Source organism: Tympanuchus pallidicinctus, unplaced genomic scaffold, assembly GCF_026119805.1.
Source record: "Tympanuchus pallidicinctus isolate F22 unplaced genomic scaffold, pur_lepc_1.0 scaffold11, whole genome shotgun sequence".
Taxonomy (NCBI): domain Eukaryota; kingdom Metazoa; phylum Chordata; class Aves; order Galliformes; family Phasianidae; genus Tympanuchus; species Tympanuchus pallidicinctus.
Genome location: NW_026294627.1, coordinates 728,701 through 800,789, shown reverse-complemented (window position 1 = coordinate 800,789; position 72,089 = coordinate 728,701). Strand labels below are relative to the sequence as shown.

The 72,089-nt window shown below is 41.8% G+C and overlaps 1 protein-coding gene across 1 annotated transcript; it reads left to right on the top strand.

Annotated features, from left to right (window-relative positions):
* The first annotated feature begins 21,989 nt into the window (after positions 1-21,989).
* Positions 21,990-62,424, top strand: GUCY2F (guanylate cyclase 2F, retinal). Its single transcript, XM_052671391.1, has 18 exons — positions 21,990-22,629; positions 24,563-24,864; positions 26,105-26,459; positions 29,158-29,242; positions 32,455-32,551; positions 33,282-33,416; positions 34,007-34,087; positions 35,258-35,434; positions 36,360-36,516; positions 38,184-38,333; positions 40,248-40,396; positions 42,185-42,348; positions 42,676-42,868; positions 42,990-43,164; positions 48,501-48,599; positions 51,360-51,454; positions 53,562-53,647; positions 62,340-62,424. The coding sequence occupies exons 1-18, from the start codon at positions 21,990-21,992 to the stop codon at positions 62,422-62,424; spliced, it is 3,225 nt and encodes a 1,074-aa protein (XP_052527351.1).
* The last annotated feature ends 9,665 nt before the right edge of the window (positions 62,425-72,089 follow it).

Genomic DNA, 72,089 nt, shown 5'->3' with positions numbered 1-72,089 from the left:
TTGTGTGGGCAGGCAAAGCCAGTGCTGGGGATTTGCTGAGCTTGATCAAGGAGAGTTCATGCTGATGTCACAGCTGGAAGCACTAGAATGGGCCACTTGAGATGTCTTATAACCATTTGTGGCCCTGCTTGGAGGGGTTTGACAAAGAGCTCTTGGACAAAGCTGTGTAGACACAAGGAAGGGACTATCGGAGGAGCTGAACTAGGTTGTAGGGTCACAGAGCATGGGAAAGCTATGACAGAAGGATTTCTTATGCAGGATGTGCTCACACGAGGCTTAAAGGATTGCTGTTAGAAATAATGCTCCCTTCTGCCTCATGTCCCCCATTTCTTCAAACTGATGCAAGGAGTAAGGAGAGCAGCAAGGTGATAGAAAGGGATGCAACAGCAGTATACATTTTTTGAGGGTCACATGGGCCCCACAAATGCTCACTGAGATTGAAACTCAGCACCATCCCCAAAGGTTGGATTCAGTCTCTGTGTCACATACTGGAACCAGCAGACAGGAAGTTGTTGCTGTCTTGGAGGTAGAAGGGAGGCACCATCTTTCTCTATAAAAGTCAAACCAAAAACTCGAAGAACGGTACTTGACAGAAGTTTTGATCTACTTATTTATTACCATCTGGGTCAGCTCCAAGGTACTATCTTTCTTCCCTGTATATTCACCTCTTGCCTTTTGCCTTAAGCCCTGTTTTAAATTTCTTTCAGGATGGCAAGGATTTGAAGTACTACCACAGCACTGTCAGTGAGTAATGAGTAAAAGCCCTTCCACACACCTCTGACTTCAACTTTGTGTCCTTTGTAATGCCTTACCCATCAGCAAAAAAAATGGCCCTTAGTCAAAATGGGGAACCATGTCTGCAAACCGTGCTGAATTTTGTCTAAAGTTAACCTGAATTAATAACACCCTTTTCCCAATGGACACACATCCCACCAGCATGGACCTGGCTTAAAGACTGTGAGGTTGTTTTACTTTTAACTTGCAAGTTACATTAGAAGAACACTACAGACAATGCAAACTCAAATGAGGTTCTTTGTCCTCTATGTAAAAAAAAAAAAGCAAAAAAAAAAAAAGCCAAGAGGTAGACTAGAGATTTGTAAGGTGATATTTAACATTCAAAAGCAAATGAGCACTTTAGGAGATGTGTTACCGTAGCCAATTTTAGTAGTACTTCCTGGTATCTCTGTATTTCCACCCCTCACCCGTGTTCACTAGAGTAATGTGGTGCTATGAAGGGTTGCTCTGAGTTACTGAAATCTGCCTTCCCATGGGTCTCTGTGCTTAATCCTCTAATGTCTAATAAAACTTCTTGTAACCTTTCCCTCTGAAATTTCAGTAAAGATTTTCTCCGCTATTAACAGAAAATCTTTAACTGGAGAATGCCATCAAGGCTTCTACTTCTCTGTCAGAAGTGATTGAAATTGGGCAGCACGTCCAAAAATTACTGGGTAAAAAAGAACATTAAATGGCTAGGTAGGCAAAAACACTCAACGGAGAGGAAATCACAAAGGTAGAACGGCTGCATTGTACTCATTTCCCTAGGAAAGTAGGGCAAACAATATTTTTGCTGCTTTTGATTGTGCCCTGCTGTGCATTGCCATCTTCAGTCTGCAAACATCAAAAAGCTGCTGCTGTAGTAACCACACATGACATCAGATGTTGAACAGGAGGAGATGAAATGACAAGTAACAGGGGACCTATTTATATCTAAACTTCCCAGGCAATAACATTAGAAAAAATGTTTTATAAAATTCATAAGGTAACTGGCAGCCCTCTAACAATTGCCCATCATATTGTGAAATTTTATTCTCATTTCAGTGAGAAGCAAAAGAAGCTTTAAACAAAGTCCTGGATATGGCTTGAATGAATATGAAGGTGTTCAAGTTCAGACCTCTCCCTGCGTTGTTTGGAGCAACAGAGTTATAGCCTAAAAAATGAGACCAGGTGAGTGATGTCACCAACAGAAGGTGACATTTCACAGTGCTGTCCCCAGACGGCCCCACATCCATTCCAGGAATCACTACAAAACCTGGCAGGCAGCAAGATGCTGAGCAGCAATGTGGAGGGCAGTGGTTGAAAGGGATTTCAAGGTGGCAGAATTGATGCGATGAGGAATCTTTCCCTGGAAGGAAGGAATGATAGAGAGGGATATAACTAGTCTGATTACATGTGAATTGGCTTGTCATAAAAATTTATGCTCCCAGGTACTTTTATAACTTCCTTAACCACGAAATAAATCATTCCTTATGACAGAAATGCAGAAACAGTGCCACATTAATGGGAAGAATCAGCAAGGAGTCTCTGAAAAAACCTGGTTTGGTGGTTGGTGACCCTGCACATAGCAGGGGAGTTGAAACTAAATGATCATTGTGGTCCTTTTCAACCCAGCCCATTCTATGATTCTATGATTGTAGAGAGAGACATTCAAGTCCTCTCTTCTTCCCAAATTCTTTCACCTTTAATTTGTTAGTAGCAGGACTCCCCATTCCTGTCCTAGCTCAGATTTCTTCTTAGCCCAGGAGATGCTCAGCAAAATGTTGAAGAGTTAGCCATCTCTTTAGATGAGAGATTACTTGCCTGGGCACAAGGTTTCCATCAGATAGAATGGCACAGGTGACTGTGCAGCAGTAAACACATCAGTGAAAACCCCAGAGCTGGAACAGAGAGAAACTTTGTGGCAGTCCCATGAATCATGACTGGTTATGGGATCAGGGATGTGTGAGACCAATAGCAGGGGATGAGTAACTTCCAGACAGTAGGTTGAATACACGAATGTGCACAGCTTCTAGATCCACTCTACAGTGATGCTACACTGAGCCAGGCAGGGCATGGATTTAGCAGGTCTTTGGTAATTTGAGGGTGTCTCCATACTGTGATGTTATCATGGTCTAATAGCCAGAGGATTAAACACAAGGTTTAATATCCTTTCCCACATCTGCTGGCATTAATTATGATAACTGCAAATGTCCCTGACAGCCATGTGAATATCAAATTATTTTGGAAGGCTGTTTATTTCCTGTCTCATGAAAAGCACATTCTCCTCCCTTATGAAGAAATTAAACTAAAGTCTTCTCCCTTTGGAAACCCAAGAGGCTACTTGAGGACAGAGACACTTGGCTCTTTCATTTCTGAGATGCTGAAAAACACTGTGTTGCTCCCAGAGGATTACATATCTCATACTGGTCACTTTCCTACAACAGTGTCTCTCATGGGGTCAAGATCTCTTCACATTTAGAGCAGCCAGATGTATTTCTAACAAAGACCATGAATTTTCCCAGCCGATTTGGCTGCAATGTCTTCAGCATTATTTGAATGCTCTGGTGGCCAAGGCAGCACTCTTTGGTGAATCGGGTGAGATATCGAAAGCTCAGCCCACCCCAAAGTTAGGAGTTTGTGTATTCTGAAAATTTTACGCGTTGTTTGGCCTTGAGAAATCAGCTCGTAATGTACCTGTCATGTACCATGCTGGCTGTCATTGGTTTTAGTCCAGTCAGCTCTGACCTTTCTAAGTTCAGATACTTGGACTACTCTCCTGCGAGAACAACATGTGTGAAAATCCTTCCTCCAAATCTGAGGCCATTGCAGGTGAGGTAAGAGCATCTGAAATAGCTATAACCTTTGTTGATACATTGGAAACTATACCTGGAATCTTCAGGAAGCACATAGGTTCTGTCACAGCAAGAAGTCATAATAGATTCACCTAGCTAGGGCTGAAAGAGTTCAGTTTAGAAACAAGCTGGGACAAGTAACCCACACCCATGTCATACAAACAAAGACATTGGAGACAGTAGTGAAGCTATAAAGCAGTTAAAGCAATATCTAAAATTGACAACTAAGGGATCAGGCCCAGCCAGCAAGGAATCATGAAAGGCAGGTCCTGCCTGACCAACCTCATCTTCTTCTATAACTAAGTGATCCACCTGATGGATAAGAGAAAGGCTGTTGATGGAGTACATCTTCAGCAAAAGGTCCTGACTTCAACAATGCTTTTGACACTGTCTCCCATAGAATTCTCCTGAAAAAGTTGGCAACCCATGGTTTGACTGTGCTGGGTAAAAAATGACTCCCCACCAGGGAGGTGGTGGAATCACTGTCCCTGGAGATGTTCATGAAACATGTAAATGTGGTACTAAGGAACATGGTTTAGTGGGCAATATTGGTGGGGAATGGACAGTTGGACTAGATGGTCTTAGAAGTCTATTCCAACCTTAATGATTATATGATTCTGTGATAAATATCACCTAGAAGTATGCTGAAGTTGTACCTTGACAACTGGTTGACTGCCCGCTGCTGCACATAGGATCATTTGGGGACAGAAATGTGAAAGATATTAACAGCCACCATTGTCCTGTAGGTGCTGCGGGTTACAGGGAATGCCTCACACTAGTCCCATACACAGCTGATAGGCCCAAGAGGCTCAGAAAACTCTGGGGCTGTTTTATTTCCTGCTTTCCTGCTGTAAACATATGGCCATCATTCATAATAATCACTGATTACAACATTCTCTAATTGAACAGGAAACACTTCGGTGCACAAAATTGGATAAGAATACAAAAAGACAAAAGTGAGGATTATCTCTGTTCATCCAGGGATATGATGATCTGGAAGAGTGGTGATTTTCTATATTGGACACAGAATGACAGAATGTTTGAGGTTTCTTTGGTTTGTTTGGCTGAGAGGAGGCTGGGGGGAGACCTCACAGGAGCACCCCCAGAGGGTGGTGGGCATGGAACAGTTTGCCCAGGGCAGTGAGCACAGACCTGAGCTGCCACAGCTCAGGGAGTGTTGGGACACATCTCTCAGATGTCAGGTTTGGATTTTGGGTGGTCCTGCATGGATCTAGGGGTTGGGCTCAGTGATCTTTGTGAGTCCCTTCCAACTCGGGATATTCTGTGATTCTATGATTTCCTGCACATCTACTATGGGCATATTTTTTATGGATGCCATCTGGAAGCAAATTTCCAAGTGAATAAGAAACATGCTGTTCCTTGAAACCTTGAAACTTCTTCAGAATTTCCTTCAGTATGAAACAGCAAATAATCCTCCATTCCTCCACAGTGCTTGTGGCTGTACAGGTCATTTGAACGGACGCGGAGGTGGCTAATTTCACCTGCAGATTACCTAACCAGGACGATGGTAATCCTTTTTCCCTCCAAACGGCTGTTGTTATTTACATTTTGATTTTGGTTTCAAATCAGCTTCTTCATCTGAGTTGGCAACAGCTTCTGTTGTGCTTTGTTTCTAAGGAAATATTTGGGTCAAACATAGCAACCAGAAGCTGCTGTTATTATTGTTTAGCAAATAACCCAAACCTTTGCTCTCCATCCAAGCATCCCTCTGACTTTGAAGAGTTTGGAAATCTAATCCCACACTGGGGCTTTACAAACAATCCCTCTTTTTATAATGGGCCAAGACACAAAGCCAAATCCAATCATGCTGAACCCTCATTGCTCAATGCTTGATGGGAGCTCCAATTGCTGCAGTGTGTTTCCAACTCTGTTATGTGTTACTGCTGTTTCATCATGACTCCTTGTCTCTTTATCTATAGGAAAATGCAACAGACCAAGACTAATGGCACACCAAAAGTGTCAACAAAGACCTCAGTGATTTCACCCTTTTCCTATCAGACAAGACTCTCAAGTTTCTTTTGTGTAAAGAGACCTAAAAACACTTGTGTTTCATTTGTAGTCAGACTATCTCATACGAGATAAACATACTCCATTTATATTCAGTCTTTCACTGCTTGCTGTCTTGTTTCGTTGTGAATTTTTGTGTTGTATTTCTTTTCCTCCAGAATAGCACAATAAAAATTTAATGACTCTCTGCATATGTAATAGACACATATGGAAATCTATGCTGCTTAAAAGTTAAGTATTAAGTGTTCTCCTCGTAACTAATTGCTGCAGAGGTTTGCACTACCCATAAAAGAAGACTCAGCATGGGGTGGCAGTAGCTAGGACTAGCACTTATCCTTTGCTGTCTGGGGATGTGACCCACTTTAACAAACCTTAAATACAAATCCAACCACTGATATAGGCAAGGGAGTGGAATCAAAAACATAATCAGTACCTAATTCCTACATAAGTGCTTGTTCTGGATTCTTCCAGCCATCTTGTTATGTGACTCCCAAGTCCTTGTGGCTTTCAGGCTTTTCTGCTGAAGGCTTTTGGTTTCTTGCAGACTTCTGGGAAGCCATGATATTTCTTTAATGCATTTTTACAAATCTATCTGGACTCTATAGCCTCATCCCGTTCTACTAACAAATATTCTCTAGCCTTGGAGCCAAATAATGCTATTCAGGCTGTGTCCATATAGCTTGGTTCTCTTGCACTAGAACAGAGTTGTCTCCTTCATGCTGCCTTCAGGCATTGTCATCAGCCTGAGCTCTTCTCTAGACAGCTTGAGCATTGTTTCATCTGTTTGCTTGGCATGAGATAACTGGACTGGACAAGTTAGGTCCATGCTAGAGTCCAAGCCCTGGGTCATGTTATTCTCCTGGGTCAGATTCAGACCACACCTGCTATAGCCACATGAGCTGAATGAACACAGTGGTCCTTCTAGTCAAGTGCTTCTCTGATTTTCCCTAAAGAAATTCAGAGACTAATGAACAGATGATCCTGAAAAAGTCAATGCCAGATTCTGATATCTATTACATTGCAGGAAATGTTGAAATAAGCTCCCCTGGACAATTAGCTGAGAGCAGAGCTTGCCATCAGCAAAGATCAAACAACTAAAGCTGAGGTACACTATATGATTTATTGCTCTACCTCTGAATTCAGATCTGGCATTTCCTCCCACAAGATGCTGACAGCAAACACAGAGCTGCTCTGGGAAGAAGAGAACATTGTGCTATGTAAGCGAATGCTGGAGTGAATCTTGCTGCTCTTGGTGTCACTCCCTATATCCACAGCAGATTTTGGCACTTCACTCTATAGTGTGACTAGCAGCAATACAAAGCATGAAGGAGATTTATGAAGATATCACAGCTTGGAAGAGTGATGGTCAACAGAAAATGGCTTGTCCTCTTGCACCCAGCACATTGTGCTGTATGTCATTGGCTCAGAATAATTCAGGATGGTAAGTAAACTGCAGTTATCAAGACCAATTGTTGAAGTCAAGTTCTCCAAGCATACAGCCAGTTGTCTATGGCAGCAGATTGTCAAGGAGCAGCAACGGCAGGAGAGCCCTTTCTCCAGCTCTTCCTGTCTTTCCTCATTCCCAACATCAGTCTAAGCTGTGTTCTAGCTCTTAATCAATCCTCAGTTTTGCTGGGAAGCTTGAGCCACATCCTGTCTTTGATTCCTCCAGCACTGATGAGAGAGGACCCCAAGACCTTGGTCTGACCTGTCCCACTTCATGCATAGAAGTCTGTGCAACATTACTGAGCTTGGAGCCCTGAACTTTGTGAAGACATTTCCTTGTGCTCATGATACAACAGAATAATCACTCTTCTTTTCTCCTGAACTAAACAAGCAATGCCTCTAAGCTAAGTGTGCTTAAATACACAGCTTTTTGGCACCATGACAGCAAAAACTGGAATTTGGCTAGCAATAAACTTTATTCTCCTTTGCAACAATACCTCATCCCTGCTTAGTCACTGTTTGAACTGGTGTCAGGGGTTCATTCCCTGGAACAATATGTCTTCTGCCCTGGAACAAGGCTTCGTTGTGAAGAGATGAGTGCTGTGAGGGGAGATGTCTGTCTGGAGGGGCGTCCATCTGGGGGTGAGGGCAGAAGAGATGCTTTGATACTGTCCTCTCTCTTACTGCAAAAGCTCATTCTATGTAAAATTTGTCTTTTTCTATAGATACATATATTTTCTCAGACCACCATTAGAATTGGCACACTCAAGGGAATTGCTTGCTTTTCTTCTATTATTTATCTACTTTTTCTGACAGACAATGAAATAATAGGAGTTAACATCCTCATCTGGATGTTTATAACAAGCCATTTCCAGATAAACAAACTCTGGAGGAGGCTTGTGTATTTTACAAGACCTCAGAAATAAAGAGTGCTGATAAAGTTAAATAAAACCCTGGCTGGAAACCATGCCCCATGGACAGGGAGTGGTGACTACGTTTTGTGTTCAGATCGTAGGTGGATGCACAACAGGAACACTGGAGAATAAACACCTATGTATAAGCAACCAGTGAATGAAGACTTACATGTAAGTGTTGAGCAGGAGACACAAATGCAATTCCCCTATCATTTCAACTTGACTCCTTCCACCCCTCTGTGATAATGCAATGAGTCCTGTTTCCATAGCAATGAAGGGCCTCAATGTTTTCATGCAGTTGTCTTCAGAACACCCTTGTGAGGTGAGGAGGTATTGTCTGCAGGCTGTAGCTGGGGAAATGAGGCACAGCACAGTGTGTTTTAATCCCTCTGTTTTAGCGCCTGACTGGAGTGATGGGTTCATTTCAACACCCACAGGTGCAAGCAAGGACAGAGCCCAACACTATCATCCCAAAACCATGCCATGCTTTGATGTCTCTGTTTTGGAGGGGGAAAATTGCAGTTGTAAGGTGTTTTATCCAGTAAACAATCCAAATATGTTCCTTAGAAGCAGTAAGGCTTCGCAAGGGAATGCCAGAAGGCCTCTGGACAATCACAGAGTTGAACAGGGATCCAAGGTGGCCCTTCTTACCACATTTCTTATTGCGTGGATATGATGACACTTGCACTCCTGTTGGCCTGGAGGTACTTTATCAAAGATATTAAAATAGAAGCATTGTACCAGGGAGATTAAGTAGTAATGTCAACCCTCCCATTAGCCCATCCACTCAAGCTGGGGTGCCCTGGGAGCCTCTTTATAAACCTTCCTTTTCTGGACAGTTGTCCTCGTCTCAGCCTCTTGCTGAAGATTAAACCACTGATCACTGTGCATACACACAAACCGCAGCTTTCGAAGGACAAGATATTACTTTGCATGCTCAGGAAGTTGGAAGGAAACTTTAAAGGTCACGTAGTCCAACTCCCTGCAATGAACAGGGACATATACAGCTCAATCAGGTTACTCACAGCCTAGTCTAGCCTGACCTTGAATGTTCAAACATAGCCTGGAAGAGGAGGAGAACATCTGGGTTCAGCCCACACACCCATACTGGAGTACCCTGTGGCATCTGAGATGCCATGGAGCACCTGAGACATCTGCCTGGGGCTAATTGATATGCCATAGCCAGGTTGGATGGGGCCCTGGGCAGCCTTATCTACTGCTTGATCATAGAATGAAAGAATGATTTGGGTTGGAAGGGACCTTTAAGATCATCTAGTACCAATATCCTGCTATTGGCAGGAAAACCTCCCTCTAGATCAAGTTGCTCACAGCCCCATTCAGCCTGGTTTTGAGTACATCCAGGAGGAGGCATCCACGACCTCTCTGGGCAACCTGTGCCAGTATCTCCTCACCCTCACAGTAAAGAATTTCTTCCCAGTACCTAGTCTAAACTTACCCTCTACTAGTTTAAAATTTTTTCCCCTCATCTTCTCACTGCCTGCCCTTATAAAAAGACCCTCTCCAGCTTTCCTACGGGTCTTGTTCAGGTACTGGAAAGCTGCTATAAGATCTCCTTGGAACCTTCTCTTCTCCAGGCTGAAAAGCCCCATCTCTCTCAGCCTGTCCTCATAAGGGAGGTGCTTCAGCCTTCTCATCATCTTTGTGGCCTTCCTTTGGAGCTGTTCCAAGAACTCCAAATCCAGTAGTTAGCTACCTGCAGCAGGAGGGTTGGAATGTGATGATCCTTGAGTTCCCTTCCAACCCAAGCCATTCTGTGATTCTAAGAAACATCACTAAATACATGGGGGTGCCATTAAATAGAGCTATTGAGCTGCCCAGATATTTTGGGGGAGATGAGTTACCTCTACAGGCTCCCTGAGGGATCCAATGACTGCCGCAGGAGATTGGGTGGACAGGGAACACATCCTGGCTACAGCTGAAGGGCTCCAACCAACACCAGAGCAAATGCAGGGGAGGTGCCTGCTGCCCACCACAGCTGGGAGGGGGTTCCCTACAGCTGAAGGAGTGCAGGGAAGGAAAGATAGTTTTGAAAGTTGTCAGGAAAGGAGACCCACCACCTTCCCCCTCCTGGGTCTAAGCATCACTTTAATCACAGCTGAGGGCATTCCTGTTCCCTGGAGGAGCAAGCTGGGTGTTTTGCAAGCATTACACTTCATTAAGTGTTTTTACAGCATTACTTTGCAGCTGCAGGGTGTGGTGAGCCGGGGGCTGCATCTCTGACTTGCTCAGCACAAGGACTCTTAGGCACTCAGCTTGATGAGACCCAGCAATCGTCTGAGCAGGAAAAAACTCAGACTGGCATAAAATGAAGAGTGGTTGCAATAAGTCTGGCATGTGGGGAGTCCTCTGAACTGCCTGTCATCCTCAGACACTCACCACAAGGGAAACTTAATTAAAGTGATGTGTTGTGAGAGACTCACTACTCTTCTCTACAGAGCAGCTCATCACTTAATCAGAGAAACACACCATGCTCAGTTTTTTACTGGAATAAGCAAGGCTTTTGGACAGGAGATCTCCAAGTACAAAAAAAAAAAAAAAAAAAAAAAAAAGGCTGAGAGCAATGAAATATATTTTACCAGCACTGTTTTCAGCTTGTTGTAAGGATGAGAATTCTGCTGGTGATGGTTCAGTCTGGATGATGTAGTGTGAAATCACACTTGCACTTGGTAAAACGTGTGGCTAGGAGAACAGAAAACCCCTCCCTCATCATGCCCTCCTGCTTTGCAGGCGAGTGCCCGAGTCCTGCAGAAATATCTTTCCTAAAACAGCCTTGCAACGTCTCTGACAGAGCTGATGCTAACGCAGAGTGTCTGATTCCCAGGCAGCTGACTTTGTTGGGATTTCGGGGTGAGCAGGGGATTGGAGAGCAGCCCAGGGTCCGAGCCACCCCAGCTGTGTTGTTTTCCAGTTTAACCAGTTGGAAAATTGTACTGACTACCAGCGAGGGAGCGCTCTCTCGTGGGCTGTGTGGGGCATGAGTTCGTGTCTGCTGTTGGCTCAGGGGCGATTAATAAGGAAAAGAAAGGCTGTGGAAGAACGACACGACAAACCAGCATGGCAGTGAAGTGCAACCAGATGTCAGCTTGTTTTGATCTTCTCCTTCAAAAAGCAAAGAATAGAGAAGAGAAATAAGCCCCCCAGCATCAGAACCACTTTTGGCATCACTGCACTGCTTGAGGCCAGCTGAGATAAAAGGGAAGGTCCAAGGCTGGCAGCTGTGAACTGCAGGATCGTGTAGGACATCCTGTTGCAAGGCAAAATTGCACTGGGTTTACTCTATCTTGCTATTCATGTCATGGCTTTGGTGAAGCCACCACCTTGTGAGGGTGGTAGCAGAGCCAGCAAATTTTGGATATGTGTTATTCTGCCTGTGGTGGTGAGAAAGGGGTAAACACAAAGAGAAAGAAGGATGAGAAGAAGTGGTGCGTGTTTCTTGGCTCAAAACATATGTCTCCTTATAGTTTCATGCTTCTTTATCTCCCCTTACAATGTGATGCAGCCATGCTTCTTATTGTTGTATAGATGAAATGATGTGGCCTATCATCTTTAAAACCTTTAAAATCTTTTTAAACCTAACCATCTTTAAAACAAGGAACCTTGAACCCACTTCTCCCACCTCTTGCATCACAGTCACCTCTTTGGACCTACCTTGGTATCCAGTGAAGAAGATTCAAGTTACTGTTCTCCTTTTGTACCCACATACCCACCTCTGCAGTCAGCGAGGCAGAAATCCTTTGGTAGACCCTCATCTATACGCTCTAATGCTCAGGAAGAGCAGCGTAACTTGCTCAACATGGGGCAAAAAGTGGCTTTCACATGCGTTTATAGTCTCAGGAAAGAAGTGACAGCTTTCTGCCACACCTGCTGCATTATCTGCTTAGTATTTCAGTCACTCTCACTAATGCTGATCCAGATGCAGGCTTGGAAGCGTTTCATGCTTTCTGAAACACAGAAAAGTATCCCAGCTCCAGTGTTGTGTATTGTGTAATGCAGCACGTCTGTCTCTACCAACAGCTCCTTTAGAAGAAAAGAGGGAACTGTGTCTCTTTTTCACAGCATTAAGCCTGTAGTGCTAGTAGCAAAACATAGGCTGCCTTCCCTGCATTCTTTCCCTTAATAAGCCCACCTGAGAAAGAGGCAGCCCAAGGACCTGGGGGAAGGATCTGTCACCAGACCTCTCTCTTTTGTCTGACCAATTCCTGATTAGTTTCCCTGAAGCTCTCTAGAGAAACCTGCAGACATCCATATGCCCTGGCAAGCCAGGTAAGGTTGTTCGTAAGACAGCACATCCTTCAGTGAGATGTCACAAAACCCAATGGCCAGAGGGAACAGCCCCTTCCACTTCTCAGCAATGTTCTGCCTACGTAGCCCAGGAATACCAGACCTCAGGTATTAGAATGTGATCCTGAATGCACCACCAGCAAATCTAAACACAGAGAATAGATGGTCACAATCAATGAAAAACCTTCCATCCCGGAGGACCTCGTGTTAGTTGAGGTTTGGCCAACAGAATCCTTGTGCTTTTCACAAGGAGAAGTGCAAATTTCTGCTCTTGGGGCAGAATAAATCCAGAACAATAGTGCAGGTCTGGAGGCCTTTGACTAATAGGACTGATGGAGGCCTGTTTAGATACGAGCCCACACCGTGATTAAAGCAAACGGTTGTATTGGGATACACATGACCAGAAGCTACAGTGAAGTTCTGATGCATTTCTGCTCTGCATTGGAAATGCAGCTTCTGGAATAATTGTTCTGAGCCCCCAGCTGAGTGAGGGATGCAATGAAAGTGGGGATTATGTATGGAAGGCCATCCTCTACAATCCGTGGAGGGTGATATATGGAGAATCAGTCATGTTATGGGAAACACTGCATCAGACAGGTTCATTTAGACCAACAAGGAAGAGACCTCCATTCAATAGCAACAAGCACCTTAAGGATGACTGAAAAAATAACAGGACCCAGTTCTTCAAAGTGCCACATAATATCACAAGGGGAATGAGGCACATCATGATTGGAAGCTGCAGGTTCAGGTTGCTCAGTAGGAGAAAGCTTTCCCTCTAAGATTGTAATCAGCCCTGGTGAGGTCATCAGAGTGGAGCTGGAATCTCTGCTCATGGAGTGTATGGAGGCTCTTTGATAGGAGTGTGAGCTAGGGATGGATGACATAGCTCTAATAATCATATCTGGACTCCACCCAAAATATCCAAGTTCTTCAAATCCCATAAAATCTCCCAGCCCCAGATCAGTGGATCTGTCTCCTCAGGAATGTGCTCCTTCACCAGATCTGTCTGTTTCTCTTCCTTTTTCTCTCTGTAGGCCCAAGCATCTGAGATTTCCATGCTGTCTTGCAGAGCTCTGTGAAATAGCACAAACATCTTGTGTCTGCTGCCCATCCACAGCACTGCTGGAGGCAGTGGAACAACACGAAGCCAGTCTGAGAGGCTTACCATTATCAGCTTAGGAGATGTAGGTCTCCAGGGAATTTTAATCAGCAAAGACACTTTCACATCCAGAGTGACAAAGATATTATCAATTCCCTTAAATGGACACCAGAAGAGGTGAGCTGCAGGACCACCATTCATCCCATCATATCAATTGCTCCAAGGAGCACCACAGTGTCGTGCAAATGCTCTGGCTTTTCAGCCACAGATGTTCTTTGCAAAGTTCACTTCCTCTGCCACTGAAGGATTTCCTTATCTACGTAAAATATTATACTTGTTTCTCTTAAATGAGCCCTATGTGATGGTCACTTTAAAGTTGTGCTGTGCAACAGCAGGCTGTTGCTATTGACCAATGCCTCGCTGTGTATTTTCAGTGCCTGTTTTCACAAGTGGTTCTGATTTGGTTTTTTTTCTCCCCTCTCTGGGGTCACTTGGCCTGCTGTAGTGTACCATGCTGTGCAGCAACAGATAATAGGGACTTAGCGAGGTGTTAGCTTGGATGAGTGTGTTTCAGATGGAGGGATTAATACCTGAGGGCTTGTACAGGGCTGACTCCTGAAGAACTGGGGTTTCAAGTACAGCAACAGGGGAGATTTAGACTGGATATAAGGAAAAAGTACTTTATAATTAGAGTGGTGAGGCACTGGCACAGATTGCCCAGAGACGTGGATGCCATGTCCCTGGGGAAACACAATGTCAGGCTGCATGGGCTCTGAGCACCTGATGGAGCTGTGGGTGTCCCTGCTCATTGCGGAGGAGTTGAACCAGATGGTCTTTAAGGGTCCCTTCCAGCTCAAATGATTTGATGATGCTACAAATATTTGCACTGGCATTAATCTTTTGACTTGCATCTGGCAACAGTCTTCATTAGACTCTCCTTGAAAAACCAAATTACATGGTTGACATCACCATAGATGAAAGCAATTTATCTTTGCTTTCTATTCTTTTTTACTTTTTATTTTTTCCTTCCATGGCTAAGTGAGCTGTAGGTATTGCTGGTTATTTGATGGCTGGGTCCCAGTTAGGACTGTTTGTATCTATACCGTGTAGGAGACAAAGAGGAGACATTGGGGTGTTTTGCTTTGTTATCTCAGATATTCCCTTTACTGAAGAGTTGAAGTAGTGATTAGCAGATGAGCTACTCTAGTTGGATTAACTGAGTTTGAGCAGTGCTGTGAAGTAACCATCTGCAACTGTCCATGTGATTTGAATCATGGAATCATTTTAGTTGGAAGGGACCTTTAAAGGCCATCTAGTTCAGCTTTCCTGCAGTGAACAGGGAGTTCAATCAGGGTTCTCAGAATGGCCTTCAGAAGTAGACCTCTCAAGGGTTATCTTTATGAGTGACAAATAAAAGGCTTTAAAAATAGGCGTGCTCTGAAACAGTGGATATTGGCCCTCATTAGAGTTCTGTGCAGGCTCTGGAAAAGAAGTGAAACCAGAACAAGGCTGCTTTCCTTCAGAGAGAGTCCTCAGAAAGGCTTTAATAAAAATTCCTTCTGATTATCTCTTCTGCCAGTTTAAAAAGGGCTAGTTAATTGCCAGTTATTTAAGCAGGTACTTGCCCAACCCTATGAATAGAGTGGCAGTGGGAAAGTTTGGACAGACCCCTTTTTTTTCATGGGAGAAGGCTTTGCAGGGAGTCAGGAGAGACACAGCTGCAAGACTCTGTCACAGCAGCCCAAAGAACGTGGACCATAGAAAATGAGGATGTAAGAAATCACTGTGTATGCTGCTGGTAAATTAATAATATGCACTGTGACAGGAGAGCTATGATGAAGCAGAGGTTGGGTGGCGGGGAGCCCAGATGATGGTAGAGAAGGGGGTTGGGGCTGAGTCTACACTTAAAATAGGGGATATGTACCCCTTGAGTCTTGTTTTATCCCACAGCAAGAAGAACAGAAAACTATGAAAGAAATGTACACTTTTCTTAAGCAGCCTAAACAAGGTAGCCAAATTGTGTGTATTCTCAGTTTCTAAACCTTTGAGTGATGATGATGGTCCTGTTCTATGACCAAACAGCTTGACAACAGGGTACAAAGGTGAGTATAATTGTGTGTAAGGTTGGAGATGGAGGAAGTAATAGCACCTAGTAATAGTAATAGTAATAGTGTGTGGTCTGTGCTGTAGTTCAATATCCAAGTTAATGCTTCTCCAGGAAACATTTTAAAGTTCAGATGTATAGATAAAGTTGTAAAACAGGCTATTTTCTTCAAGCTGCCAAAATTGCCAGAGGCTAGCAGGGACCTACCGGGACAAAAGATGCTCTGGGATTGTTTTCTCCATGGAATCTGTGAGCCTAAAAGTAAACAAAATGCAAGTTAGTGTTGCGTTCAAACTTTATTTTAGGGAGAAATTCAATTTATCAGATCTGTCAGAATCTTATAAACGCTCCAGTGAGGTTATGCGGTTGCGGGGAAGTTTGCAACATAGCAAAGAGTAAGTCATCATACACAACGTCAGCCAGCCATTCACGAGTCGGTTGACGCATTTGGAAGTCGTGTTACCATTCACCGTGAACAGAGCTGGCCAAAACCCATCATTCTTTGTCTGCCAGAAGATTTAGTTTGGGTTTTATTTATTTATTTACTTATTTTTGCCATACTGCACTGAAACCATTTGTTTCTAAAATATCCTCTAAAAAAGAGCTTCCTGAAACTCCAGAAGTGCCGGGTGGGTTTGCTGTTCTCCTCGGGTTTTCTGTTAAAGCCATCCATGAAACTTTCATTGTCACTGACCTGTTATGGCTGCCTTCCAGGCTCCTTTGTGAGGGCTGGACTTGCAGAGTATATATCAGACGTTGATCTGCTTTCAGCTTCACTACCTTGATGATCCTTGGGATCCCTTCCAACCCAAGCCATTCTACCTATGAGACAGGCCTGCCTGATATCTCTGTTCACAGATAAAACTCCTGGCAGCTTCTAAAGCCTCCAGGCACAGACATTGCAAAAAAAAAAAAAAAATAATAAAATTAAAAAAAACTTACAGACTCGCTGGGCAAGTGTTTTTCATGAGATATGCTTATCTCCTACTGCATGTAATTTTAAATTGCTGAAATGGTCCTGCTTCATTAAGCCTCGTGTAGAGAAAATGGTGAACAGTAGTCACTTCTTAGTTCAAATCAGAGAGCGATTCTAAGAAGTTGGAAATGTTCCCCGAAAGAGGTTTGTCTGTTTATTGCTAAATAATGAGGTTCTGGAGATGAGGTTGTCAACACTTGGATTTTGGTGCCTAAATAAATATATATATTAAGACCTCATCTGGTGTTACAAGGCTGTTCTCTGCCAGCTTTAGTATTGACAGTGCTAACTACCTGCACTGTCACATATTCCACTAACGTCAGTGCCAGAGACTTCAGATCTCACGAGATACGAAAGCAGAGTACAAGAAAGCCAATTAAGTTGAACCATTTTCAGAAAGAAGTTATTTGAGCCTGATTCTCCAGAACTTTTCAGTGCTGGAGCAAAACCAGACAAAATGGAGGGATAAAAAAAGAAGAAAAGGGATTCCACATACTGGATTACAACTTGAATGCGGGGTAATATGGCACAGCAGAACATTTCCTCTCAAAAATACACAGCATTGCCAAAAAAAAAAAGGGATGTCAAACCCTTCTGTACCACCCTGCCAAGAAGCTGATGTCAGATTGAGTCGATGTGAAGCTTACTCAAAGTCAAGGAAAGGACAAAATGGAGAGGAATTGGTAATGAATTACAAGATGAAAGTTAACACCAGTCAGGGAGGTTGGCAAGGTAATAAATCTTATCAGCTTGATTTTACATAACTTTTTATTGAGTCACAAGTCTGAAATGTAACACCAAGTGCTGATGTTGTCTTCTTAAATACTGCAAGGCATCGTCTGAATGAAAGGTGATATTTGAGGGAGGTAATTTGTGCTTCACAGACATTGTGTCCACATCACAAGGAAATAAAAATGATTAATTGATATCTTGAAATAAAACAATGGATGAGGATGCCTCATTTGGTAGGGGAGCCTCAGGGGGATCTCATTTTTTTCCCCAGTGCTGTTCAATAGCTGTTTCACATTATCTCAGACAAAACAGAAAAATCATTATTGATAAAACTTGCAAATCAGTCTGGAGCTCTCATTAAACAGACACATTTAGGAAGTGTCCTTTAAACCGAAATGAGGTTACACGGAATCATAGAATCACAGAGTCATAGAGGATAGAAGAGACCTCTGGGGATCATCAAGTCCAACCCCCTGTTGGGCAGATTCCCTACAGCAAGTTTATATACATTGAAACAAGATTCACGTCGTACTTCCAAGGCAGGCATTTGTATTAAGGAAAGCAGAGCTGAGCTTGCAAACAGTGCTGCTGCATCTGTGCTCATGTGAACTACAGAATTTTAGAGGTCATGGTGAAGATGGGTGGATGGTTGGACAAGATGACCTTAGTGGTCTTTTCCAACCTTAATGATTCTATGGTTCTATAAGTGGAGAAAAACAGGTGGCAAAAGATGCAATCGGCTCTATACTCACCCATGAAAAAATGACACTCATGGATAATATTTCTAATTTATCCAATACAAAGGGATAAGGAAAATTTAAAAAGATGAGTGTCCAAAGTGTTATGAGGATGAAATCCTGGAAGCATGCTCTATGGCAAAAGCCTTAAGGAGACATTTCTTTATTTTGTGCAGAGGATGACTAGGATGTGAGCTAATTATGGTGTGCAAATGCCTATGGGGAGGTGATATTTATTGTGCTTCCTGGCTTTTTGTTTCTCAGGCAAAAGCAGGGTGAGATCCCATTGCAGGAAGCTGAAGCCAGACACACTAGACATGAGGTGGATATTTTTAATGTTGACGGTAATTAACAGTTGGAATAACAGACATGGGAACCTGACAGATCCTCCAAGGCTGGGGCTTTTAATTAAGGCTCGGAGGACATGAAAAAAAAAAAGCTAAAGCATTGCTATGCTGCTCTCCCTCAGTTTTCTCTATAATCAGTGGAGGTGGAGATTTTTCTGCAGGGAGTGTGGTAACAGAAGCCAAGCATTCCCTATTTCTGTTTGCTGGCTGCAGAGGGTTCCAGTGAGATCAGCTTTATTTGTCAGGACCCTCTGGGATAAGTGGTTACAAAATGCATTTTATTTCCAGCATGCTTGGCCAGGCTGCTTCCTGGAGAGCAGAGCAAGAGATTAGAGCACCCTCTTCTGCTCTAAACATTTAAAGCAAAGTGAGACAGCTGCAGCTCAACCTTCCCATGGGAAGTGTTATGGATGCATAAATACATACAGCTCCCACTCACTTCAGTGAACACAGAAGCACTGGGAATCTGATGGTATACAAATAGCAGCACGGCAGAGAAACACTGCATGATGTGTTTGCAGCAATGATGAGTTTAAGATGGGGGAAAAAAGCAAGGTTTGGAGGCATAGGTAGGATCTTTTAATAATTCCAGACAGACAAATTGACTTATTAACATTTTTTAATGATTCTTTTTTTTTTAGCTTCAGCTGTGTCATTATTGGTACAGGTTGCCCAGGGTGGTGGTGGGGTCACCGTACCTGAAGGACTTCAAGAACTGTGGGGATGTGGGATCTTTCACTGGCAAAAAGCAGAAGGGAGAAAGGGATAGAGGTTTCAGGCCACTTGGCTATGGAAAAATATTGTTAGCAGGGTAGGTGTACAAATAAAAAGACCTCCATGTCAACTACTTTTTAATCTTTCATTGTTAGATGCCTCACTCAAAACATTTTCTGTTTCAACATAGGATGTTCTACTACTATAAACATCCCCTAGAAGTGAGCCTGTGATGGTACAGCAGGAGACTTTGAAACTGCTGACACTGAATTGAATTCACTGTTGCAATGCCACTGTCAGTACAAAAGTAGAGACAACACTGAATATGTTATATATCATAGAATCATAGAATGGCTTGGGTTGGAATGGACTTCAAGGATCATCAAGCTCCAACCCCCCTGCCACAGGCAGGGCTGCCAATCTCCATATCTAATATTAGACCAGGCTGCTCAGGGCCCCATCCAACCTGGCCTTGAACACCTCTTTTGAGTTGGAAAGTACCATTAAAGGTCATCTCAAAATAGGTATACTTGTATATACATATACATGTAAATTAAACTTTTATTTTCACACTCCTAGATGCACAAACTTGGTATAATTTCATTCTTTGATCAAAATCTGGTGTGCAAGCTTGATTTGCTGCTTGCATACTAAGCAGCATCCTGAATACAGGCTTGAAGTTTGCATGCCTTTTGAGCACTTTCCAAATATGAAGCTCTTTGGTAATTCCCGATAACTGTATCAATCATCACTGAAGCAACTTTCTTAGAACCTTCCTGAATCACTGGAAGGAAGTGAATGAGCAGAAGGAAACGAATGGAGAAAGATGCTCTGCCCACTGCAGCTGAGTGATTTTGTGGCTTCCTATAATCATTAGTCATAAAGGGAGACCTACTACTGAACACATACCAAGGAGATGTATGTAATTTATACGGCTTACTTGAAGTGCTGCTGAAGGGTTGAGTTAAAAATGGCTCCTTTTAGACAAAGTGCTGGTCTTATAACCTCAGCTAAATTACTGTAAGGGGCTCTGTACTGTAGCTACGGCAGGTGTGGCAATATTCAATGTCTGTTCAGTTTGACAATTTCATTGCCAGGTCCATTGAGGAAGGAATGAGTCTGCAGGGGGTTACTGAAGGGAGCTGCAGGGAGAACCCTATAAGGTCTGGGAATTAATCAATAATCTTTTGCTGCAAATGTAAAAAGCTCTGTGTGTGTCATGAGGGTAAAAGCAAACAAAAACATGAAACTGTAAAACATCAGTAGTATGGTGGAGCCCAAAAGCAAATATTCCACTTAACCCAGACCTGAAATAGCACTTAGCTCTGCTGCTTTCGGAGCACAGGCAGAGCTATCACTGCTGTGGTGCACAGAGGCTCAGCTGTTCTGCAATGAGCAGATCTCAGGAGCTAATCCCACTAATCCAAGGGCAGAGCTTTAAGATGCCATCCCTACAATTGCTGAGTTAGATATGAGTAAGTCTTTGCACAGAGACTGTTTTGAGGGAGACAGCTTGGGAGTTCTCTTCACTGAGGGCCCAAGATCTTGGGATGATGCATCTGAAGTCATGAAACCATGGAGGAGAAGCATGTTCCTGACCAAAGGGGGCACAGGAAACTATTGACACCACATGGAGCATCCAAGCAGAAGTGTCCCATGAAAACCACGAGCTGAAGAAGGTGAGCACCCAACCACATTTACAGGGAAAACTGGCCACACATTGCCTCTGGGGCAGGAATCATGCCCAAGGATAGCCATCACCATCAGTAAGAAGCTGCTCTGCTGCTTGGTGGCTCTTTCTGGAGACCTCTCCCCATAGGGGACCTCTGGATGTATTTATAGCATCTTCTGCACTGCAGAGCTCTGCATAGCATCTCTTGGAAGCTGGGGATCCAGGATAAAAATACTTCTCCAGTAATGAACAGATAGGGTGGTAAGGGACAAGCTACTTTTAGAGTACAAAGCTGTTTGGCTCAGCAAATTTTCTAAGCCCTGGGATGACACTGTCAGTGGTCGATGGAGAAGCTGTTGTGGGTTTCAGATTTCTGTGCCTGGATGTGAAAGGTAAGGTTTTTACTCTCAACAAACATCCAGCTCTGGGTCTTTAACCAAGAGTATTTTATGCCAAGAGTGAGCACAAGGCTTTTGCCCTGGCAATTGTTCGGCATTTTTATCTACATCAAATCATAACCCTGCTTTTCCCTTGTTTTGTGATTACCTGTTGATGCCTCTTTCATTTTGCCAAGACTCTGGCAAGTGAGACAAGTTTGTCCTTGAAAATCTTTTTCAGAAAGTTTTAATATCTTATGCATTTATATATACATCTGTAAGTACATGCATATATGGATCAGTACGTGTGTGTATGTATTTATGTATATGTGGCCCCTAGCATATGTTCGAAACTCACTGAGGATTTGGGATTGGCAAAAGGTGCTGGCTCAGTGCATTTCACCTTCTTGTGTTCTTACCTGTGTGTTCATCTGTGTGATTTGAGACATCCTTCCAAATGGGAAGGATATCTGGGTTGTGTTTTCTGCTGCAAGCAGAGTGTCTCTTCACTGGCTCATTTCAAAATATATACCAAAATATTTTAGAACATTTTTATTAAGTGTGCAGTTCAGGACTATGGGAAGTTAAATTGATAATTTGTATGGTTGTCTGTGTGGTACACTGGCTTTTTGGGTGCTTGTCCATGAGTTTATGCAGGTTCTTGGCACCTCACACTCTTGCACCTTGAGAATTGTTGAGTAATTTGGACTGATTCAGCTGTATCTACATGCACTGAAGAAATTTGTATGCAGGAAAGCAAATGTAATCTGCTTTTCTTCCAGCAGCTGGTATTGCTTTGCTTGGCTTCCTGAAGAACCCAGTTTAAGTCTCCCCATTTGTAAAGCAATGCCCTTTCTCCTACTGCGTTCCAACAGCTTGCTCTGGGGGCTGTCACAGCACACTGAATTGCATCACATCAATAATGAGAATCGAATGAAGCCATTTTTCCATGCTGTCTGGGGGGTACTGGTGGGAATAACCATACTTACCTCCTCAGCACATGGCTTTGTTTTTAAAATTGGACTGCTTGGACCCTGGAACTGTGATCCCTTCTTTTCCAAAGCCTTCCCCCATGCTGCTGCCAGGTTAGCAGTAGAACGAATAAGCAAAGACCCTTCAATAAATCTTGGTCAGAGGTTGGATTATGTGGTCCTGCAAGAAGAGTGTGAGACATCAAGAGCTTTGGTTAGATTCATTGACTTTGGAAAGACTTCCTCAGCTTTCATAGGACCTTTGAACCCTGGCTTCTGTGAAGAGGCTACATATTTAGTGGAAAACTGGAATAAAGCCATCTTCTCATGGATGTGCATCAACTACAAACTGGATTCTACCACCCACCACCCTGCGTTTGCCAGAACCCTGCCTTCTCCAACACGAGTTTTGTTTACAATAATGAAATATTTTCAGTTGGCCCATGTTGGCATCATTGCTTCCAATCAGGCAGTTTGGATGGATACATCCAACAAGTTAGCGAGCGCACTCAGGAACCAGGGGCTGCCTGTAGGCATTGTTACATCCATGGGTAAGGGAGAAAAAGGCATCGAAGACACTTGGAACAGGATCAAAAAAGTTAGTGGCATTAAAAGTAAGTATTTCGAGTCTAACTCCTTTTTTTTATTTATTGTTATACTTCTTTCACCATTGTTATCCAGTGGGCATAGCCTAGAGAATGAAATTTTGAGGCCAAGTAGAATTTTATCTAAACTTCACAGAGGCAGAGTTTCAGGTGAAAGAATGCTGGGCATCTTGTGTTTGATGGGGATAGAGTAAAATGGTCCTCTACACCATCAAATTATGGGTAGTACTTAATATAGATGGATATCTCTACATGACCCTATCAAGTGCAAAGAAGGGTTTGTAGGAAAGTTTTATATTGTTAATGTTTTTGACTATGGATTATCAGAAATCTCATGCTTTGGAAATGTTATGTCCTTGGTACCAGTGTTCACTGAGGTATCAGAGGTGAAATCCAGTGTTATACTCACTAGCAGCAATAAAAGAGTCTTTGGTATAACACCAGTATGGTAGAATCATCTGTTTTCTCTTGAGAAAAGTGAGTAAAAGTTTTCCTGGCTCAAAGCCTCTTTAGGAGGTCTGCAATGCAGCTCCAGTCCTGGTTGTATACCTTTGTAACTAGCTCTGCAAATCCAGATGATGTTGCATTTTAGCTGTTTCAGCTAAGAAGGGCAGCAAGGTGCTGTCTAACTTGAAGTGTTATCAGAGTTCAAATCTGTGCTGGAAACCAAATCCACCTTGGATGAGTTAATTTCATCACCCTCACAACACTCTATGTGAGTTAGGGATGATGGATTGCTTTCATAACCATTGGAAGAAGTAAGTTCCACTTCAAAGATGATTCATCCTACCAGTTTATACTCCCTGAAATAATACGTGATAAATCTCTGCCTAGACATATCTGTTTATTTCCTGTAATTCAGACACCAGGGGGGAACAGAAGTCTCCTCTTCGGTGATCTCCAGAAGTCCCTGGTTGTGGTGCTGGGCACTGCACTCTGGGTGGCCCTGCTGGAAATGTCCCTGGGCACAGGTTAGACCAGAAGGACCCAGAGGTTCTTCCAGCCTCAGCCTCTCTGTGATGCTGTGCTAGAGCCAGTGAGTACTTTGGAAATCCCATTACACAGATAGGTATTTCACCAGACATTGGGCCATTGGCACCATGTCATAGAGTCATAGAATCATAGAATGGCCTGGGTTGAAAAAGACTACAATGATAATCCAGTTCCAACCCCCTGCTATGTGCAGGGTTGCCAACCAGCAGACCAGGCTGCCCAGAGCCACATCCAGCCTGGCCTTGAATGCCTGCAGGGATGGGGCATCCACAGCCTCCTTGGGCAGCCTGTTCCAGTGCCTCACCACCCTCTGTGTGAGTGTGAAAAACTTCCTCCTAATATTTAACCTAAACCTCCCCTGTCTCAGTTTAAGATCATCTCCCCTTGTCCTATCACTATCCACCCTCATAAACAGCCATTCCCCCTTCTGTTTATATGCTCCCTGTCATTTTGTGCAGATAAAAATGTAGACTCTGGTATGGTCTGCTATGAACCAGTTGTAAAACAAGACAGTATCCAATCGAAAAGCCATATAGATATGGCAGGATCAATGGATAGAGCCTGGGCACTGCTGATGACTGTGTGGACTGTGTCACCTCAGGGCACATAAAGAGAAAGATCAGGTCTCAGTCAATGACAGCAGAGGGCCATCATTACACTGCATGTTATCCCATGGCTCATGTCTGTCAAAATTTCTCTGCAGTCATCCTTCTGTATGACTCCAGGAATGGGTAATGCTCACAGCCTCGTTTGCTAGATGTTGCAGACGTGCAGAGATCAAACAAGATGAGCATAATCCCCAACTTCTTTGCCTGATTATGTGGGTAGGGGACCATTAGGATACAGAAGTTCAGACAGCTCTTTCACTGGAGGGAGCTATTTAATTTTGAAAAGCCCAAATGGATTAACAACAATGTCTGTGATCCTTATGTTTCAGTTATCCTTCTGTGCATGCATTCTGTGCTCATTGGAGGGGAGGAACAGGCTGCCTTACTCAAAAAAGCACAGGAAATGGGACTAACGGATGGAAGATACATCTTCATTCCATATGACACTTTACTTTACAGCCTTCCTTACCCAAACAACTCATTCTATGTCCTCGACAATGACAGAAAGCTCCAGGAAGCTTATGATGCTGTGCTGACCATCACACTGGAGTCTGGAAACTGGACATTTTATGATGCATTCAGGGAAGCTAAAGAAAATGGTGAAATAGCCAGTGAGATAGAAGATACACAGGTAAACATTCTTTTTCTTGGACTTCAATAGGATGTGGTAATAGAACATGTGGGATAGGCAGTAGTTACATAGAAAGGATAGTTGAGAGACAGCCCAGATTGTACGAGCTTGTATTTTGAGAAAAATATGGTGAAGGTTGGATGTAACCTGCGTTTGCTTTGAAAATATAATTCTGTTCATTGACTGGCAGTCAGTTAGTTCAACTGTAGCACCATGACAGGAATGTAAGAGAAAGGATTGTCTCTGAGGCTTTCAGATTAGTTTTGCTACATGCTGACTGCAGTTAACTCAAGATGAAGCAATCTCTCTTGAAGCAGATAAAGTCTGTGGATATTTTAAGGCACCAGAAAAGAAGCCCACATGCCTGATAATTTGTGTGAATGCAACAACACGATGCATTTAGATGGAAATGATTCATATCAAGGAAATCAATTAATATCATTGCTGCCTCGTTCTTCTTAGCCTTTGTAAGATGAGAGGTAATGGCCTTAAGTTGCACTAGGGAAGTTTCAGGTTGGATATTAGGAAAAATTTCTTCTCAGAAAGAGTGGTAACAGATTGGCACAGGCTGCCCAGGAAGGTGGTGGAGTTACCATCCCTGGAGGTGTTCCAGAACTGTGGAGATGTGGCACTGAGGGGCATAGTCAGTGGGCATGGTGGGGATGGGTTGGGGTTGGTCTAGGTGATATCACAGGTCTTTACCAACTTAAGTGATTCTATGAATCTAAGGTGAAAGTTATGTTTCTTAACATTTTAGGACAATTATTTCAAAGTCTATCTAAGAAAAGACAGTCAGATTCTACCTTGTAGACTTCAGAAGGACAATTGGAGAATCTGTCATGCTGATGAGATGCTGGATTGAGCTGTGCTCATCTTCAAATATATGATCTTTAAAAAACTGTAAGCAATTTTAAGGCACAGTTTATCAGATCTGCATGGATGTCTACTTCAGAAGGAGATGGTTCATGCCTCGAAAGCATCCATTTCTTTTCCTTCTTTGTAATAGGAGCCCAGGTTAACCATATTAAGTGTAGGATTCTTCACTGTAGGTGAAATACCCAAGTCCTCTAATATATCCTCCTAGCTATCAGTCTGCGATTTCATATGTCAAATCTGGAGAACAAAACCAGGTGTCAGTCCTTGAGTTTACAGCTAAGGCAATGTGACATCTTTTGATGCAAATGTCAAACTAGAGAATGACAGCACTGTACTGTGACCTTAATTTCTCCTCTAACTTCAGGTTTCTCCACTCTTTGGGACAATCTATGATGCCGTTTACTTCATGGCACTGGCAATAAACAGTGCTCGAAGGAATGGAGTCTGGATCTCAGGAGCTAATATAACAGAGCACACAAGAAATGTCAGTTTCCATGGATTTAGCCACTTTGTAGAGACAGACAGCTGTGGGAAGTGGCTGTGCAACTATGTGGTACTAGACACAGATGGTCATGGGAGCCAGCTCTCCCCAACTCACTTGCTGGACATGTCTTCAGAGTCTGTCAAACCCCTAGGCAAAGACATTCACTTTCCAAGTGGAACCCCACCAAAGAAAGACTGCAGCTGTTGGTTTGATCCAGATGTTCTCTGCTCTGGAGGTAAGAAAGACAAAGTAGTATGGTCAAATGGCTCATACCTCTTATTTATTTCATCTTCTCTCTTGCTCGAAGCGATTGCCATGTAAATTAGATCTCCTCAAAGAGGAAACTCTAAATCCAAGAAGTTCACATGAATCTGACTGGTTATCATGCTAACTGTAGTGGCAATCCTATGCAGAGATCCTACTATTGATCTACAAGACTCCCTTATTGTTTATAAGTCAATAATGTTGTTGCCATTCTTGTGTGCTTGGGAGTTTTCCAGATTTAACAATCAACATCTATCAATTTGACAGCAAGTAATGTATGTCAGAATAGCAATCAATATATACTAGCAGCTCAACCCAGCACTCTGTCCCTGTCCTTCTGAGGGACAAAGTACTAAAACAATTTGTGTTACGACAGCCTTCTTAGGCTGCACATCTGCAGATGCTCTCATCCTTACCCCTGGCTAACCCCAGCTTCTTTATGCAGTTTGGTAAGTGGTTGGAAGAGCTCACCTTATCAAAAAAAGAAAATAGTCATTACTCAAAATAAATTGATTTAAAGTAGGCAACAGAAATGATCACTGAAGACAAGAGCAGAAAAATCTTTCTAGGTTTGTTGGACTGGGTACTGGCTTTATTTATTGTTTTTAATTTGAGGCATTTTATAATTAACGGGGAAATAACTCTCAGGGGAGGATACTTAGCCTCCACTTAACATATTTATTTATAATAACATGCATTTACTCCTGCTCTTCTGGGATATGACTTAGACAAACTCAACCACTTCTGCAGAATATTTCATTCAGCAGCTGAGAAAAATGTTCCTCTTGGTTCAGCCATAGCTGGTTTAAATCACAGAATCATAGTCATAGGACATCCTGAGTTGGAAGGGACTCATAAGGATCACTGAGTCCAGCTCCTACCAGTGTAACTTCATCGGAACTGGAGATCTACTGATCTTACAGCTGCTGATAACCTACGAAAGAGGCAAATCCAGTGCTACCATATATCTCTCATTGTCTCTTGGAACAGTATAGCAATTCAGATTCTCTTTGCAGTCCACAGAAAAATCCCATTGATTTTTAGAGAGATCAAATTCCACATTCGCACCTTTACAAAAGTATAAACCTCTATGCATTGTCATTGAAGTGGTGATTTATTATTATGCCTAATGTTTCAGAGAGCAAATTTTGTGACTGGAATTGAACCCAGGCCCCAGTCTGTCTTATGTATAGTTTTAGGGCTAGAGGAGGTGTGGATTTGAAGCTGCCAGTGTGATAAGAGAGGGAGAGGAGGTCTGGATCATTCCCAGGTAGCTTCTGAAGATTGGATATTTGGAGAAAAATTATTTTTAGAAAAGTAGTAATGCATTGAAACAGGCTGCCCGGGGAAGTCATGGAATCACTGTCCTTGGAGGTATTCAAGTAATGTGGAGATATGGCACCCAAGGACACGGTTTTGCAGGCATGATGGGGAATGAGCTGGAGTTGGACTTGATCTTGGTCTTTTCCAACCTTAATGATTCTTTGATTCACACATCCCAATCCTTCTGGATCAGAGGCATGTCTATGGCAGCCCCTTTGTCTCCCAGGATAAATGCTTCCTTTCAGGCCTGCCTGGTGGGATCTTCCTCAGTCTCGTACTCAAGGTTGGAGAAAGCTTTCCTGGAGAAAGCTGGCCTGGTTTTTACTGCATACTGGCGAATGAAATTTTGGTCTACACCTGTATACAGTCTGTAAGATCCTGAAATGGTTATGTAGCATTCACTTTTTATAGCACCTGTATTTCTTCTCAGAGGGAGGTGCATTGGTACAGTTCTAGGCTGGAAGATGGAAGCAAAGTGACTTTTTTGCATGATTACAATCAGGGACTGGAGCCATGGGCTGAAGCAGAAAGTGAGTCCAAATCTGGAAGGAAAATTGTACCAATTTTCACACAGCTTTCACTGGGAAGCTCTGTCTCAGTGCTCCCAAAGTGGGCTGTAATTTAGATGCAAGAGAGACTTAGAGTCATGAACTTTTTATCAACCCAAACTTGTGCATGCTTGTTTGTGTTGAAGGATCTCTGAACACAGACAGGATAAAATAAAAACAAATAGAAGGCAGAAGAGGGAAAGACAGCAAACACTTCCCACTGGAATTGAGCTCATCCGTTCATGTCAGCTTCCCTTAGCACTCTAGCAAAGCAACTCACGAGCAAACTGTCTCCAGTACTTTCTGTCAATGAGCCCATTGAGGAAGAATTCAGCCTTCTCTCCATTCTCTCTTCTCTCTGAAAAATCCCAGATGGACTGATGGCTCACACTGGAGGTCAGTTTGGTACCACATGATAAAGCTTTTTCAGTGGTTCAGTTCCTGAAGAGAAAAGGGTCAAATGTTCAAAAGTTATGAACTTTGCAGAAGCTGTCTCTAAAGCATATCTCTTCCTTGTGAGTCTATATTTAATCAATGAAAAACTGGGGCTCTGGATCTGGTATAGAAAAGAAAGTGCATGTAAGTATATAACTAAAATAGTTTCATGCAGATAAAATCAGCATTTGTATATCCATAAATTAACAACAAATAAGGATTATTTTCTAACATTCCTCTAGGTGAATATTTGACTTTGCAGTCTAATGGTCTAATGTTGGCAATTTTAATGCTATTAACTAAATCAAAGAGATTTTCTAATCCACTGATTTATTCTTTTTTTTTTCACATCTCTTTGCACAGGGATTGAGCCTACAATCATGATCTTGGGAGCAATGCTGGTATTTGCCCTGGTGCTGTGTGCTGTGGGCCTGGCTTATCTCATCAGGTGAGAACTGCAGAACATCGTTGATTCAGTGCCAGTTTTACTTTCTGTGGGAGGCTTACACCAGCACTTTGGAGCATGTGTTGGAGGTTTGATTGTGGTCTTTGCTCTCCAGAGAAACATTTCTTCAGTTTATTGATTGTGGCTTGAACAGAGTGAGCATTGGTTCTCCAGTCTCAGGAGGAGCCATTCCACACTTAGTCCAGTCCAGATTGCTGTCAGCTTCTAGAAGGATTAACTGGATGATAGCTTTGATGCATAAGGAAGATTACAAACACTTTGGAAGTGCAAAGTATGCCGTAGGAAAACAATACAATATAATACAATAAGAATCTGCCTTGAGAACATCAGGGTGGTGATGGAGTGTGCTGCCATATTAAATGCCTTTTTTCATACTCCAGATCATCCCTTTTTTTCTGCCCTTAATATGATTAATTGATTATGATTATGTACAAAACACAGGTTGATTGATCCTTTGTCCTTTGTGTTAAAGAGAGGCTCCCTCTAGAGAGGATTTGGACCTATTAATTAGAATACATTTTTATTATCAATCCAATTCATTTCCTATTATGAGATGAAGCCCTGTTTCCTGGTCACTCATGTTTCATACACATTGGTTGGAACATGAGATTTGCTCTGGAGCAAAAAAAAACAGTAATCAGTTCCACCAGTTGCATAAATCACACTTGTGTCCCAGCTTTATGTCCAAGGTGGAAGTGAGCCAGCGTGGAATTGGTGGGTTGCTCCTTGGCAAGGACAGTGTAGCCATAAACCAATGTAGTCCTCCATTCCAAATCCTCCCATGGGGGAATCTGTCTGTCTGTCAGACAGATTGGTGACATTTACGTGGCACAAGACTGAAATTAGAAGGCGTATACTCAGCAGCAATGTGTTTAACAGAGCAAGGCTCCCATATTATCCCATCCAGCCCTGCCTGGCAGATAATCCCCAGAGACATTTTCTCTTCACTCCTGAATCATCCCTCCAAACCTAGACGATTATAAGGCCACCCAACAAGCACCACCCCAACAGCTCCACTGCCTATGACGCACAGCTGCTTCTGGTTTGTTGGCCACCAGCCTCTGCAATTACACAAATAAAAGGCAATTTTTCTGCCTACTCTATGTCTAAGCTGTTCTGCAAGTACCAGACTGTGCCTGGGAAGGCTTAGTCGTGAGTAAAGATGTATGACCATCTGCAGAGGGAAATAAAATGTCTAGCATGACTCAGACAGTGATTTATGTCAGAGAAGGGCATGTCTGGGACTAAATTTAAACCACAGCATGGACTGAGTTCATAAGGGGGAGCACTGGTCTAAGCTCTGCCAGGGATCTGCTGCATGACCCTACATGAGTCACTCCGCTCTCTGTGCTTTGCTGTGGGAAGCAGAGTGCTTTCCTCCATGCTTGGGGGAGAGGATGTGAATGATGGAGCAAGGTTTTCAGGAGGACAGCTGAAGGGTACATGAATGATGAGCCTTTTGTGTGGAGCTGACTTGGGTGGCTTGGAACAAAGCACTTAGAGAAAGGTGATAATAAACAAGCCAAAGTGATGTAGATGTATGGGTGAACTCTGAACTCCAAAAAGCTGTGCTATTCTAAAATGTCCAGAGTGATGCATGCAATGAGAAAGTAAATTGTTGCAATCTGTGGATATTTTACAAAATGAATCCTTCCACGATATGGTTAGTAAGAGGAATCCTGCTGCCAAGAGGATCAAATATGCTCTTTGGGAATAGTTTTAGTTGTCTTAGCAGATGACCAAATATTTGCTGGAGCATTAACAGAGTTCTCTGAACAAAAAAAATGTGATAACAGGAGCAATGGGATGCTTTCCTTTTCTTTCTCTGAAGCTGCTTGATGAATTTTTTATTGTCTCATAGATAGTATGTTTTGTGCTCAGTGTTAGACCAGGCCTTCAATGAAAGACTGGGTTCAAAAAAACAGTGTGTGACTTCAGTCTCTTTCCTGGGTCTTTAAAATGTCCATGTGATGGGTATTTGCATCAAATGAATCCCAGTGAAACTCTGAAATATTTAATATTGCTTTGTGCAAGCCTATCTGAACTAGCCCATGATCATACAGTCCTTGCCAATGTGTCCTTTCTTGCTGTGATCTTTTCTGCCTTGTCAATTCTAGAGAACCAAGAAGCAGATAGTACCTGATAAGTGCATTGAATTTTCTGACTTCTCTGTGGCAATTTTGCAAATCTAGAAGTCTATAAAGGAGTCCAGAGTCATCTCTTGGAAAACAGCAGCATCCTGGGGAGGTGTCAAAAGCACATTTGTCCTGCTGCACAGTAGGCATCCTGTCTGGCTCAGATCCTGCAAGTAGATCTGAATCAGCAGTCTTCTGCTTTATCTAATCACTAATGATGGAGAAGAAAAGCACTGTCTCAGCAATGCTACTTCCAAGACCTTCACGCTGCATTGTCATGCACAGCAAACTGCTCATCCCTTCTAGCCTTTCCTTCTGTATGTTTCTTTACAGGCAGATAGACTGGTCCATTAAAAGCTAATATTCTCTCCTGATGGACAATGAAAATGAAAATTAAGCAAAACAAATTATGCACTGCATATACATCCAGTTTACACTTGAATCACAGAATGGCTTGGGTTGGAAGAGATCTCAAAGCCCACCCAGTTCCAACCCCCACACTCCTGGCACAGACTACTCCTTCCCACAGCTGCTCCTTGACATGGACTCCCCTCTCAGGCAATTCCTTGTTTCAGCTTGGAATGCATCCACCCCAGAGCACCTGGGGTGCATCCTCACAGAAAAGGCCATTAGTGGCATTATTACTTGTAAGTGATAATGGCTACCACCTGTAAGCAGGCTGTACACTTGTGAGCAGATTGACTCAAACTGTCTATTTGTGATGAGATTACAGCTTTGACTGTCTGTGATTTGGGCAGCCCTTGTTGTATTAGCGGAAGGATTTCAGCCAAGTCAGGTCATCATGCACACACCCATGTCCAGCCCTGAGCCACCATGCTGCATATTCCCTGTACTACAATGAGGCCAGATATCCCTGGAGGCAATGAAGACCAGGTTGGATGGGGCCCTGGGAAGCCTAATTTAGCAGTTGGCAACTCTGTTCATGAAGGGGAGTTGGAACTTGATGTTCTCTGAGGTTCTTTCTTTGATTCTATGATTCAGCATTGTACATTACTTACCTAGCTAGAAGTCATAACTGTGGCTCTCCAAATCTCCCAGGCATAGCATCCTGAACAGCCAGTTATTCAGGGGTCCTAACAAGATAATATTGACGCTGGAGGACCTCATCTTCATTAACCCAGAGCTGCATAAAAAGGTAAGTCTGTCCACACATGCAATTGATCTGGAAGGATATTCAAAGATAGGTTTGCTTGTAGTACTTTCATACCCATTTCTCTATGCTTCATTTCCCCCTTCATGCTGAACTTTCCCATATGCTGAGTGGTCTTGAATTTCAGGTTAGGTGCACCCAAAAAACAAAATCAAAATCAAAGCCATCATATTGTAAAATACTGCCCTTGATTATGTTCATTCTAGTAGCTGGGGCTTATTATTTGTTCCTAGGGTTGGAAAGTGTAACACTGCTTATATCCACATAGATAAACCACCTCACTACTTAAAATGTTTGCAACCAAACTACTAACTGGGAATGCCTCCTGGATTGTATTGGCTGGCTCCTTTCAGCTCTGAGTATTGTTTGGGGGAGTGCTATCTGGCACAGGCCAGACCTATGCCAATCATTTGGACTGCTGTGAGGCCATCTCACTCCTTGGGCTGATGGCACAGTTACAGGCCTCTTGTCAATGCCAAAGGAGAAATTATCCAGAAGCCAGCTCAGAATGAAACCTCTCTCCTCACTTCCATCACCTAAAGCATCGCTGTAGTGTTTCCAGATGCTACTTACAAGTATTTCAGAGGTGATATGGAAAGTTTGGGAGTGCAGGAAACCTTACTAGCATGGTGACATGAATGTCTTGGGCAGAGCTGGAGTGGAGGTTTACCTCTAGAGGTGTTAACTGTCTTCCACCTGCCTTCCTTGCATCCAGAGACTAACACTGGACAGTCTGACTGATGCAAACAGTGTAGCAGCTGAAATCAGAAGCCAGAAATCCACAATCCGCTCTGGTTCTTTGAAAAGCACCGCTGCCACCCACGAAACCTCCAATGTGGCTTTGTATGAGGTAGGTATGGACACTTTGGTTTACTGGGCTATTTAAGTGGGGAAAGTCTTCAGCCACAGTACTGTAGATGCCAAGGTATAGGTGCTGCTGATGGCCCAAGAGGGTGAAATGTCTTCATCTCTGGAGACATTCAAGGTCAACCTAACTGGGGCTCTGAGCATCTGCTTGAGCTGTAGATGTCCTTGTCACTGCAGGGAAGTTAGACCAGATGGCTTTAAAGGTCCTTTACAACTCAAATAATTCTATGATTCTACAATAAGCTTCTCCCAAGCATGGAGCTACCAGTGTTTGAGGTGACACACTGACTCTTGTAGTTATGTGTGGTTGAAGTATTCAACAGGCAGCATTTCTGTTAATACATAGCGTTGCCAAGTCTTGTCTTTATTGAGATGTCACCACCTAAAGGCACTGTGAAGAAGCTTTCTTAGAAGACAAGTGGCGACATCTCTAATAAGGACCTTTCTTGCAAGACACAATCCAAATACTTTATCCACTTTTAAAGTCAAGGATCTGGAATTCAAACCTAGGTGTCAATGTTAACTGTTGCTCAGAGACTTGCTCTGTCATTCACCCACCTGTATTGTGGACAGGGAGACTGGGTATGGCTGAAAAAATTTGAGACGGGAGCAATTCACCACCTGCGACAAAGCTCTACCAGCATCCTGAGGAAGGTAGGGACAGGGGCTGCCTGGGCGTGTGGAGAGAAGGTTGTCTGGGGCAGGGGTGTGGGCTTTGTAATGGAAGGGAGATTTTATTCTCTTTGTTTCCCTTTTATATCTGTTGAATCATATTGCATGACTGTCAATAATTCTCGCTTGGTTAAACCTATTGGAATGGAGAGTGTAGGATTGCATCTCACAAACATGACCATGGCCAGTGAGTGGCAAACCCCACCCTGGGCCTGATACTTCAGAGCTGGTGCAACATTAAGGGTATAAAAAGTCCTCTAAAGTTGTCTGCAAAGGCAGAGTGGTCTGGGGGAAATCATCCCTCTCTGTATCAGGGCAGGGTAATTTACTGGTAGCTATTTTATGTGTTGTTTGTTGACTACCTAACAGTGCACAGATACAGTGGGATTTGCTATGTATTTCCAGCTAAGATTCTCTTTAGAAGTTCAGTCTTGCAACTTATTGACTAACAAGCAAACACATTTGTTTTCCATATTCAAGGCCATTAGCTGTTGGCAACTACTGTTAACACAGGAGTAGCATTATAGAAATATAGCAAATTTACCAGGGCATGTAGCTGATGTCACCATTGATGGATGACTTTGGGTATTCCAGGCATTGCTTTCCAGATCAAACCTGAGCTGAAGCAAGTCCCCATATGCTGAACTCAATTTATCACAGCTAAGTCATTCTGTCTTGGTGAAAGGTCCAGGTTGACTAGAGAAAAACAAGTTACTGTTCAGCTTACTTTCACCATCTTGCTTTCTTTGTCTTAGTTTTTAGATTAGAATGGGCAAAGATTTAAACAGACAAAAGCAAGTGGCAAAATGTTTGTGCCAGAGGAGGTTCAGGTTGGACGTTTGGAAAAATTTATCCTATGAAACAGTGGCAGTGCATTGGCACAGTCTGCTCAGGGAGGTGGTGAAGTCACCACCCTGGAGGTGTTCATGAACCATGGAGATGTGGGACTGAGGGATGTGGTCAGTGGCACGGTGGGGATGGGTTGGGGTTGGATTTGGTCATCACAGAGGTCTTTCCAACCTTAATTATTCTATGCTTCTATGATCCTGGTGTGAAAGGCTGTTTGGAAGCATAGGAATGGTAAGAGCTCATGGTAATTCTAAGCAGATGTCTAGCTGGCTTGGTCTCCTGTGATTCACTGTTTTGTTTCAGATGAAAGATCTACGTCATGAAAATGTGAATCTGTTCCTGGGATTTTTCTCTGACTGTGGCATCTTTGCCATAGTGACAGAGTACTGTTCCCGAGGAAGCCTGGAAGACTTGCTGAAAAATGAAGATATGAAACTGGATTGGATGTTCAAGTCCTCCCTCCTGATGGATCTAATTAAAGTAAATCCATTGCTCCTGCTGAACCCTGATCTGCATGTATTTTTTGTATTACCATAGCTATTTAATCCAGGACTGTGGGATTCTCAGACTAATGTAATGCAGGGAAAGCCAATATGAATATAATTATATTGTATACGCTGGCTTTAATGGAAACCTCTTATTCTTATTTTGTTACATCCACTCAACAGGATGAGAGGTTAAAACTACCCATCAAGCTGGAACTGATCGCCTGGAACCATTAATCTGATGACATAATCCTCCTTCCTGAAGTCCCTCTCTTGACATAAATCAGAAATGCTTCCAGCATGGAACCAAACCATAGAAATCTCCTGTCATATGATGGCTACATGCATAGTCACTTTGCAGGAGTGCTCGCTCATTTCCAGATACATCCCATGTGTTTACATCCCATTAAAGTGAGCTGGGGTCATGGGAAGGTGGTTTGCAGAGGGTTTACTTGCAGAACCATGCATGAACAATGTGATCTTCCTCCTTGAGGATCCTGGGTCGTGGCATCCGTCTCTCATTGCCTCTGTTGCTTCTCTTGACCTAATAATCATTGAGTATCACTTGTGTTTACCTTCTTAACTTCATCCAAGAGTACAGCTCCTGGGCACAATTGCTCCTAAGGCTACAAAGAAGGAAGCAGCTAACTCATAAAGGTGCTAGTGCTTTCCAGTATTGCAGCTAACTCAAATTCTTATTTCTAATCAATTTCTAAACCTTTTCCATTGTTTCTTGGGCTGATTAATGCTGCGTGGTTTGGATCATTCCAGAGTGTCGTACCTGAACCAACTTTTGCATTTGCCATAAAGCCAAGGCTGTATTTGATGCCCTCCAAGGTGACTGGTTGACTCAGTGTCTCTGAATCCTAATTGCTGATACAATCTCAAGGAACTGCCTCAGTCTCTTCTGTATTTCATAGGGAATCAGGTATCTGCACCATCGAGATTTTGCCCACGGACGTCTGAAGTCTCGTAACTGTGTTGTGGATGGACGGTTTGTGCTGAAGATCACTGACTATGGTTATAATGAGCTCTTAGAAGCCCAGAAATGCCCTTATGTTCACCCACCCCCAGAAGGTAGGTGGCATCAGGAAAGATTTTGGGGAAATATTTGCCTATTGATTTAGTAGATGTTTGTGCTCGTGCAATTGCAAGCCAGTAGCCATGTGAGATCTTTGTGCTCAATCTCACAGCATCCAGGAACCTGTATGCAGTGTACTGTTGTAGGAAAGAATATGAACAGTTTTTTCAGACTTCCTAAAAGCTAATAGCAGAGATTTTATTGTAAGCAATGATGGAGCATAAGCTTGTTGTATTTGGGGAAGGATTTAAGTGCATCTCAAATCTGAAACAATCCTGAATTGCTGTGACAGGTGGAAGTGGCTCCAATCGTGTCTTTGAAGTTTTAAGTTAAGCGATATGCAAAGAGCTTTTTTTCTTCTTCTAACTGAAACATAGGATGATACTGTACTCTTTGAAATAGACCCTCTATATTCCAGTCACCAAAGGTTACTGAATCATAGAATCATAGAATCACCAAGGTTGGAAAAGACCTAAAAGATCACCCAGTCCAACCATTCACTTATTCCCAATAGCTCCTACTAAACCACGTCCCTCAACACAACATCCAGTCTTTCCTTGAACACCCCCAGGGTCGGTGACTCCACCACCTCCCTGGGCATCCATTGCAGTGCCTGACCACCCTTTCTGAAAAGTAATACTTCCTAATGTCCAGCCTGAATCTCCCCTGCCGTAGCTTGAAATCATTCCCCCTGGTCCTATCACTAATGACACGAGAGAAGAGGCCGACCCCCAGCTCACTACAACCTCCCTTCAGGAAGTTATAGACTATAGACTAGGTTGCTAAATGACATTCCCAACACTTGGGGCTGCATCTCATGGAGTCAGATTTGGAGATTTTGATTAAATTTCCTTCCACGTGAGAAGAAATTGGCAGTTGTTGCCTTGGGATCATATGACAGCCTTGCAAGCTGGTTTCACGTGGCATGCAGTGCTTCAATCCCTCTCTTATTGGATTTGTTTCCCATATTTCCAGTGTCTCAGTTATAGCAGTTGTCAGAAGACCACTCTTCTCCTCCCTTAGAGATGTTAAAAATATCACAGTACTTGAAATGTTCTTTATTCTCATTACCCACAGTTGCCAGGTTAACAATACCCCAGATTGAAGAAGATGAGGCTGATGAGGCTGGCTATGTTTTAACTCTGCTTTTTTCCACTTGAAGTAAAGAATTATGAAGATTTATCGTATTTCATACTTCTGTTACTAAAACTGCTTTCATCTGAGAATAGTTACTTAAAGTATTTAATTAGCTGTTATTTTATTAAAGAGCAACACCTGTAACAAGACATCCACGCTTTAGCACCAACATTTTGTCTGAGTGATGCTTTTCATACAGAAAATGAGTTTAAACTTGACACTGGTGAGATGACTTCTTACGTAGAAGTTCAAGACTGGTGTTATAGAATGTAAGTTGTTGATACAGCAAAATTTAAAGAAAATAAAGACAGTGAAATTTGGAAAATTCACATTGACTGTATGTAAGCATAGTATTTTGGGAGCATTGCAAGAAATAAAAAGACCTGATCTACTAATCAATGATGTATGTTTCATCCCCTCATCAAATAACTGAAATGAAGGACGCAGTTCATCATTGGGAATATCACTGACATTAACAGCAGTATGGGCCCAAATATAAAGAATCTGATGCTCTTGATTTGTTTAGAATTGCTCTGGACAGCCCCTGAATTACTGAGGGACCCAGACATGCGCAGAAAAGGCACATTCAAAGGAGACATTTACAGCTTTGCAATTATCCTACAAGAAGTTGTTGTTCGGGGCCCACCGTACTGCACTTCAGACCTCTCAGCTGAAGGTAAGCAACAATTTCTGTTTGTTTTTTAAGGCTTTACACAGAGAACTCACAAAAGGTCTAGTCAAGCCCCTTGGATCAAGTGTTGACGTGGAAATGATGTCTCATTCTCATGACCATTCTTGGTGGAGGGGGGAAAAAAAAAAGGCTGTTTTTGTCAAAACATCCATAATGAACATCAAAATGCATACTTCTGACCTCAAACTCTTTGAGTGACTAATCACTCCTATCAGGGGTGTTGGGACAGTGGGTCACCTCCCCAGATGCTTCAAAGCTGTCCAGCTCTGCTGTAGCACTTCCAGTGCCCTTTCTCTCTTGACTTTTCGTCATGGTGCAGTGAAATCTGTCAGCAGAATTTTTCACAGCTTGGAAATTCCCTTGCTTCCCATCCATCGTTCCTTCTCTGTCTGTCATAAGAAGGGTGAGGTTTTTGAGCTTTCTGGCTTTTTCGTATTTTGTTCATCTACCCGTCTGTTTTTCCTTAATTGTTTCCCCATTTAAAGAGTTTCTCTCCCCTCATCAGAGATCAAAGTGATGCATCATGACTCTGATGACTTATGCTGAAGTCTGCTTGTATCAGAGCTAGCATATAGGTAAATTTGTTAGAAATTGCTCGTGGTGTAACTCTCACTGGTCCAAATCTTGTTGAGAATGCATGGGAAGAGCAAATACACTCAATCAAGTTGACATAAGTACTTGGCTATAGAGGGGGTGCAAGCAATCAAAAAAGAGCTGATTTCAATGAATGCCCATTTTAAAACAAATTTTAGGTTGGACAGTCACCAGGTGGGGCACAGCCATCAATATCTGCCAGTTCAGTGCATGGAAAATTGGCAGTGGCCCAGGCTGCTGCAGCAACACTATGACAATGGTAACTATGGTGCAACCTGCTCTGTAATTCATACCTGGACCATGATGTGATGGATGATGTAAATTGCAGGTGTTCTCCCAGCTAGCCTCACTGGGCAACCTCCAGCAGATGCTGAAATGCATTCTAGTTTCCTGACTTGATAAAATGATGAATTTCTACTCATTTCTTCCTAATCCTCAAGGAGCTTTCACTCATGGTGTGAACTTTAAAACTGTCTGAGGAAGGCATTTCCCCTTGGCTGCCCCTGGAAATGTTAGGGCCAAGTGCTTTGTTTAGTTCATTTGGTGGAGACTGGTGGGATGGCCTAAAGGGCTTTAAAGTAAACTGTCAACATTGGAAAGCTTTGGGTGCTCACGGTAACAGCTGTGGAAATGCAGGGTCCCTGCCAGAAAGAGAGAGGTTTTCACTTCAGATGACTGCTCAGAATTTCACAAAATGAAACCTTCGGAAACAATCACAGTTGTTGTATTTTAAGCAAGAAGATAGAGTTCTACCTTTCACTTTTTTCAAGGCACAGTTAGCTCCCTGAAGGTAACTCTCGTCTAAATAGCAGAGAGTCAGGCTAAAAAGCAATAACAAAACCCCACTGCCTCTCAGAAATCCTCCTACATACTATTTCCCAGTTAAAGATGAAGTGTCAACGGCTGGTATCCTTCCTGTCTGGACTTGGCTGTAACCCTCTGCTGTCTTAGAGGACCACAAATCCTGATGGAGAGAGTCAGAGGCAATTTCATTAAATATAAGCCTGTAGGCTCACACATACCCATCTGTCACACAAGCTTCCCTCATCCAGCCACTTTATTGCTTGTAACCTGGCTCTCCAGGGACAGGAAGGCAATTGAATTGCTTGTCTTGTAAATCCTCCAAGAGACTCCTGACAGAGGAAAGCAGAAATCCCCAGGCTCATTTGACACAGCCATAGAAGTGTGAAGAATAATAGCATCGATGAAGGAATGAGCAAGAAACAGATGAAAAATCTCATGTCTTTCACCCTCACCAAGTGCCTCCATCTCTAATTGTGCTTTGGATCCTTCTCTTTGCCACAGAAATTATAAAGAAGGTGAAGAAACCACCTCCCCTGTGCCGCCCAAACATAGCTCCTGAGATGGCCCCCCTGGTGTGCATCCAGGTAATGAAGCAATGCTGGGTTGAGGCTCCTGAACGACGTCCCACCTTTGAGGAGGTATTTCATAAGGTCAGTGTACAGAGAACAAGGTGCAATTCTTTATTAATATTTAGCAGGAAAGTGTTTTTTGTAAGCAAGCCCTCAGGAAATGATTGAGAGAACACAAGAGCCTTGTCTTTGCTGTTGGGTTATTTTATAGATTGTGGCATCTAGATGCTTGTTTTCATCAACTGTGCCATATCTACACCATATTCTGAACTTGGACTCAAGTAGGACTACAATATGGAGTGTAACACAGGAAAGATATGGACCTAGAGTATTCACATTTGTTATATGCCTATCCTGATGGTCTCACAGAGATTAAAAAAAAAAAGCTATGAATTATCATGTAGCTTTCAGATCAGTATGTTGTTTCATCTTCTGAAGTCTTGAAGAAAACTTCTGTATTTTTTCTTGGTTACAAGAGTTCCAAAACTGAGTGATCTTCAGTGCTAAAGCTCTTTGGCCTGGAGAAGAAGCAACTGAAAGCAGATATGAAAACCTTGCATGATGTTATGACTGCTATATAAAAGGTGATTAGGGGATAATTGTTTTCCATTTCTATTGCATAGTGCAAGAACTGGAGGCATCAAATAAAATGAGCAAATGATTCAGACTCCAAGTAAACAAAAAGAAGTGCTTCTTCACACGTTAATATCATCTAGGGCTGTTAAACACAAAAATACAATATTTGACATCAGAAATCTCTGCGTTGCAAAATGGTGGATTTTGGGAACATATTCTGGAGAAGTATGATTGTGCACAAGTCCTGTTTTAACATCTTTTCTGGACATCTGTTACTGGCCACTGGCAAAATAAGCCTTTTGTCTGATCCAGTAATACTGTTCCTATGTTGTTTTAAGATCAAACTAGATAATCCAATATCCATAATTTGCACCTTCCAATTCTATGATGCTATGATTGATTTCACACTCACGTTATTCCATTCTTGATCCTAATGAAATGTTTGAAACCACAGATGCTCCAAATTGTCCCGTAGCTCATTTTCAGGTCAAGAGGAGCAAGCATAACTCAGTGTGGTGGCACGCAACAGTGCATATACATGCCTGTGCACAAAGGCAATTTAAGACCAGTAAGACAAAAGTAAGTATTGCCAATGCCCTAGCAACACTGACATCATCACTTCTTACAACCACCTGTCTCAGGTGACAAGTGATAAGACATAAGGAAATAGTCTTGAGTTGACCAGAAGATGTTTAAATTGGAAATAAGGAAAAATTTCTTAATGGAGAGGGTGGTCAAGCATTGGAACAGGATATCCAGGGAAGCTCAGGACGTCTGTGGAGTCTTCATCCTTGGAGATATTCGGGAGACATGTGAACATGGCACTAAAGAGCATGGGTTAGTGGTGGGACTTGGTAGGTCAAGACGGTGCTAGGACTTGATGATCTTGAAGGTCTCTTCCAGTCTAAATTATGCTATGAATCTGATTTTATGATTCTACAGCCTGGTCAGAAAGAATTTATTATGGGACAAATGAGGGTGCAAACCTACAGCATTGTAAGACTCCAAAAAATCTCACATACCTGCTTATCATCCCAAGGGAGGTGGTGCTTCACTTAACCTTCACAAAAAGACTGCAGAGGAACAGCTTGTCCAGGCAACTTCCATAGCTAGTGGTACAAATTCATCATCCATTTTGCTTCTTTCTCTGTTGCAGAAGTTTTGCCATTGAGGAGGTTAGTCTTTACAATTGTGACTTAAAAATAAAGTGCTTGCTTTTTGTTCTTTTCCAGGCTTATAGTGCTACAGTGAGGTAATGAGATAGGGAAGTAACTCTCCACTTTGATTTTCCAGTTCAAAACCATCAACAAAGGCAAAAAGACCAATATAATTGACTCAATGCTCAGAATGCTTGAACAGTATTCAAGCAACTTGGAAGATTTAATCAGAGAGCGGACAGAAGAGCTAGAGATTGAAAAACAGAAAACAGAGAAACTCTTATCACAAATGCTTCCTCCGTAAGTACTGGTATTTTAGATGGCAAAAAGCCCTTGGTGTTATATAGCTAGACTGGACAAAATGTTTCTCCCAAACTGAGTAAATTTGCAGGGCAGACCTCCAGTTTTGACAAGCATCTTTCAAACAAAGCAAGAAACTTCCATCACTGCTTATTACAGCAATGTAAGTCCTTATATTTACTGGAAGACCTTTTAGGTACACCAAGGCAAGAGTGCCTGAGCTCTTGGGCTTGTCACAGCAAGGGCATTTGTTCTGTCACCCTTCCTTCTGTTATCATTTTGAATCAGCATTTTGTCCTGTCACCTCTTCTTGTGTTACCATTTCAGATCAGTAGCAGAAGCCCTCAAGACTGGTGGCACTGTGGAGCCTGAGTATTTTGACCAAGTCACCATCTACTTCAGTGACATCGTGGGCTTCACAACCATTTCAGCCCTCAGCGAACCCATTGAAGTAGTTGACCTCCTGAATGACCTTTACACTCTATTTGATGCTGTCATTGGAAATCATGATGTTTACAAGGTGAGGGGTACCCAGGAGGGAGGACCAAACCATCTCTGAGTCAAATCTTTCTACAGTTTGGTTCTACTGCTCTTTCCCATCTTCTATTTCTTTGCTTTTTTGATGCTGTGGCATTTGCTAGGTAGAGACCATTGGAGATGCCTACATGGTTGCCTCAGGGCTTCCGAAACGGAATGGAAACAAGCATGCAGCTGAGATAGCCAACATGTCCCTAGACATCCTCAGCTCAGTGGGAACGTTCAAGATGAGACACATGCCAGACATCCCCCTCAGGATAAGAATTGGCCTGCACACAGGTAGGCACCTAAAAATCAAAGAGCTCCTGCAATTGTATTTCCAGCATTGAATGCCTTCTCTTTGCTCACCCCAAAGCAAGAGCCCTTAGAAGATGCTTAACAACCTTCCATAGCAACAAGGTCATTAAAAAGGAAGTGCAAACCCAAAGTAGAAAAATGGCTCGGTGTCGAGTAGAGAAATTTTGTATTCCGTCGCTGTCAGGAGCTACATCAGAAATGTTAGTCCCAAAGGCTGCATTGTTAAGTGTGGATTTTTATGTGCTTCAGAATCTTTGCTGGCATGATACGGAGACATCCAAGTCTTTGTAACTCTGTTCTGAAATGGAAAAAAATTAAATAGAAAAATCATTATATAGAATCAGAGAACCGTTAAGTTTGGAAAAGACCTCTGAGATCACCTGGTCCAACTGTCTACCTATCATCACCATACAAATTGAAGGAAAAGACTGGGGGTGCTTATTATAGATAGGATGTAACTGAAGGAACACGATACAGATACTCAAAAAGTTATGCTGTAAAGTAAATGTCTTCTAGTGCAGAAGTCATGATCTATTCAATGAACAAAAAAGAAGCTTGTTTAAAAAGAAAAGGAGTTGGCATGGTGTTTAATTTTTCTAAAAAAACAAAAACAGCAACAACAAAAACAGCAAGATTGCAGTCGTCATATATCTGAAAGTATGGCTTGGATTTTAAGTTGAGGAAAAGACATCCACTGTTGTAAAAGTCAGTAGTTTTAGAAGAAATATTAACCTTAAGAATTTTATATCATGGTCATCCGCTAATGAATTTTTGCCAGTTCTTCATCACTGGACTTCCTGCATCTTCCTCTCAAGTACAAGATACCAGCCACTGGTAGAAGAAGAAGAAGAAGAAGATTGTCAAGGAGTCTGATCTAGCATTATTGAATAATATCCACATTTTTGTGGCTCTGGCACCACAATTACAGAATTCCTTGTTGTACACACAGGGAAACAAGAACAAAGGAAGCATTTCACACAGAATACCCTAAGAACAGAGCTGTGACTTAAGCATAGCTGAAATCAATACTTCATAGCTCCCTAGACTGTGTATTTTCTTGTTTTGGAGTTGTCTCTGACAACTCATTGTCCCCATTGTTTTCATTGCAATTTGGGGTTCTCAGCTGGCTCTTTACAGAAGTCTAAAGTGTTAAGGATTGATTGCAGACACTGTGGGTTTCATACTGTGGGTTTTATAGTATGGTTGGAATCAGATGTGTCTGTGACCCAGAGCAAGAGTCTCTGGAGCAGCAGCATTTTCAACACAAGAAGTGAGGAATACAGCGTGCAACATCTGCTGCTGCCTGTTGGCCACAGTTCTGCAGCACGCCTTCCACACATCAGCCAAAAATCTATCCCTAGGTGACTGGGAGGGGGGAGTGTTACTTGTGGTTATTTTTTCTTCTTTTTCTGAACTCTGGGTATCTGGAAATAAGTGCTGCTATAAGGGTGTGAGAAGAGGGAAAGGATCATTTTCTTTTTGAAGAAGCAGAAGCTAGATTTTATTTTGCACAGACTTGAACCTCAGGGTGGGGATTCAGGGGAACAGAATCCTCCCTCATTTTAAGTGTGGAGAAAGTTAGAGGCTGCCTCATGAGCCTGAAGATGTACAAGTCTATGGGGCTAGGCAGCATGTATCCCAAGTCCTGAAGGAATGTGATGTGGTTTCTAAGTCACTCTCCATCATACCAGAAAGTCATGGCTTTCAGGCGAAGTCCCTGGTGACCAGAAAAAGGGAAACATCACTTCCACTTGTAAGAAACGGAGAAAGGAAGACCCAGGGAACTACAGGCCAGTGAGCTTCACCTGTGCCTGTGGAGATCATGGAACAGATCAGTTCTCTGAACCACTAAGGTGAAAGCAGAGTTTGAATAGCCCTAGATCCCATTTCTCATAAGGAAAGAAACATGAAGAGGAAATCAGTAACACCATGAAGCAGGAAGGCTTGTGGAGAAGAGGGCTTGGCTATCACACCTTCCTGGAAAGGATGGAGAAGGGGTGTGAGCACCAGCTTTGTTGACCAACTGCTCTCTGAAAAACTAATGCCAAGAGGAGCACGTGGTTCCACCTCTGAAAAAGAAGGAAATACCTTTATGATTGTCCATGTCCCTCCTGGCTGCTTTGTCTTCTCTGACCACAGTAGAAAGCCACAGTTTTGGGAACATCTGATGGACCATGCATGTGACCATGCGTGGGTAAGTCGGGGAGGACAAAAAGACCAGTGTTTGATTTGAGTTCCTCCCCTGCTTTAACTGCACCCTGGATTCTTGGCTCTCCTTTCCCAACTCAACTGCCTGTCCAAAAGAACTTAGCTGAATCAGCTGTTTCTGTGCTGGCTGTATCTGGGTTGGGGCTGGATGGCTGGGGAGAGTGAGAAGGCAAGCATGTCCATGGAGGCTTAAGGAGGTCTGTTTATTGGTCAGACTCTCTGGCATGCAGACCTTCATTTCCATTGAGCTTGTTAACCTCCAAGGCACCACCAACAGTTGCTGCAGAAGCTCAGCCAGCATGACTTATTAACTGACCCTCCAAAGCCCTGGCAAAGTGCCATTTCAAAACAAACTGGAGAACCTGTGTAATTAAACAACCAGGCCAATGCATTCTCATCACAGAGTCTCCAATTTCCTTTAAAGTTGTTACTGTCAGAGACTTATCTCTGGAAGTTTCTGTTATCCCTTTGCTGAGGCAGTCTAGACATAGGGGAACTCACACACAGGCAGCGAAGGCAGCAAATAAAATTAACTCTTGGGTGCTTTCAACATTGAGAAATCGTTTTATCATTTTAACATTGGATTTGAATTAATCCCTTTATGATGGCAATGCTCTAGAAAGATATTCTTACCCTATCCATCTTTTATGGAATTGTAGAATCATTAAGGTTGGAAAAGACCTCCAAGATCATCTAGTCCAATCATCCATCTCTCATCAATATTGCCCATTAAAAACATGTCCCTTGGTACCACATCTCCATGTTTTTGAACTTGTTCAGAGATGGTGACTCCACCACCTCCCAAGACACCCTGTTTTAATGCCTCACTACTCTTTCAGAGAATAAATTTTTCCTCATATGCAACCTGAACCTCCCCTGGTGGAACTTAAAGCTGCTCCCTCTCCTTCTATTGCTGTTACCCAGAGAAGACGACAATCCTTTCCTCACCACAAGGAGGCAAGGAGAAAGGGTGCCTCCCCTTCTCAAGACTGAACCATCCCAGTTCCCTCAGCTACTCTCCACAGAACTCATGCTCCAGACCCCTTACAGCCTCATTGCCCTTCTCTGGACACACTCTGGGGCCTCAGTGTCTTTCTCACAATGAGGGACCAAAAATTGAACACACCACTCGAGATGCAGAGCTTTGTGAGCTTTGTGGAAGTGATTGGGTGACTGTATTGACTGATTAGGAACTTAAATTTAGACATCCATGTGGAGGTGTTTCCAAGAGTGTTAGGAGGTCAACTCTTGCCCTGTGGTCAGTGGAGATCTGGTGAACACGATAGGTCCAACTCCTCTGATTCTCTCCTGAAGAGCTTGAACCCAACTAAACTCAAAAAATTTTGTATTATGAAAAACTTCGTATTTAGTGTATCTTTAAATATTGCTGATGATGTTCTGTGTTGACAATTCTTATAAACTTGCATGGCAAAATATTTCAGAATTGCAGATCACAAATATTTCCTTGAAGTTTTGAGACATCTTAACCCAGAAAAATAATGAAAATTAAAAGGCAGGCAGAGCCTCATGAAAATATGTGCCATAAATGCATTCAATGGAGAATGCACAAATGCTTGTCTTTTCTCTGCAGAATGTTCCATATCTACTGAGACTGCTGAGACTTTAGTTTTTTAAACTTTTTGTTTTTTAACTTTTTTAAAAATATTTATTTTGCAACCTTGATATTTTAGTACGTGGGTGATGAAATTTAGCAACCCATCCTTCAGAGCCCAGTCCAAACACTAGCTGATCCAAGTGCCCCATATGACATACATCCGTGCTGCTTGGCTGTCACATTTTAGCTCTGTGTGTATGCGTGTTCAAGTGAATCCTACATGCATATTTCTCCCCGAGAACTTGGCACCAGCTCTTTAGGAGCTACTTTGGAAGGGAGTGGATCTTGTCTTTGGGATGAGACTGAGGAAAAATAAACAGCTTTTGGCTAGACAGGAAAGCTAATGATGTCTTCCTTTCCAAGGAGGGGACACAGGGTGGTCCAGTGTGCTGCCAGCATCTCTTGACTTCTAAAGCTGATTCTCAATCTTGCTTCACTGGGATGTGTCCCAGAGAGCTAACTCTGGTCAGTTTGGAGAAGAAGAGGCTCCACAGAAAACTCAGAAAAGCCTTTTGGTATCTAAAAAGGGCCGAAAAGAAAGAAGGGGACAGTTTCTTTAGCAGCATCTGTTGTGACAGAACAAGGGGAAAGGGTTTCATACTAAAAGAGAGGTGGTTTAGACTGGATATAAGGAAAAAGATTTTCTCCATAAGGATGATGAAGCACTAGAACAGATTGCACAGAGAGATGGTGGATGTCCTGTCCTTGGAGACATTGAAGGAGAGGCTGGACCAGGCTTTGAGCACCTGATGGAGCTGTGGGTGTTCCTGTTCACTGTGGGGACCAGTTGGACCAGATGGCTATAAAGGTCCCTTCCAACTCAAAAAATAGTATGATTCCATTCTATGAATCTATGACACAGGATCTCAACTTCAGCTTTTTTAGAGGGAAAAGTAGGTCGAAGAAAACTTTTTAAAATGAGATTTCAGTAGTCCTTGAGCTTCAGTGAACTCTGAATTTCTCCCAGATGACAGTGAACTGGGACACCAAAGACCTTTTTTGGCCAATGCCTAATTTAGAGAAATGTGTGAATTTTGACTACTTCTACCAAGCATGAAGGCCAGAGACATATTTAAAAATCCTTCTCTTGCATTCCCAAGTAGTTTCTGGATACCAGATGAGAAGATGAAATTTTCTTGTCTGTGAGCCTCGTGGTTTGTATAGGCAGTGGTTGGGTTGTATAGGTGATGTGTTTTCAAAGCCTTGTCCTAGGAGATGTAGTAGGCCTGACCATAGAATTGTTAAGGCTGGAAGGACCACTGAGATCTAGTCCAATCATCAGCCCATCACCACCATACCTCTAAACCATGTCACTCACTGTGACATCCACCCTTGTCTTGAACACCTCCAGAGATGATGATTCCACCACCTGAACAAGTTTAACACCTGTGTTCCCATTTGGCTTTTGGATGTCAAAGATGAGATTTGTGTATCAGAGAACTTTGTGAATATACGGATATATAACTTTGGCTTATACAGATGTTGTGCTTTTCAGGGCCCTGTGTGGCAGGTGTGGTTGGCCTGACCATGCCCCGGTACTGCCTCTTTGGAGACACAGTGAACACAGCATCACGAATGGAGTCCACGGGTCTGCGTGAGTACTTGAAGCAGTTCCTGGAATGGATTACTGACAGATTTAGAATCATAGAATCATAGAATAACTAAGGTTGGAAAGGACCACCAAGATCAAGTCCAACCCCTACCCATCCCCACCAAGCCCACTAAACCGTGTCCCTCAGAGCCACGTCTTCAAGGCTCTGGAACACCTCCAGAAACAGTAACTCCAATACTTCCCTGGGCAGCCTGTTCGAATGCCTGACCACTCTTTCTTAGAATAGATTTTTCCAAATGTCCAAGCTGAACCTTCTCTGATGCAACTTGAGGCCATTATCTCTTGTCCTGTCACTACTTATCTGTGAGAAGAGGCAGATCCCCACTTCATTACAACCTCCTTCTCAAAGGATATGAAGAAATGTTCATCTTAATTATAGGCATTGTAACTGAATCAGCTCTCAAGAAAAGGGCAAGTCCAAAGACAAAAGCAGCCTGAAGCCTTCGGAGGCCAATATTTAAGACAAAGAGATCATTTAGTTTTGCTCTTCTTTTCCCTGCAAAATCTCGAAAGAATGTTTAGCCTGGTCCAGTAACCAATGTGATTCACATTCTGCATTGTAGCTGTCAGCCGTCAGCTGAAGTGAATATGAGTCTTGCTTTAGATTTCTCCTGCATGGAGTTGTATCTTGATTTCAGACTGCGGAGGACTCTTAATTCAGAGCTGTTCTTGTACAGTATGATAATGCACCTACCTGCCATGGCTAGTGTAAGGCAAATGGGGAAGAAAATGTGGGCACTGCTTTCCTCAGGGCAGTGGTCATGGCACCAAGATGTTTGAGTTCAAGAAGCAGTTGGACAGTGCTGTCAGGAATAAGATTTGAGTTTTGGATGATCCTACATGGAGCCAAGAGTTGGGCTCGATTATCCTTGTAAGTCCCTTCCAGCTTGAGATATCCTATGAATCTATGATTCTGTCATGATAGAGAGAACAATAGACCACAGATAATGCTGCCCTGAAACTCGGGGGGTTTACTGGTGTGTTTTGTGAGAGCTTCATTTTATCAGCAGTAGAAACTCTGTGAACAATCCTTAAGATTCCCTTCTCCTTTGAGTATTCTTGATGTCTTTCTTGATGAGTTGATATTAATGCTATTTTCCCTTTAAGTTCTTACCTTAGTTTTCCAATGGCTTCAAGTTATAGAAGCCAAGTCTTCACTCCTAGAGCCAATGGCTGCAGCCAATAATGCAATGCTACATGACAGCTGTTTCTTATTGTCCCATAGATGAAGGCATGGAAAAGGGGCGATAGGAGAGGAGCATTTATCTGCATTTCAGTCGTATGCATAAATAGATTTGCTCTCTGCTGTGTCCTTGACTGAAGCATAGATCTGTAAGCCATGGTGAGCTGTGGATGATACAGTGGAGAGCATGCTCAGAGCCCAGGAACAGTTTCGAATTCACTTTTGATTTTCAGTCCATCAGTACAAGTCGATTTCCAAAGGCAATATATCTTGTGTATTTTTAACCTTTGCTCTTCTCTGGTCTCTCTCTTGGTATTTTCAACAGTTCTAATAGATTGGCTTATATATCTACTTCACAAACAACAGGGAATCTGTGATATTTAATACTGAAATCTTGAGGAACTGTCATGATGAAATTACTTTGTAATATGCATGTAACATTACAAATTTTCTTCTTCTGTCATATAACTATCGCATTTCTAATTCCAGTGATGGCAACTACACTAATCAAGACTAACAATTAAATTAAACTTAAACATGAAGATTTTCAAGGTTTAGAACCTTAGAAATGTGAAGTCCCACTAAGACTGGAAACTGCGAACACTGGAGATACAAGATGACCTTTGTACACTAATAGAAACCTATACAGATACACACTGATAGGTAGACTGTAGCTTACTGCTGCACTGATTGAAGCAAGAAGCAGTGCAGTGTTCCTCTGCATCAGTTCCTTTAAACTGATATTCCTTTTTTCTAATAGTTCTGAAAAAAAATAATTAACTGGCTTGCCCCTACATTTTTTATAGGGGAAACAGAATGGGATTGAGACACTGGAAAAAAAAAAAAAATCTTAAAAACATCAACAACAATTAAACTGTTTTGGGGAAAGTAGTTTTGAAATATTTCCTGGCTTGTTAACATCAATAGCACAGCAACAAATTTCAGTGAGTTCCAGCAGTGGCTGCAAAACAAACTGTGGAGATGGGAATTTGATAAAGATCTCTGCCTTTGCCATTTTCGTTTTTAAAATGTTAACAGCAGCTCTGGGTGGAATCAATTACTGAAAAATGCAGATGGATCTACGTGTACAGCCGCATTATCGCTCTGTCTCATTGCAAACCCCACCTCTCTGCTCCTAATCCCAACACCTGTTTTTCAAATGATGCTGGCTGCCTGGAACAGAACTTCAGTCAATTATTTTTCTTTTCTTTCTTGCTGCCTAGTTTTGCATTGTGGCAAAAGATATTAATAATGACATTTTTCATTCCAGCCAGCAATTTTGCTGTAATGGCACTTCTCATCTTTATGAGGAGCAAGGCTTCCTATGCTTACTGTGTTTGTTATCCTTCTCAAAGAAGTCCCCAGTCTAGGTCTCCTCTCACCCTGTACTTGTTACAACCTTACCTGGAGGGATCCAATCCATCACCATTGTACTCTACCCCACAAAACTACAGCACACCAACAAGCCCTGGAGAAGTTTTCCTTGCCAATACAAAGTAGTGGGGATTCACAGTGTGTATGCAGTGTAGTGAGCCAGCTGTTTTGCTTTCCATTCTCAGCTTACAGAATTCATGTCAGCCAAAGTACGGTGGATACACTTCGGTCTCTAAATGAAGGCTACGAAATCGTTCCTAGGGGAAAAACAGAACTGAAGGTAAGAAGGCCTGGTCTGTGTGAAATGCTTCATGAGGGAATTTTCTTGCTTAAGGAATTTTCATATTATGTTCTTCTTTGGCCTTCATCCATCACTTCCTCACAATCCTTCCTAAACGATCCCCACCAGTTGGTTCAATACATGAGGTCATTCTTGAAGGACTGTGGAAAATTTCAAGCAAACAGATGAATGATCTGTATCCATTTATGCTATAAATCAGGAGATAAAGTTGTTGAAACATTTAGTAACAAAAAGGAAAGCACTGAACAATGCTACTGCCATCTGAAATCCTCTACCATGAGTGGATTCCTGGTGTAGAGGGTGAATGGAAAGGCAAAAGGTTTTTCCAAAGCTATTTTTTTGTTTGTTTTGTTTTTGTTTGTTTCTGAAGTTTATGAGTTTATTTAAACCATATATCAAATACCAAAATTCATACCCCTTCCAGCTAGTGCCACACAGAGCCTCTGCATGACATCAAACTCTGAATATTCAGTCAAGTGCAGTCACCCTCTTTCCCTCTTTCTCACCTTAGCATTGTCCTTGAGTCATAACATACACATAACAAAGACCCACTCTCTGCAATAGGATTGCTCTTGCTCAGGGAGGATACCACAGAAGAATAAAGTCCTGAGTAGAATTTAGCTGTCTTCCAGTGGTTGTCAGAAGAGTGTAAAATAGTGACAGAAAGAAGGAAGAATGCACACAGTATGAGGCCACTGCATTCCTTATTCAGAAAGAGCTTAGCTTGATAAATGCCGTGGGGAAGAGAAGAGGGAAATGTGTTTTAAAACAATCCGTGATTCAAAAACTGAATTTTATTTTTTGGGGAGGGGGGAAGGCAATATATAATGACAAGAGACTCACAAAATTGTAAGGAATTTGTGGAAAAGACTCATATGAAGACTTATTTGTTCTAAAGTCAATGTCTGTATGTGCCTTCACTTCAGCTCTCTTTCATCAACAAGAACTGTAGATACCAGTGCAGCACCCTTCCAAGGTGGACATGCAGAACAACTCAGGACATTTAAATCTAATCTGAGTGCTGTCATTTTTCTCATGATGACTAAAGGTTACCTGGTGACTTGCATCCATGCTTTGCAGGTTTACAAATATTTGTATGAATTTGTATACTCAGCTTACCCATATGGGACAAAGTGCATACCTTACTCCATTGATCAGCCACTTACCGTATGAAAGGAGGATTTTGATATCACAATAATATCTTTTATCATTCAAAATTTAACTACTTTTCAGCCAGAAATTCTTCCAGTTTCTAGGACTCTATTTAATTCAGCCTTGACAGAAGCTGCTGATTTTCACAGTGCCTAAACCAAACAAAATAATGCATCACAAAATACCACACAACTAAATAAAACATCACTTATCTTCTTATAAACTAGAAAGAAGCAGTTCTGCTTACCTTAAACATCTGCAGCAGGACGTATGATTACGTTCCCAGATCTCCCAACAATCTTTTGTATCAAAGAAGTATTTTGTCACCCAAGTTCATATGGCTGCAGTGAGATATCTGAGGTAATCACTCCAGGTTTAGTTAATAGAAAGAAGCCTTTGCATAGTCAGTGATGATAAAATGGCATTTCAGGAAATTATCAACCTGACTTACTTTCAGTGTCCAGTTTTTGTGAAGATAAATATCGCCCTAGAAGTGTTTGTTTTCCAGCACTGGCTGCAGACAGGGATGGTTGGCTCTGGTATATGTGGCTGGATTATATCAGATGCATCTCACTTTAAAAGCTAAATTATTGATGTAGGAAAGGAATTGATTGTTCTGATATTCAGCCCGCAAGCAGTTGTAAAATCTTTCTATTATTGATGCCAGTGCTGCAAAATAAGATGATCAGATATCCTCATTTCTATTAAACTGTGTAGTTTCAATGACCCTGATTAGAGAAGGTCATTTGTACATGGCAGTTTGAACAAGGTCTGTTTTTTTAAAGGCAGTGAAACTAAAATTCTCTTTGAGTCATTGCAAAAGAGAGCAAAAGACTTCCAGCCATTCTCCGTCTCTGGATATATCCCTCAGAGTGTATTGAACAGAGGGTGGTCCAAAAAATGTTCTTTATCTGGACTTTTGTTTTTATTTTAGGGTAAAGGTGTAGAAGACACATATTGGCTGGTTGGGAAAAGAGGATTTCTGAAGCCCTTACCTAAACCTCCTGAAATAAAGCCAGGGTGAGTGTGACTTAATCACTATCCAATATATTCATGACAAGGTCACTGTTGGAGCTCACTGCTGGAATAAATGTCTTTGGTATCTGTTTGCAATGTTTTTGCATCCTTTGTCCTTGGCGATGTACACATTCTCAGGCATAGCACTGGGATTCAGGAGTGGTGCAGGTGCTTCAATACTTCTCCTGAATCACAGTTCCCAGAAAGTCTCATGAGAACTTGTTACTTTTACCCTGTTAGACCATGAGAAGTGGATAACCAGGCAATTCCTTCCCGAATATCCCTCCTAACCAGTGTCTATGTGTGTGACACTCAGATTTTTCTCATTCCATCAAACTCCTCCAGAAAACACTAGCTTCATTACAAACACATTTATTCCCTGCAGCACTGCTCATTTCAACCAAACCATAAGAAGATACTTTGTTTTAGAGTTATATCAGCATTATGCAATTAAAGACTTAATGATGTTGCCTCCATACAAGAGGGGATCAGTATAACTCATTCAGCCATTTTGAAGTTCTACAATACCTGACTTCGCAGATTGAATGTCCCTGCTCAGCTGTCATATGCTGAATGCCTGGAAATGATGTTGTGGAAAACTGGGAATATGATTTATTTGACTAGAACAGCATAATCACCCACACTGGAGTTACTCAAGCTTGATTCTCTTTAATACATGCTAACAGGGTGTAAGTAGACTGGCCTGCTTGAACATCTACATTGGAATATGGTAAATTGTATTTGAAAGATGGTCATTGTCTGTAAGGAGGTCCTGCAGTGTCTGACACCAAGCAGTGTATGTTTTTATTTCAATTCTAACATCTCTTGAGTAATCTTTTTCTAAGTTTTGTCTCATTTCCTCTTTGTAAAATTGAAAGGGTATTTATCTCACTTTTCAGATAACGTTTAGCTGCTGGACAGTTGCATTCAGGACATGTGTACAAAGTGCTCGCAGAGTTTTCTAGGGATAACATGAAATTAATTGTATTTTGGGTCATATCTTTTAAGGTATTTGAGTATCAGGTTGGAAGACAGTAGGTGACTGGAAGCTAAGTGTGAGAGATGCACGTTTCTTATACTTGGAAGCATTTTATTGTTAATATTTGATGGAAATGGGCTGTTGATTAATGTGTGCTGATATCCTTGATGCATTTTTCATGAGAAATACAAAACTTGGAGGAGATTAGCCAGATTGCTAAGGTGAATTGTCTCTCTACGCTACCAAGGGAGTACTAAATCTTCTCATCTGGGTTTTACCATCTCAAAGTCAATTGTCAGGCCTCTGTTGACTGTTGACAGCCCTCTAAAAGTTATCTGGTAATATCTGCCTGTATTTGGTCAGATTTATGCAGATTAGAGCTGTTTTTAAGTACAGATTTTAAATGAGAAATACATCAGGTCTGGGTGGTTGAGGATGGGGGCAATATGATGAGGAAAAAAAATTGTCCTACACGCCCAAGATCAAGGGAGCTTGAGCATCCTTATGCTCTGATCTTCGCTGTTCTTTTGCACTATTTCTGTCTCCATAGTAGTTGAATGAATATAAAAGTAATCAGAGGGAAAATCAAAGTTAAATGAAACCGAACCTGTCCTTAAATGAATTTAAGGGTTCAAAACGAAAGCTGGGTCCTGAAGAAGAAAAGCAAGTACACTAGAACTGCCTCGTGCACAGGCAGTGCTATTATCAGCCAAGGTTCAGACATGGTGTCCTGTTTTTCCAGCCTTGCCTTGAGATTCAATTTTTATGCCGATTTATTAGAGGCTGATTGTTATTCTTCTGTTACAGCTGTGTCTTGGTCAGTATGGTGGTTTCAAGCCACTGCTTGAGTATTTTCCTGAATTTCCTCATCTGTAGGCTTTTGAGAAGGAATCTTCTTCTTCCTCTTCAATTCATCTTTACGCTTATCCTGAAATAACTCCTTTTCTGTTTAGATCTTTCCTTTCCATGAGGTTTTGTACAACCTGGTCCTTCATAACTACTGGGATCAGCAGGTTTTCTCCTTCTGTTCATAAGAGTAAGGAATGCATTCTTCATCACTTCATTCGTCACCATGGCTCACAAAAGCAAGGAATGCTCCTTTGAGAGGTGCCTGGCAGACTTTCAACTCATAGTTTTGGCCTTCTGTCTGAACTCTTGTCTTAGACCACCACAGGTCGTGAAATACTGAACAACAAGGAAAGGGGATTTGCACCAGTGTAAATCTTCAGCCCCTGGACTAGGAAAATCTCTTTACCCAAATGAGCCTGTAATGTCTTTTTTAATGTAATCTGCTTGGCACCCTGGAGAGATATTTTGCTTGAACTTGTCCTTAATTCCTTGTGTCTACTGCTCTGAAAACTAATGAGTGCCCACAAGGCTGGATGAGGGCATTTCACGCATTGTATGCTCTGAGGAATTTCACAAAACAAAATTAAATTGAGCTATATGGCTTCACACTTTCCCATATGTCAACTGGATTATCTTTACTGCTGATGTGTGCTTTCCCCAGTCAGTTAAGAGATAAAAATGTCAACTGCCTGTGGCTCATGCTTTATTTTACAACTTGAATGGCCCAAACTTTGTCAGACAGACAATTGTGGGGGTCTTGCTGAGAGTTTGTACTTACTAAGAGAAGGTAAATAAATTAGGTTTGGTCTCATGTCTACACTATGGAAGGACAAGTCTGGGGGGCATGGATTTAAGATTCAAATGTTTGGGATGGAAGAGCTGTGTGGAGAAAAGGCTCAAAGTAATCCTAGGAAGATTGATTTTGTCTTTATAAAAATGGGTGGATCTGTGTCTTACCCCATGAATTATCATATGAAGCTGGGCAGCTTGAGCAACTTGGTTTCACTCACAGTATCTTAGTGCTTCTTTCTGACATAAATCCATGATTTTTGTCCATTAAAATACTGTGTGAAATGCAGGCTATTTCAGGCCTACGTTGCAGTGTAACATCAAGAAAGTGCTGACTTTATATCCTATGATATAAAACTCATCAACCAAATAGAGCTGAAAGCCCAGTCCTTGGCAGGAAGATTTCTTGATATATTTCTTGTGAAGCCAATTTTCTAGCTCTGGTAGGCAGTCATGAGCAGATCTGCGGTCAGGTAGCTCATGTGCTGTTCATAGATCTCTAGGGATCAATCAAGCTTCATTATTCTACTTTAAACTATCAGTGTGCTTGTAATCTTGGCATGCTTAGGTCTGGAAAATGATCCTGTGCTTGCATAGGTGAGCCTGCATATAGCACAGATTAGAAGCCAAACTTCAACACATGTAAAAATGTGGGAGGAGATTTAATTACGTGACTTGTTTAATACTAATAGTCCCATAAAATACTGTGAAAACAATTCCTTCTGGTATTGTTGAAATCACTGAGAGAATATATCTGTCTGTCTAGCAATAAACCTCAGTCCATAGCCAAATGATTAACAAAGGAACCATTACTGCATCTACATAATTTGAATTTAATTGATATTCACCAACCTCTCTGTTTAATCCCAATTACAGTCTTGTGGAGGCATTAATTGGAACATCATCACTGAATTCCATTGTCAGCACTAGGCCTTAATATATTTGCAGTTGTGTAAAGAGGTTCAGATAAACACACATAACTCTTAAAAGCCAGGTGGTGCAGGTGATATTGCTCATATTGGGTACAATGCATTTTAATTATGAAGAAAGTCAGTTCCACTAAAGTTCCTAATATGCTTCCACCCATGCACAAAATCAAATGAACTAAAAGGCAATTCGTAAAATCAACCTTATGTCGAGCTACAGAGGGTCTGTATATCTGTTTTCAGATAAAAAGCTTACTGGAAGTTAAGTAAGAAATCCATTCACATACTGTTTGTATGGGAAATGGGTTGATGTTCATCAACCTGATGATGTTCATCAGTGTCCCATGACACAGGGACATAGGGAAAATGAAGGTTTAATATCCAGACTGTAGTGCTGCCTCCTACTCCAAAGAGTTTTCTATTTGAGGTTTAACCTCCCTCCGAAAAACAGTGCAGGCAGTGAAATAGGCTCCTTGGTCCTTTCCCAAATTTCTACAGCTTCCCTGATAGATGTACCTTGTGATGGATGTTATTTCCCCTGTTTCCTGGCAGCTCATTAGGATTTGTATTGCTTTGTCTCAGGATCTTGTAGACTGGGGCTCCATTGTGCGAGACCAAGAAAAAGGCTCTTTGCAGAAGTCTTATACCTTACTGCAGGAAACAATAGTAGATTGGGTTGGGCATAGAGAAAGTGTACAGAGACAGCAAGATAGACTAAACAAGCACGCTGAACAATTAAGCATCAGTCTAACTGTGCCCTTGATATTTTTTGGAGATGTCAGTTAGGCTTGAAGGAAAGCTGGGAGGTTTCTTTGAGGGTACACCAGGAGGTAAATCTCAGGGCTAAAGAGCAGCCAAAGAAAAAGCACGAAGATGGTGAGATACTGGAAACTGACATGCTGTGATGCTCTGGAACGGACAGACGTTTATCGGCACTGGTGAGGCACTCCTCTTGCCCCAGCAGCAGAAGGGAGGTTATAGAAATCTACCAAATGTAAGCCAGTGCCTGCTGCATTTTCAAAGCACTGAAAACTATCTACTACCTGAAAATATTCAGTAACATTGGAAATTCAGAGAAAAAAAAAAGAAGAAAACAAACAACCAACCAAACCACAGTCAACAACGAGACAGGATCACATCCATCTGCAGCTTCGGGGAGTTGAGTGACACGATGGCTCTTCTAACTTTCCAACTTCTACAGTCCAATTTCAGAAATTATGTGCTTTGGTTCTGAACACAGTGCTTTCAAGCAGCTGGAAACTTCTGTCTCAGGAGGCAGTTTTGTTTGGGGGCTTTCCTTTTCTAATCCTATCATAAATTAAATAGTGCCAACAGGAGAAAAATAAATAGATATATGATTCAGATTTTGGATACAGACCATAAATCCTCTCAAGGGTTTTTAACCATCAACACACTGCCTAGGGAAAGACACACAAGAGTTCTGCATTGCTGTCATCAAACACAGAGCCCTGTTCTTGTATGAAATCATGTAGAAGTTAAGAGTGGAAGATTCCATAGAGCAATCAGTCCAACATAATCATAAATGCTAGGCACAATGTGAAGTGAGAAATCACTAAAAAATGAATAGAACCATAGAATTGCTTAGGAAAAGATCTTCAAGATAATCAAGTCATCATGAAGATGCAGCCAGGAATTGGAGACAGCTTCAGGACTTTCCCATATGTGAGGATCAGCCTTGGAGGAAACACCAATAATTTAATTGAAAATGAAATGAGTGAGAAACAGTGGAGGATGTTCAAAGAATCCAGTTCCAAATACCAAATGAGAAACAGGTTTTTGTGAGGAAAAAGATATCCCTGAGGACGACACTGCTTCTTGCTCTACCCAACAGAAAGCTCTCTCATTCCATGTCTGTAAGGAGGCAGTCTGATAGGAGAGGATCAGTGGGGAATCTTTCTTGTTGCTGCCAATGTAACTCTTTGAGGGGCAAGTGGAATCCCAAGGATCCCACTTGAAGTTTTTTACCCAATACACATTTAAACTTGAAATAAAGAGCCTGTAGAGCAAGCAGCAGCAGCAGCAAAAAAAAAAACAACCACAAAACAAAACAAAAAAAACAAAAACCTGTCCTTACATGGCTGGACTTATACAACAGTATCACAAGATTTCATAAGTAAACTTTATATAGAATATAAGATATTTGGGGAAATCAAAGCACACTCTGGCTCAGAGTCTTGATCACCTCCATGTCAGGACAGATTTTTATTTTTATTTGCTTCACAGTCAATGTTTACTTTTAAGATTATTTCTAAACTGCCAATAATACAACAGCAAAATGAAGAAAAAGGAATGTTCTGGCCACAGCTAAGCCATAAACAGGTGAGAAAGAAGAATTTCTATCTGAATTCTGATTGTTTTAAAGAGGGAAAGGTAAAGAAAGTTAGTGACTCACTCATCGCCCTTTGAACAAGGCTCTGTAACTTGGAATGTAGTTGCTTCAGCTGATTTATTTAAACAGGCTCTTTAGGAGCAAGCTGAGGCTTCTGGAATATTGGAGAATTGCTGTAAGAAACTCAAAGTGTTCAGAAATGAAGAAAATTTAGGTAGCAGCCTTTTGATTGTGATTCAGTGCATTGCCCTTTCCTTTGCAGGTATTTGTATAGATTGAGAGGAGGGCTACTTACCTGTCTTTGTCCACCACATTCTAGCTTGCAGCACTGGCCCTAGGCTTGACTTTGCTGAAATGTGCCTGGTAGTTTCTCCTTCTCCCTTAGGCAGGCTGGAAGGATGTTTTTGATTTCTTTTATGAAATCAGAACTGATTTCTTTTATGAATGACATTGCTGAGAGATATCAAGAGGAATAAGTACTGAGAACACTGGGAATCAATCATGTTATAGGCCCCGGGGTTGGTTGGAGCGGGACCACAGAGCTGAGATGTAATGAGTTGACCAAGATACCTGGCAGTAGATCATGTTTTGCTCCAGTACAAGAGTTTGTATGAGATGGGAATAAGAAAAGAAGACAGATAAGATGTCTTCACTCATGACTGAGGTCTTGAGGTTATTTGAGCATAGTTGTTAGTGAATGGTAGAATGGCCAAGTCACAGTGATGCTCTGTCTATGAACATCATGCAGTTGTAGAATCATTTGAGTTACAAGAGACCTCTAAAGGCCATCTGGTTCAACTCCGTTGCAACAAACAGGGACACCTACAGCTCAATCAGGATGCTCAGAGACTCATCCAGTCTGACCTTGAATGTTTCTAGGGATGGAGCATCTAACATCTTTCTGAGCAACTGTGCCAGTGTTTCAGGAAGATCCTGTCCAGGGAGTTGGAGTGTAGAACCTCACATGAGCTTTTCTCCTGCTAGCTTCAGAAACAAGGTGGAAGGAAGGAAAGATCTTGGAAAAAATAACAGATGATTTCAGACAGGGTGAATTGGAAGAGATTAGGATGGAGGATGCAGAATCAGCAGTTTTCAGTTGCTCAGACACTAGCAAGTTCAGGAGATGTATCAGTGTTGTTTGTACTGGATCTTTCTTATTATTGTTCTGTGGGTGAAGTCCAATTCATAAGCAAAAGTTTATTTGATATATATATAAACAGTATTTAGAGTTAGAGATTAGAAATTCTGATATTGGGCTTGAACCACAAAGACCCTGGTCAGGTCTTGGCCTGCTGGTAGGTCACAACCTGCTGCACTGTTGTGAAGAGACAGGCAACAACATCCTCCATCACCCTGTGGATGATGTTCAGTGGGGTTATCTCAGGGATAAGTTCCTCACACTTATCTCTGTGTGACTGAATTTTGCCACTGCTTGCATAAAGGGGCTGGAGTCCAAGTGTTCCTCCTCTTGGACCAGCTGGTAGTACTTCAGCTAATTATCCAGCCCTGGCATAGCCATGTCCTTCTTAGCTTTGCAAGTTACACAGTTTTTAGAATCAAGTAGAGATTTGGGCACTTCCAGGTGCCACTCTTCTTTCCTGTGCAAGACATCTTTGAGATAAATACACTCATTCAGTAATTTCTATCTCCCTACACTGGCTCAGAAGAGAGCCCCATATTTTTTGTTCCAGTGGAAATATTTCTGTTGCAGATACTGGGATGATTCCCACCTGAGTTGTATATTCCCAGAAGAATCTATTCCTCATTCAATTCATATGAATTAAATGTTCTTTGGTCTTCCTTTGGTCTTCAGCACTCATTCCTGAAGGCTCTGGCACTCACAGGAAGGTTTATAAATAGGAGTCAGTGTTTCTATGAGAAGGAAAGGTATTGTAGGAGTTGAGAATTTAGGTAAGATATGGAAGAACAACGTGGTTGTACATATGGTTTAGTGGGCATGGTGGTGATGGGTTGGTGATTGTTGGACTTGATGATCTTAGTGGTATTTCCAACCTTAACAATTCTATGATTCAGAGATAATAATTTATAAGACAGAACTGGTGAAAGAGTTGAAAACTGATTCGTTTTTCCCTCCAGGAAATCTGTTAAAATCTGTGCTAAGCTATCAGATAAAACTGGCAGTTTCAAGGGACAGTTATATAGAAATTCCAATTGGAAATAGGTCCATAGCTTTGAGAGATAAGAATTGTTGAAACCAACACCCCATGTAAGAGAAAAAGGCACTGAGAGTGGAACTACACTAAACAAATTAAAGAATACAGAATAATAGAATATCCTGAGTTGGAAGGGACCCTTAAGGATCATCCAGTCCAGCTCCTGGCTCCACATGGAACCACCCAAAAACCAGACCACAAGATCTTCATAGAAGTTTGGTTTTGTTCTTCCTTTTGAAGAACTAAGGGAGGATCAGAGGAATAAAAGAATAATTACCACAGGGTTCACATTGTCTAAAAGATCCATCTAGTCAAAATCTAATTTGACATCCTTGATCAACAAAGTCATTCATCTCAGCCTGGGAGAGGTGTCTAGGATGTGTCAAGAGCAATTTGGAAGTGCCTGGCTATAGAGATTACAAAATGTGCTGTCTCAGCAACTTCAGGACAGTTAAAATTAAATCAGTTAAACTTCACTCTTTGCAATATGTCAAGTTGAGGGCCCAACAATTTTTTCCTCTCTTCACACTAGAGGGCACATTTTCACATAGTCACCAGTATGGTCTGTTCTTTATTGCACATGAAACTGAACTGATTCTTTCTCTAATGGCCTACCTGTTCACTGCAGGTGTAAAGCTCATGGGTTACCCTCGGAAGAAATTGCAGAGTTCAAAAGGAGGAAAGCTGCAAAACAACTTGGCAAAAAGGCCTAGATCCGAGGTAGTAGCTGTAGGACAGCCCTCACGTAGCTCTGCTGTTTAGTGTCCGCTTGTGTGTCATTTGTCTGCACATTGCTGGTTTTAGTTTTATGCTTTTTTTTTGCTTTTTTTTTGTCAAAACGATGTATTATACTTTTAAACCGTCTCATTCAAAAGATGCTGGGAACTGCGCCAGAGGCACCAGAGCTGTCTAGAGACAGTAGCAGCCTTATTGGGTCTCGTAGCAAGTTTATGACTTGCTTTCCCATTCATTCTTACAAGACACATGGTACTACTGCATCTACTTGCAGCATATTATTGATCCACTTGATGGCAATTCAGTGTGCAAGGAAAAGCCCAGCTCATGGTAAACTCAGATGAAACTGAATTCAAGCCTGGAAGAACCCACATGGCCTACTATTGCTTTCTTTTAGCACACCTCATGGCATAAGCTCTGTTATTCATTGTTATGGTACCAAGATGAGAAATAAATGTGTAGTTAGGATGATCTGGTTGGAAATCAGAAGTTATGTGGTATATAATATGGCCTATATTTATTTATTTATTTTTAACTTCTCCCTCTGTTTTGAAGTCTTCGTCCATGAACTCTGCTCAGTAAGAATAGACCCCTCAAGATCCTTTCATGCTTGAAAAAATACCAGTTTGCTTTTTGCTGTAGTTGCTTCTTGCTGGCCAAACCATAAACTAGCAAGGTGTGGTTGACCAGAAGTTCAAATTTGAATTTGAGATCTGAAAGCTGATTCAGCATAGAGTTTTTGACGAAGATTCACACTCTACTTGAAAGTGAAACCCGCTTTACGCAGAAGCCCAATAAAATTATAGCTTACTATTTCTCCTTCAGCCCCACTGTTGGAATAATAGATGATAGCATGATCTGCATGATCTCTCTAAATAATAAAAATATAACTTCTGAGACCAAGCACTCACTTCTGTTGATTTCTCTCCCATCCACATCTTTCTTCTCTTCCATCTGCTGCTCTGCATCAGTTACTTCCGTCTTCGAATGCAGAGGCATCTCTCAGCAATACAGTAGGAGACAAGTCTCTCACTGGCACCAGAAAGGTTTAAAAAAGACACCTAGGGAAATTTATTTTTCTTGACTCCTTGCTGGCTGCACAAGAGTTCTGATCATTTTTTACAAAGTCATTAGCTCTTTCTCATAATGTTGAATAAATGAACTGTTGGGATGAATCCTAAATCACATGGACTCGGTACATTAGCAGTTTCTTAAGATTCAGGAATACGCCTTAAAATTTCTTACTGTTTTCTTGCACTTGTCCTTGGTCTCCCACCAAGTGTGAGAGTGAAGAGACCACAGTATAGAATCATGGAATTATTAAGGTTGGAAAAGACCACTAAGATCACCAAGTCCAACCATCAACTCATCACCACCATGACCACTAAACCAAGTGCCACATCTATGCTGTTCTTGAACACTTCCAGGGATGGTGACTCCACCACCTCCCTGGGCAGCCTGTTTCAATATCTGACCATACTGAGAAGAAATTTTTCCTAGTATCCATTCTCAATCTCCCTTGAAGCAACTTGAGGCCATTACCTCTCATCCTATGTGCGGAGAATAGGGAGTCCTGGATGTTTTGTTACTTCCAAATTGAATAACCTGTCCTTAGGGGCAGGTAACCAGACCTTCAAAAACCTTACATCAAACAACAAAAAGTAACTCCCTTAAATGATAACACAAAAGCAGTAGTTGGTGTCAGAGTGGTCAATACAGTTCTGATTCCAGTGTTATTAGTATTTGTATATGCTTTGTTTATGTTGTATATCCTTTGAAAATGGCTTATCCTGTGCTGTCATTGAGGACAGTTTCATTGGGCTGCTAAACAATTCTATACTATTGATTGGTCATCGATATGAATAATTTTTTGGTCTAATACCCTTCTGTTCCTCTACTTTCAAGGCCCCTTGTCTTATATTCTTGGGATCCCTGCTTTATATAGTCAGTTTTACATATATTTTTCTTCTAAATTACTTGTTCATTGTTACAGCAGTGATGTTTACAGTTTGAAACCTTACATATCTGTGTATGTACAAAACAGTTTCTCAAATAATTCTCTTTAATGCTTACATAATGATAACTGATATTGAAATGTGTTAGAGTTTGTTCTTTTCAGCTTACAACCTGAAAATTTTCTTTTACTGTACAGAGTGAAATTGATTTCATGTGATGTGTGATGCAGAGCAAGTTGTAGACAGACTTGAGAACTAACTGAAGCTCAGCTTCTGGCCTTCTGTAACTCCTTTATATTTGGTTTGTTTCTGAACTCCCACTATAGTACAATAACTCTGTGCCTATCAGGTCTTCTTGTGTCACTGTGCCTCCTGTGTCAGACATGGAGGGACTGTGGGGATGTCAGAGCATCTGGGCGTTTACATTTCCCATAAGTGTCAGTGAGTGACCTCAAACCCAAAGAAACCCATCTGATTAACAAAGAATCTCTGCTATTAGCAGGCAGAGGACTTATCATGCTTGTGGTGTACAGTTAGAAATGTTCTTCATGAGCAGCTGAAACCCTTTGGTATTTTTATGGAAATAAGGTTTACCTTTATGAAGTGGATATCCTTGGTTGAAAGCTCTGCATTTCTCAGTAACCCATGTGACTCCTACAGTGCTTTGTGGGGACCACAGCATCCCTGTATTTCTGTACCAAAAGACATCCCTGCTTGGGCCTTTGATGGCTTTGAGAAAATCTAACGTTTCTGCTTGGTCTGATGCAAAATGATGTAAAATTAATAGCTATTCCTCAGCGAGCAGGGCTGCTGACTCCTCCTGTCTTCTGTTTTACAGCCACAACTGGTCAGGCATGTTGACCAGGAAACTTAAATTTGTCCTAAGGAACACAAAGAGGACACTGACAAAAACAGCCTTTAAAGAAATGGGGAGCGTAAAGGAGGCTGAGATAAGTATTGAAGAGGAAGATATCTGAGAACAATAAAGAACTAGTGAGACTGGGATGGATATTCTGAAGTCAACCCCAGCAGAGAAGCCCGCACACTACCATTAGTTTCCTTACAGATAAGAGAAGTAGAATTACTACAGCCTCGTAGCTTTTGCAGGTGGATTAATCCTGACCATCATTTTTGATTGAAACCGGGCCCTGATTCATCATGATATCACTTGTGCAATTTTGGATAGAGAGTACAGTTGGTGGGTAGTACCACTTCTTCATCAGTATTCCAGTCAGTCAGAAATTGTAGAACAGGCTAAACACTTTGCAATAAATAGATTTGTTGTTGTTGTAGGAAACTCTGGTTTCATGAAGATCAGTACAATTCACAAGGAAGTGTTTTTCACAACAACAAAAAAAGATTTTTTCCTCCCCCACAAATGCAAATTCTGAATCAAAATATTTTGGTTGCTGTATGTCAATTGAAGCTGGAACAGTTTCTTGTAAATTGACATTTCAGTGGCAAATGCTGTTTTAATGTTATCTTCAGACTGAAATGACAGTTTTGAAACTAAGCAGTTTGGTATGAATCAATATTTGTTTCCAAATGCCAAAATGTGATTCTGATCAAAATGTCAAAATATGTCATCTTTGCAATTCCAGTTCTAAACTGAAAGACCCTTTTTTTTTCTTGCGTTATACACACACCTATGTACTACATCTGAAGCATTTCATGCCCATCATCCCAAAGGAGGATGAAGAGAGAATGTCAAGGCATTGGAAAACTGAGATGCAGAGAATGATGTTCTGCATTCCTTTAGCTGGGTGATAACAAGAGATCAATTTTCTTAACTTAAAAAGTGAGGCTGAGAGAAGGAAAAGTCCATCATTTAATCAATAAAAAAAAGCCTGAAGCATCACACTCTTTTTGCTCCCCATTCTCTAAGTAGTTTCAAAGCCAACAGTGTTCAAAGTAAAATATCAGTGAGCAAAAGCAGGTTTTTGCCAAGGGCCAGCACTTAGCCTGTAGGCAGAGCACTCTTCATCAGTGTCAAATGCTTTTGTTGTTGGCCACTTCTCTGGCCGTTTTTCTTTACTTTCTTTCAGTATCTGGCTTCTAACAAACTTAATTAATGTCTCTCCTGCCAGTCTGCAGAGAACTGCAGATAGGGTAATTTAATCAGTATTGCCAACAGAAGGTGCTCATTGAAAACACCAAGACCTCCCTCAAGCCCAAGTTAAACTCTTCTCAACAGAAGACCCAGGACTTCTACCAGTTAAATAGTTTCTAGCAGTTTTTAGCAGTTAAATGATATATAACAACGAATAACCCTCTTACATTATTGAAGATATATTTATGAAAGGAAGCAAGCCAGACAGAAAAAGCTAAGCAAGTTACTGTCAGAGCAGCTAATTCGCCATATTAAATATAACACGCGCATTGTCAAAGTCATTCATGTTATAACTATTAGTGAAATAGGAGGAAACTTTATTCATGCTCTTCAGATTTTACTCTGTGGCATTGGTCTTTTTGGCAGTAACTGTTGGCTGTTTTGGTTGAAAGCTGGTATTCCAGGTGGGACACTGAAGTGTCATAGCAGCCCTTTGACAGCCGTCTTCCGACTTCAGTTGTCCAGAAGGGATGAGGTGAGCTTTCACCTTCTTCAATCTACTTGCCCATCCAGTCACAAATTCATAGAATCATAGAATTATAGAATGGCTTGGATTGAAAAGGACCACAATGCTCATCTAGTTCCAACTCCCTGTGCAGGGTCGCCAACCAGCAGCCCAGGCTGCCCAGAGCCACATCCAGCCTGGCCTTGAATGCCTGCAGGGATGGGGCATCCACAACCTCCTTGGGCAACCTGTTCCAGTGTGTCATGACCCTCTGTGAAAATTCATCCAGGAATAACATGCTGTGGAAGAGATGTAGGCCAAGCATTATTTCAGTATACCTCAATACATATTTGCAGGGAAGGATATCATCTAGGTTGCTCAGTGCAAATTTGAGTTTAAAATCGGCTTATGTATTTTTTCCATAATTTTCCCATGTTAAAAACATTCAGCAGAGCTGTTCTGTTACAGAAGCTGTTACAGAACAGTGTTGTGGCTTACAACAACTTTCATCTTGTCTAAAAACGCTTCTCAGATGTCACAGGCAGAAATGCATGTTTTCTGTGGGAATCTGATGATCACCTCCACCTTTCCTTTTGACATAGCATTTTCTCCTAACTAAGACTTGGATCATTGGGTTTGCCTTGAGTATGACTGTGTATTCAAATCTGGCCTCCAAATGAAGAAAAACCCCCACAGGAACATGATGAATTGGGTGGCAAACCTGCCCACAGTAGGTTGAAACTAGATGATCTTTGATGTTCTTTCCAACCCAAGCCATTCTCTGAAAGGAAAATTATCTAAGTATAGCTCTGAAAGGTGCAGTCAGGGACTCAAGATATCTGGCAGCTGCAGGAATATTCCATCATCCCTCCCGAATGACTTCCCATTGCTCCATTTATATGGCAGTGTAACAGTGAGCATGCAGGAGAACAGCCTTCTGTTTCTGATATATGTTAAGTTAAAGATTGTAAATGCATGAGGAAAGAAAAAAAAAGCAACAATGCAGTAACAGCTATAAAACAATTCCTCAGTTGGCCATGATGTATATATTCCACCTTCAAATATCTATATATAAGCATGTATGCATAGATATGTTTCAGTCTTGGTGTATCCTATTTTGATTTCATACTTACATACTAAAAATAATCTTTTAATAAGTTTTTTTTTATATTGCAAAAAGAAACATTTTAAAGAAAATATTCAATAGCTGTAAACTTTTTCCAGCTGAAGAGCATTTGTACAAGGAGATTTCAATCTGCCCTTCTGCACACAGTTTTTGAATTATTTCTTCAGTCTGTAGGCTTCAAAAATAAACAGCATTCTTCGAATTTATTAAAAAAAATAACAAAGCAGTCAATCTGTGGGAAAAGGGAGCAGAAAAGCAAAGTTCTGATCACTGATGACTTGAGTAATCCCAAGATAATTCTGAATTCACTTTGAAGCCACTTTGTTTTTTTAACTCTTACTTCCAACAAGAAGAGGCCGAGGACTCATCCCAAAGCGTGATAACCTCTGCTGTTAGAAGGCTATAAAACATACGTATAATTTCCTGGCATTGTTCTGTTCAGACAGGTTTAGGTTTATGCATGAGATTTCTTAATATACTAAATGTAATTATTGTATCACACTCTTTTCTCGTTATTTTGCTCCTAAAATAGTGTTAGGATGTTGTAAGAGGAAGACATTTGCTGGAAGTAGCGAATGTAAGTTTTCTAGCTCTGCAGACAGCATCTCAGGTGACTATGAATAGATCTCCTGGTAGATTTCTTGGACAGTTAGGCATGTGCTCAGAAAACCACTATCAACCAGTGACTACAGGAATGTTTACTGTTCATTTTATAGGATAAATTGTAACGTAATCATGCAAATCTGCTGACAGCTTTAGGAGGTGCACTTATGTCCAATTCACACTACTCAAAAATAGTTTATATTTCCGATAGGATCTACAGTATTTTTAACAGTGAATTAAATCCAAATGACAATAAAGATCTTTGGAGACTTGTTCCTCTGTATGAAAGCCTTGTTCTTCTTTGTATCTGTGTCTTTTTCACATTACCTCTCAGCACTCACTGCTGATAAATCCATATAGAGAACCCCACATACTCACTCAATTACTCAGTTATTTAGAGACAGATCTCAACAAAATCTCAAAATGCCCAAATCAGCAGCCATACAGGGGGGTAGTGGGGGTGATATGCAGAAGAGCATGGATGAGTGACAGAAGAGCTACAAGGAGAAGGCAGATTTAGATTGGATGTTAGGGAGATGTTCTTCGTTATGAGGTTTGTAAGGCACTGACGCAGCTGCCCAGAAAGCTATGGGTGCCCCATCCCTGGAGGTGCACAAGGCCTGGATGGATGTGGGCCTGGGAAGCCTGAGCTGGTGGGTGGCTACCAGCCCATGGCAGGGGATTGGAACTGAATGGGCTTCAAGGTCACTTCCAACTCAACCATTCTATGATTCTGTCATTCTATGATTCTATGACTGATTCTATGATTTAGGATAGCTTCCCACGCTAGAGGATGCTAACATGTAGGGAATCATGCCACTCTCTGCAGTACATTGGAAAATATTGAGATTCTACCATGGGATTTGGATGAAGGCAGGAACGGGTCTGAGAGCACTTCAGTATTATTACCCCTCTTTGAACTCATGAAACTGTGCTGTCTCTGACATCCTCATGCAACAACATCCGCCTTCCCTGAAGCTCTGATTGTTTACACTGGCATTATAGGGATTTGCCCTTCAGTGGTGAGGTCAGGGACAGCACGGTCACTGCAGCAGGAGCCCTCCCTTCTCTACAACCTTCTGTCCTCACATCAGCATTGGATTTTCCCCCGTTATGAGTGCACGGAGTTCATCAGGTCAACCTGCCTCCTTCTAATTGTGCAAGGTCATATGCATAACATTAAAGCTCCCTCTCCCATCTACTCACACTTAGTAACAGTGGTCATCAACTGGATGAAAGTCCATGAGCATCACAGGTGAAGCTGGGCTCAGGATTTCTTTCATCTCTAGTCACACATGTAATCATAGAATCATAGAATCACTTGAGTTGGAAAGGACCCTTAGAGGTCATCTAGTCCAATTCTCCAACATCCTTGTATTTCCCTTCAGTCATGCTAGAAAATCCTAGCATGACTCTCACCACTGGCCTCATCAATGTGAGTGTAGGTGGGAGAAGGCAGAGGACCTCTCATTTTCCATGCTCACACTGAGGTCCTGTGGAATGATGTCCTTAGATCTGTTACTGCAGGCAAGAGTTATAGGATTGCTAGGTCAACTTGTGAGGGCAGTGATGTAGGTTACAGAAAATTTGATGTAAGGGGAGACCAGGAATGTACTATGTTGGTCATTCTTATGATGACCAACTCCATATTCTGTGCAGTGGAAGAAACATCTGACACTTCTCCTATGATGGTCATTACTTTACAGCTGTTGGTATTTTCATTCATCATCCTATTCTTCATTCACATACATTTTCACAGCCCTCCTGCAAGCCTGGCTTCATGATATCTGCAGATCTCAGTCTCCCTTGGTCCTCCTTCCTTCTCTAATGAGTGGTTTTAACTAGATGATCTTAGTAGTCTTTTCCAACCTTAATGATTCTATTCATCCATGACTTTTGTCACATATTGTCATTACATGACACAACATAGTCTCCCTTCCTGCACAGAATCCATTAAACACCTGAAAGTCGATTAAAAAAAATGACCTCCTTGTTCTCTTAGAAGATTTTAATGATTCTATTCAAAGGAATTAAGCCCCTCTTTTGTCTGGACTTAACTCATGAGTTAAACTAGATAGTGCAGGCTGCAGGCACTTTCGAAGACCTGTACAGCAGTCTCTGAAAATAAATGCATTCAATTTCAAAAAGCTAAATGTCTGAAACGTTTTTCATTAACATATGTGGAGAAGCTCAAGGCAAGTGAATACTGGGCCAAGGACAAAATCTGAAGTACAGAGTCACAGAATGATAAAATATTCCTAGTTGAAAGAGACCCATAAGGATCATCAAGTCCAACTCCTGTATGTTACATCTATTTAGGCTTGATGTCCAAACAAAGATCATGATTCAATGCATGAAATTCCAGTTGGTCTTAAACAGAAAACATTTATTAATGCTGAAGTTCTTTTTTGTTACTGTTGCTAGAATTGGCTGAGTTGTGAATGTTCTGCAGTTTCCAAATGGAAAACGGTCTGGGTTTCTAACAGTTTGCCTGCCAGATACCTCAGCTGCCCGTCTGTTGGGCCTTCTCTCCAATCCCAGCCCCACTGCAAAGCAGCCCTGGAGGCAGATGTCTCAGCTCCGACCTCCGCATCCAATTTCCTTCTTTATTTATTTTCTTTGTTCAGAAGCTGGAACTGAAATAGTATTTCAAAATCCTGAAATCCTACAGGAAACCAACTGACCTTTCTCCACAGCAGTCAGAAAGTTGTAGGCAGGAAGAGAAGACAGCAAACAGAGTGTGTGCCTTGAACTCTGGTCTTGAACCTTTTGCTCACCAGAAAGACTGCATCGTCGGAATGTTGCATAGCAGAGAATAACATCTCATGGTAGATGGTACTACAATTAACTGCTTTAGCAATCAGACCAGATTTCATCATTTGTTCACTATTTCTTATGTAGTGGAACCAGAGAGCTTTACTCGTGAATCAAGAGTGTACCTGCAGTCTCTGAATGTGGTAGTGGCAATGTCGGTGGTGGGCGAACAGTTGGACTAAATGGTCTTAGAAGTCTTTTCCAACCTTAATGGTTCTATGACTCTTTGATCTTTGTTCTGACACATCATTGCTTTAAAACACAAATCTGAAATTTGTTAACCTGAACAATTCTAAGTTTAAAGGAAGTTCAGGCTTGGATCTGAGCACACGTTTGTGACTCAGGGCTGTTTGTAATGAGAAAGCATCACCGGAGCAGAGAGTTCCTTGCCAATCCTTGTTCTGAACCGTCTGTGAAGTCTTGGCACTGTGTCCCAAGAACACTGTGTGGAAATAAAGCTTTTGTTTAACCTACTTGTGTGGGCTCCCTGCAAAGGTGATTGTCTGCCTGGCCAGATCTGTAACTCTAGCTCCCCAGACACCATCACAACTCAGAAAACTCCAGAGAGAATAATCACAGGTTGTTATCCA

What these genes read in the sequence shown, in the direction of transcription:
- GUCY2F (XM_052671391.1), top strand. Translation starts at nt 21,990, where the DNA reads ATGAAGCCATTTTTCCATGCTGTCTGGGGGGTACTGGTGGGAATAACC. An exon ending in GAACAGGATCAAAAAAGTTA is followed by an intron (nt 22,630 to 24,562) that starts GTGGCATTAAAA and finishes CTTATGTTTCAG; the next exon opens with TTATCCTTCTGTGCATGCAT. An exon ending in TTCAGACCTCTCAGCTGAAG is followed by an intron (nt 38,334 to 40,247) that starts GTAAGCAACAAT and finishes TCTTTGCCACAG; the next exon opens with AAATTATAAAGAAGGTGAAG.